The following is a 72,089-nucleotide window of genomic DNA, read 5'->3' as shown; positions in this document are numbered from 1 at the left end:
CAAACATAGTTTGATTACCAAAAATCATTCCTAACTATACAAAAATCTTAAAAATGGTCCAAAAACATTTTTTGATCATACATATGGTTAGGAATCAGAATCATACTCTTTTTTAGCCATAAACACAGATTAGAGGGTTTAAACGGCGTTTTTACGGCTCAAAAGTTCGGTTTATTACCCTAGCCGAAACCCTAAGTTAAGAGGCTGCCATATTGATGAAACATGCTTGTTTTGTGATATAGGACTTGTATCTAGCTTGCATAGAAGCGCGAAAACCCGAAAACTTGATTAGAAAGGCGAAAACGAACCAAAACCCGCTAAGGTAATACCGAAACACTCGATTACGGGCTGTTTAGGTTAAGGTTGTGATGTGCATATTTTTAGGTCTTAAAATTTTTCAGGGGCATCAGGGACCATGTCATTGAGTCCCTGTTCAAATTTGGTAACTTTTCGACCATCCAAAAATATTTGGCGAATTTATTACCGAATTGGGACGTTTAAATGGGAAAAATAGTTAAAATGCTTGAAAAATTATGAAATTTGGTTGGAAACTCAGATTTGGTATATTTTGATCACATATAAAATTTGGGATCATTTGGTAATGTCTAAGAGTGTTTTGTGCATATGCGTTCGTATAAAATTTCAGGCTAAATATAGCTGATAAAATGAATTTTTATAAATTAATAAACCAGTAAATAATTCCAGAAATATTTTTATAAAAATCTACATATTTTATTTGATAAGTGGCTAAATTTTCATAATTTAATGATTAACAGTTAATTAATTATGCTAATTTGAAGATTAAAAAAACCCAATTCTGATAAAAACCGGCAAGTTCGTGATTAACGAATCTGCGGGAATATCAAAACACCCAGAGTGATCAAAAATCATATTTTTGGATTAATTAAGTAAAAACGAACCTTTTTATGAGAAACCTGGACAATCTGGATAGATTGTGCGCGTTTCTTCTCAAATCAAACTGAATAAACGGAAACGGGCCCCGTAGCTAATCCGGGACCCAAATTTTTGATCTTTCTTTATAAGTTAATTATTTTATCAACCAACACATTTACCCAAGCTTACTTCCCCATAACTGTTTTCTGAACGCATAAACGAGTAACTTGGCCCAACTGGGAAAACGGGGAAACTGAGCCAAGTTCGGTTTTAAGTATTAGACATTGAACAACATCACAACCTAAGCCTATTGACACTTTCTGGGCATTCCAGCTATACCCAGATTAGACTTACAGCCCAGTTTAGTATTGAGATTATAATAATATTAAAATATTAATATTGTTATAATATTGATTATAGATAGCGAGTCGAACAAACCGCGAGCTGACTCGGTGCTGATTATTTATTAAACTATGAGTTTCATGACCCCACTTTTAAACTGTTTTTACGAACTTTCGGGGTGAAAAACATGTCGATACATATCTGTATACTATGAAATGTTTGATGATGGGAATTATCTAAGTGCTAACACACGAAAGTCCCCACGAACATAGTGATTAACTTCGAGCTGGTGGCTTGTGAATAGTACGATTGGTTTGACAAACCCAAACGGAATCGGCCTGGTTGCCGTGTCACATAGCGCCGTTTGCACATGACCATACTTATACAAACAGGCTATCTAGTGTTAGACATAGCTACCGGGGCATGTTGTGGGCGAAAAGGGAGCCACAGTGGTTGATTGAGCGTGGGAAATGGATGCACGCAGCACATACAGTCAAGGCTTCACTGTAGCTTAGCATAATTACATCATAAACATACAAACAAACGTACTAGTGAACGTAGATACATACATACTTGCGTATTTACAAACTATGATTGTTGGCACAACTGATTTCTTGAAACTCGTGAAACTCACCAACTATTTGTAGTTGACCCGTTTTAACACGTTTTTCAGGTACTGGATTTGATTAGAAAGTCAATGTGCTACGTGTTTGACTTGCGATCAATGTCGGGTGAATTGATGCAAGTGTGCTAATAGGAAGTAAAGCCGCTTAACGGGATGGATTTAGTTTGTATTACCTAGTTGTAAACAAAGTTAGATCGATGTAAAATATTGTAAACTAGTTTGTATTGTTCTTTATAAACAAGGGGTTGATACCAGAGGTGTCTGTTACATTTCCATTTTACGCTTCCGCAAATCGCTTATCGGGGTGTGACGATTTCTTCAACCATTCCTTCAACAAGTTCGTCATTCACATCAGTTGATTCTTTTACTTCATCAATTGATCAAGGTTCCCCAGTTAAAAGGGGAGGAATTGGATATCATGAAGTTCCACCACCTTACAATCATAACTATACTTATGATCCTAGTAATCAGAAATCTGTTGATGTTGATTTTGGTCAGACAGTTCCGGTTAAGGTTACTATTAAAGAACCAGAAGTTAGTAAAGGCGAAACAAGTAAGCCTGTTTCGAGTGTTAAGATTTCTGCTCCTAGTCCTGTCTCATCAAACTTGGACAAGTCATCCGAGTCGAGAGAGACAAAAGAAAAGGCAGTGTTACCAAAAAGTGGAGAGAAACATAAAACAACTGAAAAGAAATCTCCACTAAACCCGTATGTCCCACCATATGTGAGACAAACGGGCAGTAATGCAGCCTCAACATCTAAAACAACTATTGAAAAGAAAGTTGAACACAGGAGTTGTTTCAGATGTAATCAATTAGGACACTTAATTGCTGATTGCCCTCTGAAGCAGAGATTCAGAGGTGTGAGGCCTTCGAAAACTGAGAACAGAACTAACAGTAATCACTATAATGGTAAAAATGAAAACTCATCAAAGTTCAGAAATTGGACTAATCCTGGTTTTCAAAGAAAACGATCTCAGTTTTTCACTGCTAACAACCAAACCATAAGTAATAATTCATTTAATTCTCGAAGGTTTGGATGGCCTCATAGTCAATCTACAAGAAGGTATCCTTTGAGGACTTACAGAAATTATAATAATACTAACTTTGGACAGCCAAGGTACGGGATGTATCGATCCAAGACCAATAGGTCTTGGGTCCCCAGATTTTAATCATCTGCTTTAATCGTGCAGGAACAGTTGAACAGGGCTGCAAACAATCAATGGGTTGTGGATAGCGGCTGTTCCCGGCACATGACGGGTAACAAGAATTTGTTACACGAATGGAAACCTGTTCAGGGAGGAAGAGTGAGTTTTGCTGGAGAGAGCGGTGGAAGGATTACAGGAATTGGGACGGTGACTAATGGAAAGATGACCTTAGAGAAAGTGAATTTTGTTGAAGAACTGAAGCATAATCTGCTGAGTGTATCGCAGATTTGTGACAAAGATTACACCGTGCACTTTATCAAGAATGAAGCGATCGTGCTATATCCTGGTTTCAAGATACCAGAGGATTGGATAGTTATGAAGGCTCCAAGAGAAAAGAATACGTATATTATGGACATGAGGTCAACTGAGATGGCAACAGAAGAATCGTGTCTTCTGTCAAAAGCAACTGAATCGGAGTCCGAGTTATGGCATAGAAGAATGGGGCATATTCATCTTCAGAAAATGAACTACATTGTCAAGAATGGGCTGGTGCTGGGTGTTCCCTTGAAGAACTTCAACTTTGAAGACCAATGCTTATCGTGCAAAAAGGGAAAGCAACACAAGAAATCCCATCACACCAAGAAGGTTAATTCTATAGTCAGTACCCTAGACCTACTTCACATGGATCTCTTCGGTCCTGTGAATGTAAAAAGTCTAGGAGGAACATCATACTGCTTGGTGATAACTGATGATTTCTCTCGATATTCTTGGGTATATTTCCTGAAGTCAAAGGATGAAACGGTTCAGATGGTAAAGAATTTGATTACCAAGGTTGAGAATATCATGGGGAAAAGGGTTAAATACATCAGGAGTGACAATGGGACAGAGTTCAAAAATTATGAGATGGAGATCTTCTGCTTACAGAAAGGGATAGAACACCAGTACAGCGCTCCGTATACTCCGCAACAAAATGAAGTGGCTGAGAGGAAGAACAGAACGTTAATTGAAGGAGCCAGAACCATGCTGGCTGATTCGAAACTTGCTGCGGTGTTCTGGGCTGAAGCTGTTGCAACAGCCTGTTATATCCTTAATAGAGTTTTAACTGTTAAAAGACTGAATAAAACGTGTTATGAACTTATGCATGGGAGAAAGCCCAACTTGAGTGGTCTCGAACCATTCGGGTCCCCGTGTTCGATATTAAAGACAAATTCTAAATTTGGTGAAGTAGCCGACGAAGGAATTTTAGTCGGATACGTTGTTGGGACTCCCAACAGACGAGTCTTTGTTACATCGACCAGCAAGGTTGAGGTGGTGTGTAACACTGATATCACAAGTTACAAATCACCAAAACCAAGCACGGGACCCACTGGGGTTTTCGACTATGATAGGCTTTTTAAATCTTTTAACATACCTTACTTGGATTGTGCAGAAGTTGATGAAAGAATAGCCACGAAGATGATTTACGATGAGGAAGACACTTTGGTGCAACGACCGCAGTATGATGAATGTCAGCCTTCCTCGTCAAATGCTGTCGATACCCCTGCTGCCTCTACAGAAGAGGAATTTTTCAATCCGTTTCACTCTCAACAACAATTACCCATTGATGAGCTACCTTCGAACCTGGAAGACAATCTGGAAGTCAGTGCGGTTCCGACTACGAGAGTTCACAAAAATCACCCTTTGGAGAACGTGATAGGTGATCTGTCCGACGGTGTACAAACAAGACAAAGCTTGAATGAGCACACCTGTGTTTACACAAGCATTAAAGATACGGGCATAATCAACGAATGCTTGTACACCTGCTTCATCAGCCAGATTGAACCAAAGAACTATCAAATGGCTCTCAAGGACAGCTCGTGGGTCGAAGCCATGCAAGAAGAGTTAGCCCAGTTCAAGAAAATGGAGGTATGGAATTTGGTTGCAAAACCGAAGAATGTGCATGCGATTGGCACCAAATGGGTTTTCAAATGCAAGAGAGATGAGAAAGGGATAATTATCAGGAACAAGGCGAGGCTGGTTGTAAAAGGTTTTAATCAGCAAGAGGGGATCGATTACAATGAGGTGTTTGCTCCTGTGGCGAGATTGGAAGCCATTCGATTGTTTTTGGCATTTGCTGCACACAAGGAGATGAAGGTATTTCAGTTAGACGTGAAGAGTGCGTTCCATAACGGTAAAGTCGATGAGGTTGTGTACGTTGAGCAACCTCCGGGTTTTCCTGACCCAGACTTTCCTGATCATGTATACAAGCTAAGTAAAGCACTGTATGGGCTACATCAGGCCCCTCGGGCCTGGTACTCAACACTATCCGACTACTTGCTTGAGAATGGTTTTGAAAGAGGAAAGATTGATAGCACACTGTTCTTCAAGAGAAAAGGAAGCGACTTTCTACTGGTGCAAGTCTACGTAGACGACATCATCTTTGCTGCATCAAAAGTCGCCATGTGTCAGGAGTTTGAGGCCGTCATGAAAAAGAGATTTGAAATGAGTGCTATGGGTGAACTAACTTTCTTTTTAGGGCTGCAGGTTGATCAGAAGAAAGATGGGATGTTCATTCATCAGACTAAGTATGTCCATGATGTTCTCAAACGCTTCAAGATGGAGGACAGCACTCCATACGATACTCCAGTCTGCGTCAACCATAAATTGGGTGCTGATTCAGACAACGATGCAGACGTGGACCCAACCCAATATCGGGCAATAATAGGTTCTTTAATGTACTTAACTGCTTCTAGACCTGATATTATGTTTGCAGTTTGTCTTTGTGCTCGCTTTCAGGCAAACCCAAAGGAATCTCACTTGAAGGGTGCGAAGAGGATATTCCGCTATCTCAAGGGCAAACCTAAGCTGGGGTTGTGGTACACGAAAGGAGGAGACATGGAGTTGGTCGCCTACACGGATTCTGATTATGGAGGGTGCAATCAGAATCGGAAGTCAACGACAGGTGGATGTCAGTTTCTTGGAGGCAGATTAGTGTCATGGCAATGCAAGAAGCAGACCTCAGTCGCCATTTCAACCTGTGAAGCAGAATACATGGCAGCATCCAACTGCTGCTCCCAGGTTCTTTGGATTCAACAGCAATTGCGCGATTATGGTCTGAATTTCACTCATACTCCTATTTGCATTGATAACACTGCTGCTATCTCAGTAACTAACAATCCCGTAAAGCACAGTAAAACTAAACATATTGACATCCGTCATCATTTTATACGGGATTGTACTAAGAAGAAACTGATTGTGCTCGAAAAGGTTGATACGCTAGATAATTTCGCTGACTTGTTTACTAAAGCGTTTGACAAAAATCGTTTTCAAAACCTTGTAGAGCTAAATGGGATGATCAATCCCGAGTAACCGTGTTTATCGTTCTTGTTTAAAAAAAAAAAAAAAAAAAAAAAAAAAAAAAAAAAAAAAAAACGTCACTATCGCTTAGAATTATGTCGGTTGCCTCAGTTTGAAGGACATATCTTCGGATATGTTTGGTCCTCATGTCTACTTGTAGAATATGAGGATAGCCATTAACCAGATGACTGAAAGTGACCGGGGCGGTTTATGATGTGTTTTTATTCTTTCGCTGAAAATTAGTCGATCATACTTAGTTAGAAGGACACATACTTGTATGTGGTCGGTCCAGCTGATCCATTGGATCTTCAGGATAGCCGTTTACCTGAAAACTTCAATTTGATCGGGGCGATTGAAGTTAAAATTTTTTTCCGGGAGATGAAATTATTTTTCAAGTCTACTACTTCGTAAGAAGTTCCTTTACTATGTTTAACAGAAAATTGATCCAACCTTGGAAAGTGATAGATATACTGATTCTGTGTGCTTAACTAGTGAAGTTGTTAGGCCTAAAAGACTTTAGAACAGTCATTGTATGTCATGGTAGCTTTTTATGGTGCGTAAAATTAGAAGTGATACTAACTAAATCTACTCAATTTTACGTGGAAACTCCTTAAGAGTTGTGTATGTCTCCATATATATCTTTCCGTATGATAGGCAGAAAAGCGATTACCCAGTCATACACGAGCCCGTGAGTGTTCTGACTCCCGTGAAGATAGCGTGTCAAGAAACTGCAGTGATCCAGATTCGGGACTTGCAGTTATTTACTACTCTGAAGTTGTGTAAATACATAAAAAAAATGTGTGAGTTATTGAGACATTCTAGAGTTCATAATATTAATACTTCTCAATCAAGGTGTAAAAAAGAGAACGGGAAGAAGAGTCTAAAGATCGAAGAGTACTTACTATTTAATCAGACACTACGGGTCGAGGTCAACTCGGGGTGACTTGGGGAAAGCCAAATACGCTTTGAGAATAGATAGGAGGCATTATAATCTCTGAGTTGTTGCCCACTTAAGTTTTGAGCTTAATTGAACCTAACCCGTATCACAGAAACGATGAAAACCATTCTAAGTTAATTACCTGCTTACAACCTGTTTCTTTATGTCATAATACAGCTGAACACGGATCTGTGTGACAGTCACTTAAATTAGTATGATTCCTGTTCGGATCTTTTCTAAAGCATGGTAATCCCTGTCGAGACTGAAATTTGATCCCATGTACTTTATTTCTAAGTTTTATTCTACTTTTGTAGTTGTATGATTTTATACCTGGTTACTTGGTCTTGATCGTATCATTTAATTCTTTAAAGGATGTTTTAAAACTTAATTGCAAATTGTTCAAATTATGGGGTTTGTTTTGCAAAATTCTAATATCAGCGAAGTTGTGCATAACTTCGCCTGCAATAGGCGAAGTTATCCATAACTTCGCCTGAATAACTCTGACCCTATATAAAGGATTTTTAAGGTCAAACTGTTCATTATTTCAAAAACCCAGCGAACTTATCTTCGTATCCCTAAGCGAACTTAACTATCGACTCAATCTGTGTCATATTTTTCTCGAGTTCATTCCGTGTTAAAGGTGTGTAGGGTTTTTACATCTTTTAATCGACATCATTGACGTTAATTATCGGTCGTTTCGACCTATTTCATAACCTCCGTATTTCGAAACCTTAACACCCGATTTTCAAACTTACTTTCACGTTGTAGTAATCATATTATTCTTATAGATCGTCTCAAAAACATGTGTTAACTGACTGAAATCTCCAAAATTGTCCAAATCAATTCGTTTGACTCGTCTATCTGTCGCCGATTCGTATTCGGTGAAGTTACAGTTTAGGCGAAGTTATCCGTAACTTCGCCTGAGGTTTAACTTCGCCTGATAATTAATTATGCAACGGTATATGAGGTGATGTTGTGGTTAGGCGAAGTTATCATTAACTTCGCCTGGCGCTTTTATTTAACATTTATTAGACGAAGTTCAAGTTGAAGCGAAGTTGTTTCCCAACTTCGCCCCACCTTTAACTTCGCCTATACAGAATAACTCACAACTTCGCTCATGGTAACAGGCGAACTTGTGATTTGCCTTGACGTTTATCTAACTTAGCCTGTTTGTTGCAGATATGGCTGCTGTAGAGCAGGCGGTGCAGGAGGTGATGATGGAGGAGATAACCAAAGACAGTTCTTCCCGGGTCATAACATGTACATAAAATTAGACCCGGAAGCGAGTGGTGTAGATGATTTCCGCGAAATCATCACATTCTTACTCCGCTCGCGTATATTCCACGCGATTACCACAACACTGCCGATATCCTTGCCCAACATTGAGGATTTTTGGCAGACCGTGGAATATGACTGTCGCGTAGAGCCCCCGGTGATGCGAGCAACGGTCAACAATCAGATTGTTCAGTTCTCATCTGAACAGATCCGGGCGGCTTTGCGTTTTGGAGATGAGACAAGAGACGACCCGACAGACTTTGTAGCTCCATTCCGTGACGGAGTGTTTCTGAGAATGGGATATTCTGGTCCCTTGGGGGATACGCAGAGAAGGAAGGGGTTCTTACTAGATCAGTGGCGCTTTCTCATGCATGTCATGATCGTGTGCATGTCAGGGAGAAAGGCGGGTACTGATGGCATGGGCGCGACCATGCAGTCGGCGATGACTGCTCTGACTTATAATAAGCGTTACAGCTTTAGTCAGATGGTCTTCTACGAGATAGATCGACAAAGAAGAGCGGTGGCGCGTGAGAGATTTATTATGTATCCAAGATTCATTCAGATGATCTTGAATCATGTTGCTCCAACGCTACCTCAGCGCCGCCCAATCAGATACGTGGAAAGTGTGAGTAAACGGATCTTCGCCCAATGCAGATCCTCCAGTGCGAGGAGCAAACCTGAGCTCCGTCCTCGACATACTCCATTATTTGGGTACTTGATCAACCCGGAGTATGTGCCTGCTCGTGGGGATGAGTTTCGGGACCCGGCACCACAACAGGCAGGAGCACCTCAAGCTATACCTGCTGCTCCTGTTGTGTCACCGGAGGAGAATGTAGACCTTGATGCTGAATTTGGTGGTCAAGGATTCTTTGATACGGAGAGGGTTGACCCTGAAGAACATGTACAGGTCTCGGTTGAAAGAGTTTCGAGTGTGAATATTACTAGGCCAGCTACAACGGTAGCTGATTCTGATTCTGATGATGAGTTGGCCGAAGCGAGACGAATTTTGGTAACTCAAGAACGAACTCATGGGAAAAGGAAGAGAACTGATGATGACAGCGAGTCAGACTATGAGGAAGAGGTACATCATTTGATTCGCAGATCAAGAAGGGAACGGATAGGTGCAGGTTCGGGAGCTGGTGAGAGCTCAAGGGTGGTACGTTTCACTCCACCCGCACTGTCCGGTATGACAATGGTCCCTTCAACATTACAAATTACAAGGCCAAGCGCTACGGATGTTCCCGTGGTGGCTACATCATCAACATTTGGCCTCCCACCCACTACATTCCAACTTTCGGCTCCGGACATTGTATCGTTGCCACCTCCAACTCTTACTCCAACGGAGGTCGTGGCACGATTTATTGAGTCGACGGTTGTAGCAACTGCAGGATTACCAGTTACGTTGCCACCTACGGTTACGTTAACGCCTACTTCTGAGGTCCCGGTTACATCTGAAATCCCTCCTCAGTACACTCAAGATATATCACATCTGAGGTTTAATTTCGATGCAACCCTATCAGACTCTGAACGAATAGCAGCACTTGAACGGGTCGTGGCAGAACAATCAAGGGTGAATCTTATCCAGACCCATGCTATTCAGCGCCTTGTTGCAGAGAATCAGATACAGTCGTCCCTGCTGGTAGAACATGGCAAAATTATTGATGCTTTGAAGGAGTTCTTGGCATCTCAGGGGGAGACGAGCTGTAAAGGCGATGAGCTGAGGACTAAGAAGCGAAATGATAGAGACGATGATCCCAATGCATCGAAAGGTGCAGGTGGTGAGTTGCCAAGAACTGTACAAGCTCTTGGGACTTCCACATCTCAGGGGGAGTCGACAAGTGCAGCTGGTGGTGATGATGTGGTGGTAGTGGATGTTGAGGAGATGGATGATGAGTTTATAGGTGATGATGACGTATTACCAGTTGAAGAGATAGAGAAGATTGGTGCAGAGATAGTTATTGATAATGAGATAGAAGAGGGAGAGATAGTAGAGGAGAATGTGGAGCATGAAATTCCGGATGTTGATAAGACAGATATGGGTAAAGATATGGGAAATGATGAGACGGAATGGGAAGAGAAACCAAGATGGAAAGAAGGCTATGCTCAGTGGTTTGTAAAAACGAAGAAACCGGCGGTCCCTACTATGTTTAAGAAGAGTTACAACATTAGAGGCTATGCTGAAGCGAGAAAGGGGATTATATGCTGGTTATATGATGAGCAGTTAAGGCTCTTTGTGATTAAAAGGTATGATGGTGTTCAGTACTTCAAGAGGCTGTTGAGATCGTTGAATACATTGCCAGAATGTGAAGTGAAAGACTTAGCCAGATTGAGGTTAATAAACAGGAGTGATGATAATATGGCTAGAGTCATTGGGAAGATTGTTTGGAAGGAAAGTATAAAAGAGAAGAAGTTCGAGCTGTTGAAACCACAAAAGGGAAAACTTATTGAAGACAAAGATAGAGGATTGAGAGCAGATGGCAAGCCTTGGATGATTATGAAGTATAAACCGATCCGGTGTTTGAAAGAAGTGCTGATGAAACAAATGCCTAAGGATGTGCTGAAAGATCTGAAGTGGTGGTATGTAGATTGTGAGACAGCTGAAGCAGTAATGGAGGACGAAGATGAACAAGAGCTGCTGAGAGTCTATGATCCGATGCATCTAGTGAACTTGGCTCAAGCTGATCTGCAGGTGTTGAATGAGAAGAAGATATTTTATATTCCTGCTTGGAAAGACGAAGCGAAGAAATATCAAAGAATTGTATCAGTTTGTGTACGTGAAGGAGTTCATGCTTAAAGATGAAGATACAAGATTGTTGAAGATTATAAGACACGTGCTTGAAGATAAAGATATGAAGCTACTGCCAAGGGGGAGTCTGTTGGTACATGATGTCAGTAGTTCAGTATATAGTGTATGTAATCGAGTCGTTTGGATTTGTGTTATGTATGTAAGCGAAGTTCTCACAAGTTCGCTTGTTATAGGCGAACTTGTGGAACAAGCGAAGTTAGGGACAACTTCGCCTGAACATGCTAGGCGAAGTTGTCGCCTATATAATCAGTTAGGTTACGGCAGATAGATTAATTCAATCAGTTATCGAGTTGTAACGAGTTGTGTAATCAGTGATTGATATCACGTGTTTCCAGTTGCAATATACAACGTGTCTTTGCTTATTGTAACGTGTGTTCGATCGTGTTAACTCGTATCGTCTTCTACGCTCGTAACGTCTTACGTAGGGATTCCGCACCTACGTAGAACGAGATATTCCGTGTAGATCCGGCTGGGAACCTACATTTTGTGAGGATACCTAAGGAGTTTGGCTGGGTGGTTGTGAGATATGTCGTGAGGAAGTAACATTAGTCTTTTGGATTTGTGGTGTTTTTATTACCACAGGTTCTTCAGGCACCTCATCTTTTCCAAGTTACCTTTTTGGGCTTTTATTTATGGGGAATTTATCTTTTGTTTTCTTTTAGATTTGTTTCCGAGGAGAAGGGGCAGGTGTGTATTGCAAAGTGATGGGTTGTTCGTTGTGGTCACCTAGAGCAATAGGCTCAGTTGGTGTAACAGTAGTTTCCTCATCATCAATGAGTATTGATGACTTGGAATCTTTTATTCTAATGATAATGATGAAGATTTAGGTTTTTATTAGGGAGGTCGATTAAAACTTACCGTTGTAACAACTGTTACAATGAAACAGCAGCTATAAAATAAAACAACCGTGGATTAATGAAACAACTATTGTCTTTCATTGATCAGTATTTTGAGACAAACTGATTAATTTTTTTGAAAGTACTGATGTAATATCAATAGTTTATTAAACAATTGTTTTGGACAGTTGTTTTCATTATTTTTCGCAATAGTGGTTTCAAAAAATAGTCTTTTTGTAATTCATTTAATCAGTAATTTCTTTGATCAATATTTTTGAAAGTACTGATCGGTAGCTTACACTAATCTGTTTTTTTGAAAACAGTAGTTTTTCCTTGGTTTTATAATAAAAAATGATTATAAACCAATCTTTTTGAATTTGAAAAAATACATTTTTTATTACCAAGACTTAGTTTTTTTAATACAACTATTTTGTTTTTCAAAAATGTTCATTCAAATTTATCATCCTCAATCTAGAAATTCGTTTTGAACAGTAGTTGTGTAAAGTGCTTTTGTAAACACATCAGCTAACTGATTTTTAGATATAACATGTTCAGTTGAAATCAAACCATTTTTGTAAGAGCATGGAATGTCTTGTACTTAGATCTTGTGTTGTTAGGTCAAGATAGCATTTGATGTAGTGAAAATTGTACGTTAATGTCAAACACAAAGCATCTTATGTGGCGCATAAGTTATGAGCCGCATAACATATGTGCCACCTAAGTCACAAAGTTTGCCTATAAATAGGTTTCTTGTTCTTTGTGTTCATTTGTCCCTCTACAATTCTCATGGAGCTGGTCCATGTTGTACCCGAGCCTTACTTTGTCATATCTTTTATACCTATCACTGCTATCAATGAATAAACAAGGAGAGTAAATAGATGTTTTTGTGTTTTTCACTTTGTTATGATATCTGCCCATAGCATCGTAGGGTTGATCTGGTCGTGGATGTTATTACACGTCACTCTGAAGACCCTTCCTGGACTTTTAATTATCTTATGCGGCGCATAAGTTATGCTTTGTGTATGACATTAATGTACAATTTTCACTACATCACATGCTATCTTGACCTAACAACACAAGATCTAAATACTAGACATTCCATGCTCTTACAGACTCCCCCTTTGATAGTACTTGTCTTGTGGCATCTAAGCAAATATACATTTCAAGCTTCAACATTCACCGTAAGTTCGTTCAACTCGTAGTACTCTATACACATTATCATGCTTCCGATTTTCGTCTTTCTTTTTCATGAATAATACCACTGCACCCCAAGACAAAACACCCGGCCTTATGAAACTCTTGAAGAGGAGTTCTTGTAGTTGGGACATCAATTCTTTCATCTAGGACGGCACCATATGGTATGGTGATTTCAGGACAATTTGTACTCTTGTTATTAATTCTATCTGAAATTCTACCTCCCCTTCTAGTGGTGCTCATGGGGACCACTTATGGATAGTCACACACCAGGGGGGACATCTTTCACATTTTCCATCTCTACTTTAGCCTTGACAACATATGCCAAGTAAGTATTGTACCCTCGCCTTAACAAACCTTCGGCTCTTATCATCAAAATGACGTTAAGCACATAGCCTTCTTTATCACCATACACCATTACTAAACTACCATCCAAAGATCTTAGTCTTATCAACTTAATTCTTCACACTATCTGAGCTTCAAACTTAGATAACCAATTCATTCCTAAAACTAAATCGCAACCTCCAAAGTCATAATATAAAGAGTAGCAGGGAACTCACGTCCCTCTAGTTCTATCTTACAATTCTTAACCATTCTCATTATTTTAACAGAGGTGTCTCTACTATAAGCGTCTCGTAAATACATTTACATTCCATTTTTGCTACTTTATTGAATGACAAACCTACAAAACTTTTGTTTGAACCAGAATCAAATAACACAGAAGTATATAAACGATTAACGAAAAACATACTTGAAAGAATTTTTCAGCAGTCACAGCGAATTTATCGCTAGTGTTTCCTCAGATCGGGCGAAGTTATAACTAGGCGAACTTGACTAGTCACTTTGCTTATATTGAAACTCAGGCGAAGTTATAGATTGCTTGAACCTTTAACTTAACGAAAAACTCTATAACAATAAAAATGACCTGTATTATTATATCTGAACTAGTTAAAATGGAAGTTAAATTTGGTTCCACAACTAAAGTACCAAAATTACTTAGAGGAACTGACTTCCTTCAATGGAAAGGGAGATTCGAATAGTACATCCAATGGCAAGATGCCAAGATGTGGGTGTATATTGATGACGGATATATACCACCCACCAATACTTTTGAAGAAAGAGAGCAGGTTAAAAAAAATACAATAAGATGGAGGAAGAAGAGAAGGAAATGTACGAAGCTGAAAACAAAGCATTAGAAACAACAATTATGGCTTTGCCTCAAGAAATTCTCCACACTTTCAAGAAGTATAAAACTACAAGAGAAGAGATATGTAGGAAGCATTGGAGAATCACTATGATGGAAGCATCTCAATAAGAAATCACAGACCAAATTACTAAAAACTCAGTTCTTTGTTTTTAAGTACATGAAAAATGAGTCTCTAGATGACATAATCACTCGATACTAGCATCTCATGACTGATGTCACACCCCGACTAGGAAATCCGGAAGCGTAAAACGGGAATGTAACAGACACCTCTGGTATCAACCTCATTATTTATAAAGAAACATTACAAACTAATTTACATTATATTACATTGTTCTATCTTCGTTTACAAACTAGGTAACACAAAACAAAACTAGTTCATTCAACTATTTCACTACTTACTAGTACCCTGTGTCTATTTACCCAGCAACGACCACATTTCTATAACACGTAGCACATCATCATGTTATTCCAATTTTGGTAAACCTGAAAAACATGTTAAAAAAGGTCAACTACAATTGGTTGGTTTGTTTCACGAGCTCCAAGAAATCAGTTATGCGTAATCACAAGTCATAGTTTGTATATACGCATGTAAGTACGTATGTATGTGATGTAATTATGCTTAGCTAGAGTGAAGCCTTGACTGTTTGTCTGTGCCGCGTGCCTCCATTTCCCACGCGCAATCAACCACTGTGGCCCCTCTTCCTCCCACAACATGCCCCAAGTATCTATGTCTAACACTACATAGCATGTTGTATAATTATGGTCATGTGCAAACGGGGTAAAGTCTCAGCAAACTGTGTCGGCTTCGTTTGGGTTTGTCAAACCAATAGTACTATTCACAAGCCACTGGCTCGAAGTTAATCAATGTGTTAGTGGGGACTTTTGTGTGTTAGCACTTTGATACTTCACATCATCACATGGTATCAAATATACAAGTATAAATAACTTGCTTTTCACCCCAAAAGTTTGTAAAAAATTTTTGAAAGAGGTGTCATGAAACTCACAGTTTAGTAGGTATTCAGCACGGTGTCAGCTCGGGGTTTGTTTCATTTGCTATCACTTAGTCCCTATAATTAATATTATAATAATATTAATCATTTATCATTATTATAGTCTCCAAAATAAACAGGGCTGTATTTCTAGTCTGGGCATAGCTGTTATGCCCAAAACATATCAATAGTCTTAGATTGTTAGATTGTGACGTTGTTCAATGTCTAATATTTAAAACCGAACTTGGCTCAGTTTCACCGTTCCACCTGCTGGGCCAAGTTGATCGTTTGCGCGTTTAGGAAACAGGTATGATCAAATGAACTCGCGTTTAGAAAACAGGTATAAAATAATTAAATTTATAAAGAGAGATCATAGTTCATATGTTTAGATTCGCTACATGGCTCATTTCCGTTTATTCAATCTGGTTTGGAGAAGAGCACGCACACTTCATCCGAGTTATCTGGATTTCCCACAAAAAGTTTAGTTTTATTCAATTATCCCAAAAACATGATATTTGATCACTCTTGATGTTCTAACATTCCAGCAGGTTCGTTAATCACAAACCTGTCGGTTTTTATCAGCATTGAATTTATTTAATTTTCAAATTAGCACAACTAATTATCCGTTTATTGTTAAATTATAAAAATTTATACACTTACTAAGTTAAATATGTAGATTTTTATATAAATATTTCTGGAAATTTTTCTTGATTTATTAATTTAAAAAAATTCATTTTATATGTTATTTTTAACCGTTAAATAGTCCGTTTATACTAACGACTTTTGAAAAATCCAATAATTTTTCTGAGTGATCCAAATGACTTCCAAAATAGCCTGTAAAATTTCAAGAACTTAACAATTTTTCCAACATACTTTTTTGAGCCAAAAACGACCATAAAAACTCGAATAAACTTGAATCTAGACACCATAGCTAGGTTTCTTCAATTGACCCGAAATTTTATATGTGATCATATTAGGTAATACCTAAGTTCTCTATAAAATTTGATAAATGTTAAAGAAGTTTAAGTATTTTTCCCAAATAAACATACCCAAACGGAATTAAATTCGCCAAATATTCTCGAATCGTCGAAAAATTACCAAATTTGGACAAGGACTCGTTTATAGTGTCCCTGATGTTCTAGAAAATTTTCACAAGCTAATAACTAGCACATCACAATCTAATCCTAAAGAGCCCCTAAACGAGTGTTTTGGTTATACCTTTGCGGTTTTCGACTGTTTCGACCATTTACTTATTTGTCCGGGTTCTTGGCCTTCTAGCTAGTATAACTACAGGTCCTATATCACAAAACCAAGCATGTATCATCAAAAATTCAGCCTTGAAACATAGGGTTTTGGTTATGGTTTTAAACCGAATTTTTGAACCGTAAATATGCGATTTAAACCTCCGAATCCGTGTTTATGGCCAAGAAAACTTATCAACTCTGATGTCCAACCATGTGTATGATCAAAATATGTTTATGGACAATTTTGAGATTTTTTTGCATGGCTAGATGTTATTTTTGGTAATCAAAGTTTCATTTTTTTGTAAAAACCATGTTAAAATCAAGCTTTAATGATCAAAATGATGAATTTTACCTTAGGGTTTGTGAGTGTGATAAAGTCCAAAAGTTAATATCCAGGTTTTGTGTTGAATAAAGTGTGAAAATAACTATTTATTAGCTTAAGTATGAAGATATGTTAAGGGGTTGGTTTCAAAGGTGGCGGCCGCAATGCTTTGGGCCCCCTTGGGCCGTATATTGGGCTGTTTGCCTTGATTTGCGTGCCCGAATGTGAAATCCCGAGTCCAAGTTTATTTCGGGTTCATATTTTAGCGAAAAAATATATCAAGTACGAAAACATCGCGAAAACGAGTGTTTTTCGGCCAAATTTTTGTAAAATTATAAAAACATATCATTTGGATGTAAAAATCCAAAATATTTTCACGGATCGGTTAAAACTTTTTTGTAGGTCTTTTTCGGCTTAACGGTTGATACAATGCTTTTTTTTAATTAAATTTTGCGCTTAAAGTCATAGCGGGTAGTTAAACGAGTATCTTTTCGTTTAACTGGTTTGCTATTGTAGTAAGGCCATAATATCAATATGTTAGCTTAAAATATACGTATATCAATTATGTATGTCCCCACCCACCCCCCCCCCCCCCCGGGATATTCGGGTCATAACCAGACTCGTTTGGTTATTCGTTTGTTCGATACGTAATAAACGGTTAATTGTTTATTCGATAAATAAATACTAAGGTGTACCTGATTTTGTCTCAAATGTCACATTCTCCTCCCAGTTAGAAAATTTCACCCCCAAAATTTGATTATTTAGCTACGCCCTTATTAGGAAAAAGGTGCGGGTATTTCTTTTTAAATTCGTCTTTTCGTTCCCATGTGAATTCGGGTCCTCGTTGTGAATTCCACCGAACTTTGACTAGTGAAATTTTGTTATGTATTAATTGTTTGATTTTGCCCTATAGTATTTCCACGGGTTCCTCTACAAAGTTTAATTTTTCGTTTATGTTCAGATCTTTCTGTGGTACTATGTCGACCTCATCAGTAAGACACTTTTTCAGGTTTCATACGTGGAAAACATCGTGAATAGAACTTAACTCCAAAGGTAGTTTCAGTCGGTAGGCCATGGGACCAATTTTAGAAATAACTTGTCGTGGAGCTAGTTTACCTTTTTACCAAATCGAATAACGCCTTTCCACAGGGATACTTTTAGAATACGCTGCATCTATTTCAAAGGACAACGTCTTTCTACGAACATCAGCATAGCTTTTCTGCCGGTCCCGGGCTATTTTTAGTTTATTTGTGATTTTACAAATTTTATTTGTCGTTTCTTGAATCAAATCGGATCTGATAATTTGGGCGTCACCAACTTCAATCCAACACAGTGGCGATCTACATTTTCGCCCGTACAATGCCTCATATAGTGCCGCTTGTATGCTACTATGATAGATATTATTATACGAAAATTCAACCAATGGGAGATGCTCGTCCAAATTTCCTCCAAAGTCTAGTACATAAGCGTGAAGTAAATCTTCTAGTGTCTGAATAGTTCGTTCGGATTGACCATCAGTTTGGGGTTGGTAGGCCGTGCTCAGATCGATTTAGGTTCCCAAGGATTCTTGCACAACTTGCCAAAAACGAGAGGTGAAATGACTATCTCGATCGGAAATGATTGAAGTAGGCACGCCATGTCGAGATACGATTTTGTTAATGTAAATGTGGGCAAGTTTTTCTGTTGTGTAATTGTTACGAATTGGAAGAAAGGGTGCGGATTTGGTTAGTCGTTCAACTATCACCCAGATTGCATTGTTTCCTTGAGATGTTTTAGGAAGGTGTGTTACAAAGTCCATAATAATTTGTTCCCACTTCCATTGATGTATTTCAGGTTGTTGACACATTCCCAAAGGTTTTTGATACTCAGCGTTAACTCTAGCACAAGTCAGGCATTTACCGACGTATGTGGCTATATCATTCTTCATACCGGGCCACCAATAAAACTCCTTCAGATCTTTGTACATCTTATCAGTACCTGGATGAATGGAATATTTGGACTTATGCGCTTCATCCATGTTCAAATCCTGTAAGTTATAAAGTGTTGGAATCCAAACTCGGTTTTTGAAGTATAGAATTTCATTGGTTTTCTTTTCAAAGTTTTGCTCGTTGTAGGTTAAGTCTTAGTTTTCCAAGTGTTCTTCTCTTAAGGCTTCGTTTTGGGCAATACGAACTTGTTCGGAAAGGCTAGTTTGGACAATCATTCCAAGTGCTCACACCTTTAGTGGTTTAATTTTATCTTTTCTGCTCAAGGCATCTGCTACTATATTATCCTTTCTTGGATGGTATCGAATTTCACAGTCATAGTTGTTCAATAACTCCACCCATCTTCTTTGCCTCATGTTCAGTTCTTTTTGGTTAAAAATGTGTTGTAGGCTCTTGTTATCAGTGTAAACTGTACATTTGGTGCCATACAAGTAGTACCTCTAGATCTTAACTGCAAAAAAAACCGCTCCCAATTCTAGGTCATGGGTGGTATAATATTTCTCGTGCACTTTTTAACTGTCGGGAAGCGTATGCTATAACCATGTTTCTTTACATAAGTACTCATCCTAAACCTTTTCAAGATGTATCACAATAAACTACAAGATCTTCAGTCCCTTCTAGGAGGCTCAGTGTCGGGGCTTGGCACAATTTATGTTTCAGCAGTTGAAAAGCCATTTCTTGATCTTCTCCGCAATCGTAAATTCGATCTACGTGGATTCCGTATCAGTTAACAACATGCCCTAAAAATTGTGCTTCTTGCAGCCAAAATTCACACTTAGACAATTTGGCATACAATTTCTCCTGCCTCAACAACTATATTATTCGTAGATGTTTCTCATGTTCCTCCTTGGTTTTTGAATATATCAATATATCATCAATAAATACTATAACGAATTCATCGAGGTACGGATTACAAACTCGATTCATGAAATCCATGAAAACTGCGGGTGCATTAGTCCGCCCAAAAGGCATTAATAAGAATTCATAGCCACCATAACAAGTTCGAAACGCCGTTTTTGAAACATCTTCCTCTTGGATTTTTACTTTGTGATAACCGAATCTGAGATCGATTTTTGAGAAATAATTTGCCCGTTGAAGTTGGTCAAACAAATCTTCTATTCGTGGGAGAGGATATCAGTTTTTGATGGTTACTTTGTTTAGTTCCCGTTAATTAATACACATCCTAAAGCTTTCACCCTTCTTCTTTACAAACAACACCGGTGCTCCCCACGGATAATAACTAGGACGTATGAAACCCTTATGTAATAACTCTTGCAACTAGCTAGATAATTCTTGCATTTCGGAGGGTGCAAGTCGATAAGGTGCCTTAGCAATGGGAGCTGCCCCTGGGATTAGGTCAATTCGGAATTCAACTTGTCAAGTCGGTGGTAATTCGGGTAGTTCGTCGAGAAAGACATCGGGGTATTCACGTACTAGGGAATACCTTCTATACATTTTTCATCGGGGTTCTTAAGAGTTACATTTGTCAAAAATGCCATTCACCCTTTGCGTAAACACTTTTAACACTTTGAGATGAGACACAAGGAGTAATATCCTACTAGACTTCTCTCTCTGTACCATAATTGCTTCATCATCTGAAATGGGAATTTTAACTACCTTGTCATTACAAATGACTTCCGCCTTATACTTAGTTAACCAATCCATAACGACAATTACATCGAAGCTTCCTAACTCTACCGGGAGTAGGTTAATAAGAAATGGTCATTCGTTTAGGGTAAAAGGACAGTTTTGAACTATTTGGTTAATAGATATAGATTTACCGTTAGCGAGTTCTATAACATAAGGTTCTATTAGTTCACTAACTGGCATATTCCCCAGCGATAAAAAGTTAGTGGAAACAAAACTTTTATCGGCACCCGTATCAAATAATACTAAAACAGACTGACCAGAAACTACGCCTATTACTACGTTCGGGTCTTGTCGTGCTTCTCCCGACCCAATTAAAATGGCGCTTCCTCTAGGCGCACTGGAAGTCGATGCTTGGTTTTGTCTTGCAATTGCTGAGAATACGTATGAGCATTGAAGTTCATGATCATTATACGGTTATGGATCTAGTTCTTAGATATGTGGTCTGGATTTGTATTGGTTGATTACGTTATGCAAGTATAAGATCTGGAGGAAATTGGGCAGCGTAACGGTTCAATTCTCAAAATATACTTCGTTAATCTAGAATGATAATTTATAGGGGTATATATAGGGAATGATGTTCATTCGTTGAACATCCTTAACAAATGAACACTCATTCGTTACAAAATACTTAATTGACTAACGAATGAACCCATTCGTTCATCCCATTTGTTATGATTCATAACGAATGAGGAATTACATTAGCGAATGGCCACATTCATTATAGGATGTAACGAATGTGCCTTACAATACTAACGAATGAGTCACATTCGTGACTATACACTTACCAAAATGCCCCTATAAATTAAATCTAATGCAATAATACATTAAACAAATAACAAGACGGGATACCGTGCACTAACAAACTCTCTCTCGTCTTGAGCTATTTGTGTCTTCAAAAATACTTTAGTGCTTGAATCGGCTTGTCTTCCAAACGTTGTAGATGTGAATCCCGAACGCATAGCAAATACGAACTAAACATTGGAACTGCATAGTCTTTAACGTCTGCCCATCTGATCTAATTAGTATATAGCGCGTCGTTATCAGACTCAGACAAGTTGACCAGCGACATCAGATCCGTTACACAAATAAATTTCGTATTCAAGCCTGATCCTACTAAAATTACCGCTTCACCAGTTCTGTTGTCGTAATACCACCTGTTAAATGTCGTGAAAAGACTCTGTGGAAACATCTTCACTGGCACTTTCTTCAAAGTTCGTGGTGGCTTGACCTGCGAAACCAATTTCATCCACCTGCTGTGAGGATCGATCTCATCAATATATTTATGAGTCAGCCCACTTGTTGTTACCATGATTGAAAACAGTCGATTCGCCAATATTCTGGCATCCCACCTCGGCATAGATAACACGTCAATAATATGTTGGAAGTATTGTATTCCGTGTTCCCATTTGACCACACATACCATAAGCTTGGAATCATATAGCCAAGAAATAATGTCACCTTTCACCGTCTTTGGACTCACGTACTTCTTTATCTGATATGCTGATGCTCGAACCTTCGCTTGCTTGCAATACTCACACTTGTTATAATGTAAGGTCTTGATCATCTTATTCATCTTCTGGACATTATGCCCAAGCATACCATCCGAAGCACGCGGTTTCTTCTTCTCTACCCCTTTCTTTTTCTCTTTCCTTTTATCTTGTCTCGGATGCTCTTCGACTGCTTAAAAATCTTCAGTTGTGAAAAACATAATTCCCTCATCAGAGTTATTACCGGTGTACATATCAGGATATTCCTCAGCCGTCACATCCTCAACCTCAACCTCTTCAAAATCAAACGACATATTCCCAGTCAGAATATTTGTATCAGTACTTACATTACCACCAAAATCAATCTCCGCATCATCTATAACAGCCCGGATAAAGAAGAAATGCTCGAGTGTGACGTATAGATTGTTCAAAACACATGTGACACTGTTAAGTGGAAATATTATCATTAATTAATTTACAAGTCAAGTACACAAGTTTGAAATAAGAAATACAAGGAAAAATAAACATTTTGTCCATTTGTTTAAATAACCTAAGTCTAGTGTCTTCTCCAAGTGTCAACCTCTAAAGTTTATACCTATAGCATGTGCATAAAATAATGTCAACTATATGAATAGTTGGTGAGTTCCCGTAGTTTGATATAAATACATAAAAACCATATAATTCATGGACAAGTGATAAATGAGCAAGTAAGGTCCTTTCTAGCTGGTATCAACCAATGTACTCAAATAATCGCGCAAGTAAGGTCCTTTCCAGTTGGTAACAACCAACGTACTCGGATAATGAGGCAATTTTCCACTCATAACAAAATGATCCTAAGTGCATAGGGGAGCGTATGATCACACTTATTGAGGCTACCATGTGCAAGTAAATTCGAGCAAGTAATCAAGAAACACACAAGTCTATATAGCGAATTGTAGTTTGTAAGCGAAATCATAAAACTTTGAATTTGTAATAAAATACATATGCTACCCCCCAAAAGTAATAAAAGCGTTAGAAAGGGGGTGTAAAAAACTCACCTCAAAATCAGAGATAACTTGAGATATAAATCGAAAGCACAATAACGAAACCAAAGCTACCGAAAGTGCGTTAAAGAATCCGAAACGATTGAACTTCTCGAACTATAATTAAAATAAATACAAAATTTAATCAACTGGATTTAAAAGGTTAACTAATTAATTTTTACAATTAAGCATTATTTTAATATTATTCTAAGTCTTAACGGTTTATTACAATGCACGGATTTTAAATGGAAATTTTTATCTCGAACAATTATTTATATTAGCGAATTAAAGCTAGCAGATTATAATTCTAATGGTTAAAGTTTAACGAATTCAAGCAAAAGGACTAAAGCTCGTGGATTAGAGTTCACGAATTATAAAACTAACTTAACAGATATAAGCTAACAAATTTTAAAGTTAATGGGTCACAGTTGATGAAATATAAGTTAACGAATTAAAACAAATGAATTATGGCTTAACGAATTAATTTAGGTGTGGAAATATAAACTAATTTTAACGGTTTAATGAAATGTATTATTTAAATATCATTTTAGCTAATAATTATTATTACTATGATATTTACGAAGCACCGGTTTTAACGATACAACTTTTTTTTTGCAAATGATTGCATTAGCGTTTTATAAATATTAACAGGATGGTATACAATATAATATTATATTAACGGTTACACACGAAAGCTTAACAAATATTAAAGGTCGGTTTTAGGTGAATAAAAAGGGTAAAATTAATTTATACTTAATTTATAAAATTTCATTTAGTTTAAAAAAAATAATTTTATTTGATTAATAATTTAATTTGATTAAATATAATGCAAAAAAAAGGTTTTTCTAAAAAAAATGTAAACACAAACGGTCTGACCGGGTTCGAACCTGGGTCCTTCCATTCACACTAAAGTGTAATAACCAGCTAGGCTAGATTGTTGTTTGTTTTTAAAACAAAAACTATATTATATAAGTTAACAGTTCAAGTTCTTATTTAACCTAACAAACCCTAGGATTCAATCTTGTTTATCCGCTCCATGTATGCCAAAATAATGTTAGGGGTTTTGATAATCACTGAAAAACTAAGCAAAGCCATATAATACTTACTTGGTATCGTTGTGTTTTGACAGGAACACGAGCTCGCCAGAAAATATCTTTGACGGAGAAATTAGTGATTAAGGAGAGTTTTTCATATGTAAAGAAGATTGGGACGAGTTTAGATGATTGATTAGGTCATATTTATACTAATAATCGGAGCGTATAATGTTAACTATTCGTTATTGCGTTTTAAGGTTTTACCGGCGGTTTCGGGATCAAAGTAATCAATATTAGTTCGTTGTTACACGTTATATACGAAGATTAAGGTCGTTGTTTAAATTACAAAGACGTTACGAATCGTTTATGGGATTAATCACGAGTTTAAAGGAGGTTTAAAGATTCGTCGGAGCCAAGTCCAGCCGCCGGAAAACTAGTGCTGGAAAAACGATTTGGAAAGGGAGGGACGGGTGGTGGGTTGGTCTATTTAATTATAATATATTAATTTAAAATAATTTACATGGTTAGTCCCTGCACTTTGAGATATCTTTTAAAAAATATATTATCTATTATCTTTATCTATTAAGATAAAGAAGAAGTTTGGCGCCACAGTTTATGTTAGCAGGCAAACGTGCGCTATCCACGTGCAAGTTTCATGGCAGCCACATGTCTATCTCTTTGCTTTATGGAAATCAGATCAATTATAGCTTATTGTAGATCATCCTAAGATCGATCATCGACGAATTCTAGGTTGCTTAATTCTTATAAGTTTGAAATTGATAGTTGGTTGAATTCGCTTTATGGTTTAAAGACAGAAATAAGGTTAGCCACACTGATGTCATTAGAAACCGATTTTCTGTGATTCTAGGGTTCACAATCTCTAGGTTTTTTATTTCTCCCCACATTTGTATTCGGGGATCTATTCTTTAGAACTCTGACATGAGACTGACAAAGTTACAGGGTTTCCGTGGGTGGTATTTTTATTATATGCAGAGTGACAGAGAGAGATCTATGGAGACAACACTTTTTTTTGGATGGATCCGTTGTTGCATTCACAATAAGAAAACCCAAACGAGGCTATGATGATTCAGTTTGATTTGAGTCAAAATATATAGGGTTAACATTTGAGGATGTTTTATGCAGCTTGGCATGGCAACATGGCAGGATGGCAAGTGCGAGACCCATTTCGGTTCGCCTTTTGCAACCTCCGTTGCAGCCATTGCGGAGTAATTCTTTTTTTTAATGGGGTAAAACTGATCTGAGCCGCGTTTTGTGAGAATCATATTTTCAACAAGCATAAGATTTGGTAAAATCGTCGTGAGTCGTGACAATATATATTTTGTTTGAATATATATATTTTGTTTCGTATCTTGGATCATTAACTTATAGTATAATCTATCAATCTACCATAGCTTGGATTACTAAAGTTAGAGTATAATCTAGGCCTTGAAAACTTTAATGGGCTTAACTTAGCAACATCAAGATTTAGACTCGAGAGTCTGTCATTTTTTATTTACTATGCTCATGTTTATTATCTTATTAGGTGATTGCATATGTATTTGAGGTTTATTTGAAATTGTGGCAAGCTGTTATATTTGAGCAGATTCAATACCTAGAAACTGCAATATAGCACATCTCTTAATTCAGAAGTTGAGGATTGACATCGATATTTGCACATGGCTAAGATTAGTTAGCTCACCGTAAGTCATTTATGCATCGGGATACTAAGCCAAACAACTTCCTTATGGGGTTCAAGGAGGCATGCTAATCAGGTTTTAGTCTATAGTTACTTCATTTTTTTTTTGTTTATTTCTGACTTTTTTATTTACAGGTGTATGCTATTGATTTTGGGCTAGCCGAGCAACTATCCATTAGCACATTTCTTAGAGGTAATTGGGTTATTTCACAATAAGATGCAACAATTTTAACACCCTAAATTGGACAATTTGGGATTGTCTATTATATAATTTAGTATCTTTTGTTTAGGTAAGAGCTTGGCAAAAAGCATTGTCAAAGAAAAACTTGCAGTTTGTGTTAACAATGTACCAGGTATGTGAATTTATATCATAATTTTTATTATTGATATTCTACTCATTACGTAGTTGGTGGCTTTTGTATTCGTCAAATGTTAATTTTAGAAGAAAAAAGTCTAATGAATGTTAAGTTTTTGTCAGATGGTTTACGTTAAGTGAGCTGACTGTTGGTTTAATCTGCTTAAAATAACAGTGTTTCAATGAATCTTGGCAGGTCAGAATCGCAACTAAACCAAAACCCAGCCTAACCCGATTGTTGGTTCTGCATTTTTGGGATTATATTTTCTCTGTTTATGCATAATTTAGGACATTATAGAAAACAAAACAAACCCGGCACGTGATACCCGGCGCGGCGCAACGCGCCGGGTAAAAAACTAGTTAATCTATATTTTCGAAGTTAACCTTGGACTTTTGTATTGTTTGTTAGGGCTCGTATTTTCGGTATCCTCAGCAAACATTATGTTCAGGACAACTCCAGGATGCGGTATCCTCCAAGGTAACGGGTATCCTAAATATGTTATATAACTAACAATTTGTTCGCAGCCTTTCCTTGTTTACCAGGTCAAAGGATTTATCGAGATTAGCTGAAGATTCGGACTTGCTGTTAATAGAACGTGGCCGATAAGGAAAACGTGTTTAATTGAATAATTAATGGCTAATTGGATCTGGTCTCTTATTTCCTAAATTATAAGCAATATTGTTAGACTTATTTTGTTATAAATAGAGCTACAAACTCCGATCAACACACACACTCTAGACACACGAGACTTACTAGTACTCGCATTCTCGGTAATCACGATCGAGTTTCAGCTCCACACTTGTAACCACTATTTTATTAATAAATCGGTGGTGATAGTTTTCACCACCCGATTTTTTTTCATGTTATCCTAAGGATAACATGTTTTTTCCTCGCAACAAATCTCTGTATTCAAGCCATTTTTACAAGCACCTAGTCCCATTTTACTAATTTGGTTGTAAAATCACATTTGTTAATTTTTGACCAAAACAATTTGGCGCCCACCGTGGGGCTACGGTGCTTCAATCCTTGAAATCCGTTTATTTCATTCACTTTCATTCTCTTTACAATGGCCTCACAACCAAAAACCAGTTCAGTCTTTGCTCCGATGGTCACCGCTACTTCAAATGTCAACCCAGGACCTCAACCAGTGCCGAAAAAGAACGCTCAACCCCGAGGAGAACTTACACTATTCGCGGGATCCTCTACATGGGTAGACCCGGTTATTTCTAACAATGACATTTTTGCTTTGATGAAACAGGTCAATACACACATGGAGCAGCAAGAAAAGACCAACTCAAGGCTATTTAAGGAGATTGAAGGGATCAATAAGAGGCCAGGGCAGGAGGCTACTCCAATCATGCCCAGGATTCTTGATTTTGGTTCTCCAGGATCATCAATACTTCTGAATCCCGGATCCTTAGGGACACAATGAACAAGGACTCCATCTCAGCAGCAATCAGGATACGGAGGAACTTATCTTCTGGTATCCTCAGAATTACCTAGACCAACGAGGCCAGAATCCATCAACATGCAGCCTCATTCAACCATGCCAGCTGGCGTATTCTCATCAGGATCTCCCATGGTGTCTTCTGTAGTGCATATCGGCGACAATATGCCAGGTGTCACCTTATCCTGAGGATACCCTCAATGGAAATATTTGTCGTCAAGGCTCAGGATACTAGAGGCCTAGCCACGATCTCGGTAACAATTCATTTAATGCAAATTTATACACTAATCGTGGATCTGTGCAGGATAAGGGGATATCTCCCAAGATAGCAAGGGAATTTTAGAAAATGAAAGACATGATTTCCAATATCCCAGGGATAATACGTCCCATAGCTGAAGTCCCCACAGGTAGCCACATGTTATCCAGGTTCACTTGACCTATATGTGACGTAGAAATCCCCAAGAAGTTCCAAACTCCCAGCATGAAGCTGTACGACGACACTATGGATCCTAAGGAACACGTAGCTCAGTATAGAGAAAGGATGGAGATCAACCCCATCCCCATTGACATCAAAGAAGCTTGCCTATGCAAGGGATTCGGTTCAACATTGAAGGGGCCAGCCCTCAAATGGTTATTGAGTATTCCTTCCAACACTATTACTTCATTTTCTCATTTGATTAACTTGTTTAATAATCAATTTTCTTGTAGTAGATCTTTTGAGAAAATGGCAGGTGACTTATATAGAATTGTTCAGTATAACAATGAATCCTTAAAGGATTACATAACCAGATTTAGCAGGGAAGCTTTGGAAATCCCCAACCTTGACATGGCAGCTGCTGTTGAAGCCTTCAAGATGGGATTAAGGAAGGATTCTCCTTTCTATGATGATCTTGTCATGACTCCATGCAGGAATCTTGATGAAGTCAGAAATAGGGCGTTAAGATACATTCGGCTAGAGGATGACAAGAAGGCTCATGGAAACTTGGTTATCCCGAAGTATGAGTCCACCAACAGGAAATTAGACTTTCCACAAAAGTTCTCCAGGCCAAAGCCATATTCCAAACAGGATAATTCCAGGATAAATGCCGTGGAAGAAGATGAAGATGATGAAGAGTATCCTAAAATCTCTGAATATTTTTTAATATTGATATTAGTGGTGTGATATGTGCCATGCAGGATTTAGGTGACAAGGCCAGATGGCCTAAGAAAAATGAAAAGCCCGGATCCATCAAAGACAAGTCCAAATGGTGTGCATTTCATGAAGACTTTGGCCATCGCACTGAAGATTGCATAGCACTTTGGAAAGAAATAAGATACCTTCTCAGCAAAGGATATCTGAAGGAACTGTTTGGAAGAAACAAGAACAAGAGTCAGGATCCTCTCAAGATACCTGAAAGGGCACCTTCTCCTCCACTCGGAGCTAAGGTTGTATCCTTTATCTCAGGAGGATCCGACATCTGTGGAACCTCATATTCAGCAGCTAAGAAGCATTCCAAAGAAATAACGATGGACAGCGGAGAAAGACCTCTCTGCACTTCCACTCTGACAACTCAAAGAATCATATCCTTCAATGAGGAGGATCGATATAATCTTGTGGATCCCAACCATGATGGTTTGGTAATCACTTTATGTATAGCTAACTGTTTTGTGCGCATGATACTCGTTGATGGAGGAAGCTCTATGAACATTATCCAAATGGATGCCTTGAAGAAGATAGATATCCCGGAAACGGAGATTATCCCAAAATCCTCAGTTCTCGTAGGATTTAGTGGCAAGACCAAGAACACTTTGGGAGAAATCAAACTTCCAATATATATTGAGGGAAGTAACTCTCTACAAAAATTTTGTGTTATTGACTCATTATCTTGTTGTAATGTGATATTAGGCAGGCCCTGGATCCTCAACTTATCATCAATGTGTGAAACTCCCAAGTCCTTGGGGAGTCATCAAAATTGATAGTGATCAGCAAGATGCCAAGGAATGTTATGCTTCATCAATGAAGTGGACTACAAAGCCTACTCAAGCATAGCAATTACAGAAATAGCCATAGAAGGTCCTGCAAGCAAGAGAGCAGGATGTAAAGGAAGTGTCTTTGGATTCTCAGGATACTGAGATCAAAGTATTATTAGGATCAACTATTCCTGAGGATATTGAGATGGAGTTGATATCCTTCCTAAAGAAAAGAGCTTCTACCTCCGCTAGAAACATGAAGATATGACATGGATCTCCAAATCTATAATTACTCATAAACTTGGTATAGATAAATCTTTCAGGCCAGTACATCAAAAGCGAAGGAAGTTTGCTCCTGAGAGAAACACTATCATATAAGAAGAAGTGCAGAAGCTGCTCAAAACCAAGATGATAAGAGAGGTCTAATATCCTAGATGGTTGGCCAATCTAGTTGTTGTCCATAATAAAAATGGAAAGTGGAGAGTGTGTGTGGATTTCAAAGACCTGAATAAGGCCTGCCCAAAATACCCATTTCCACTCCCACACAGTGACTTAATGGTGGATGCAACTTCTGGCTACGAACTGCTAACCTGCATGGATGCATCCTCAGGATTTCAACAAATTCAAATGGAGCCTTCAGATCAAGAAGATACAGCCTTCATGACTCCCACAGGTATATACTGTTATACCGCAATGCCTTTTGGACTAAAAAATGCAGGTGCAACATTCCAGAGGCTAGTCAACATGATGTTCAAAGACCAACTAGGGGACACGATGGAAGTCTACATAGACGACATGGTGGTAAAGTCAAGAAAGGCTGAGGATCAACTCAAAAACTTGGCAACAACATTTGACATCCTGGACGAGTATAACATGAAGCTGAACCCAGCCAAGTGTCATTTTGGTGTCAAAGCAGGAAAGTTTCTTGGATACATGGTCACCAAGAGAGGAATAGAAGCGAGCCCTGAGCAGATCAAAGCTATCTTGGATATCAAACCACTAAGAAATGTCAATGATGTCCAAAGGTTAACAGGTAGAATAGCAGCTCTCAACAGATTCATCTCAAGATCTTCAGAGAAGTGTAAAGACTTCTATGATATCGTGAGGAAAAATCAAAAATTAGACTGGGGAGAGAAGCAAGAAAGGGCATTGGTATCCCGGAAGGAATACTTATCCTCAGCACCACTCCTGATTAAGCCAGTTGACGGTGAACCATTATCCTTGTACTTAGCTGTTTCAGGGAATGCAATCAGTGCTGTACTCGTCAAAGATCACGAAGGTCAACAGCATCCAATATATTATGTAGGATGGCAAAGTGGGCTTTGAAACTTAGTGCTTACGATATCTTGTACGAGGACAGCCATCAAATCTCAGGCACTTGCCGACTTTGTGGCTGATTTTAGCCAGGATATACTTGAGGAAGTAGAAAAGGAAGTTTAACAATTGGAGATCAAGGAGAGTTGAACTTTGCATACTTACGGTGCTTCCAGCATAAGAGGAACAAGTCTACGTATCCTGCTAAAATCGCCACAGGGGGACATTATACCTCTATCTATATCCTGTGAATTTCAGACTATTAATAATGAGGCCGAATATGAAGCCTTAATAGCTGGTTTACAATTAGCTAAGGATATGAAGGTCAGGTATCTTCAAGTTTATGTTGATTCTTTGTTACTAGTTAACCATTTTAATGGCTCATATGCAGTGAATGCAGAAAACTTAGTAAAATATTTAGAAATAGTTAAGGAATTAGCTATGTGTTTCGAAACATTTGATATAGTACAGGTACCAAGGGAAGAGAACACTGAAGCAGATGCCTTAGCAAATTTAGCATCAACTCTCAAGATACCAGATGATATCAAGATACCCATCGTTTATATCTTGACTCTAGCAACAAAGGAGAGCCACGAAGTCTTGGAGACTTTAAAGCCTAAGGATAATCCAGTATCCTGGACCCATCCCATAATGCGGTATCTTCAGGATAACGAGATACCAGAAAGAGAAAATCCAAGAGCTTTCTGAATGAAGGTAACCCAGTATATTATCTTAAATGATGTTTTGTATAGAAAATCACTTGCAGGTCCATACTTGAGATGCTTGGAACATCATGAAGTAAAAGAAGTTCTCAAAGACATACATGAAGGTGATTGTGGAAACCACACTGGGGGTAGAGCCTTAGTATCCAAGATACTGAGTACATGATACTTCTGGCCAACAATGAAGAAAGACGCAATGAATTTCTCCAAGAATGTGATGCCTGCCAAAGACACAGCAACATCTTGCATCAACCAGCTAAACCATTATATCCTATCATATCCCCATGGCCATTTATGAAATGGGGAATGGATATTGTGGGAAAACTGCCCAAGGCTCCTGGTGGAAAGGTCTTTGTGCTAGCCATGATAGATTACTTCTCCAAGTGGATCGAAGCAGAGGCATTTGTCCAAGTTAAAGAGAAGGATGTGATCTCATTTATCAAGCGCAACATCCTGACAAGATTTGGTATCCTGGCAGAAATCGTTTGTGATAACGGTTCACAGTTCCTCGGTAGCAAAACAACTAACTTTTGTGAAAGTTGGGGAATCAAGAGGATGACTTCAACTCCAGTACATCCTCAAGCTAACGGTCAAGCAGAATCTAGTAACAAGATTATCATCAACAATTTAAAGAAGAAATTGGGATCTAAGAATGGAAAATGGGCTAAAGAACTACCATTTATTCTTTGGGCTGATAGGACCACTTCAAAAAATGCAACGGGAAAAACACCTTTCTCTTTGGTGTTTGGGGCCGAAGCCGTTATCCTTACAGAAATGGTGATCCCCACGGCAAGAACCAGCATCAAGGATACTGAGTCCAACAACCAAAGCCTTACTAAAGACCTGTATAATATTGATGAACTTAGAGATACGCCAGGATCAGAATGGCAGCATACCAACAAAGAATAGCCAAGTACTACTACAAGAATATCAGAATCCGAAGATTCCAAGTAGGAGATATGGTATTAAGAAAGGCGTTTCAGAATACCACTAACCCAGCAGATGGAAAGCTAGCTCCAAAGTGGGAGGGCCCTTACTTGATTGATTCAGAAGCAGGAAAAGGGGCCTACAGGTTAATCACTATGGAATGTGTTCCTATACCAAGATCTTGGAACGCTATCTACCTTAAAGCATATTTTTGTTAGTATCCTTGACTGGTATGTTCGTATACTCAGGATAAAGGTATGTTCCCTCGTCTATTTTTATATTTCTTGAACTTTATTATCTCCAAAACAAGTTTACTGACTTAAGCATCGGAGGGGTGTTAGCCAAGCTAACACCCACCCCTCATTGAGAGTTTAGTGTTTGGCAGTTGTCCCAAGGATATGTTATCTTCACAACAATCAGAGGCTGATCAACTCACACACGAATAAGATATCCTTGATATCTTTTAAGGTTTCAAGGTCTTCACCTTGCTAACGAACGCCTGGAGAACACGAATAAGATATCCTTGATATTTTCTAAGGTATAAAGGTGTTCACCTTTCTAACGCCGCCTGGAGCGCACGATGATTCGAATATAGTTCGAGGCAGGCGAACCAGACCAGCTGATAATCCGTTTGTTGTTGGCTATATACCGAATCCTTAAGATAAGTGGAGGACGTGTCACACATATGGTTTATAACATTTTCATGTTATCTAAGGTTTATAACATTTTCATGTTATCTTAAGTTTTGGCATTTTCAGGCCCATACGTTTAGGACCTTCCCCAGTTTTATCTCAAGCTTAGACATTTTCATGTCTCTCAAGTAAAGGCCTAGTTGCCAGTGAAAAGACTTTATTGCCAGTACAAAGGCTTTGTCGCCAGTAAATGGGCTTTATCGCCAGGATTATCTAACTTTGTTTTGACAGATCGAAGATCGGACAAATCACTAAATGTAGAAATATTACAAAGTTGTTTTTGACTTAGCAAAATTCCAGAAACATGATACTTCCAAAAACTCAACAGTTGGGGACATCATATGTAAGCTAACTAGATTTATAAATGATCTCCACAAAGGTACTCTTTACACTTAGTTTTATCACTAATTTATATTTCAAGGTATGATCTTTTGATTTGATTATGATAACTCACACAAGGCATAAGGATATATTATCCTTAAGATATTTTGTTTTCACTCCCAATAAGTCTTTTGGTTATATTTTCTAAAAATATATAATCTTTAAAATATCTTATGCTTAGGATACATGATCCTCAAGATGTTTTATTAAAACTCTTAAAGATATGTAATCCTCAGAATGTTCGAGAAGCGTGTTTTCAGGGTACATTATACTCGGAATAATTTATTTCAGAAAATTAGAGATATAAAATATTTCAATTAAAACTTGTTCAGATAAGCTATGAACACGATGTTTAAAGCCAAAAGATTATATTGTTACTAATCATAAGTGTAGGAAATTAAAAAGGCAACGCCCAGGTTTCATCTTGAAAAGCCAAGATCCCTCCACCCGAATATTGCCAGATGTCCAAAAGTCAAGATAACATGGGCTTCATCTTGGAAAGTCAAGATCCCTCCACCCATGTATCCTGTTATCCTAAGCATAATTGTTTAACGACAGAAAAGTAAATTGTTCAAACAAGCCAGTACAAACCATCACAAACCAACAAACACATAAACCATAAAAAATTGGGCTCAAGCCTTTTCTTTACCGCTATCATTGCCCAATTGCACCTCGTCACCAACCACCTTTACCGCATCCTTGATCGCCACCTCCACAGCCTCCTCCGTAGTCTTCTCTGCTCCACTCGGACCGGCATCCTCCACACTTTCACCATTAAGCTCAGCCAAAACTTTCTCCCAAGCAGCCACATCCCAGAAGGAAGTGTTAACACCAGCATCTTTTGCATCCTTAGCCATCTTGAGTCGAGACTGGAAGATGGAAATAGCAGCGGACCTCTTTGCCCCCTCAGTGACCTCTTGGATCTGCACCAGACGATCCACTTCTTGGTGAACGAGCTCCTTCTTGGCCATCGAAAGTTCCTGCTTCAATTCCTTGATCTCCCTTGTTTTCTTGTCAAGAAGGCTGGTTTTGGCATTTGCGATCTTCAACATCTCGGCTATGCGGGTATTGGCATCAAGAAGTACATAATGCAGATCGTTGAAGCAGGAGGATAGCTGTTCCAGTCCCTGTCCAAAATCAACTTTCCTCTGCATATGTTATCTTCAAAATACGAGGATACTATCGGAAGGCATATCTTGTTAAACACTAGGTTGCAGGTCGGAGAAGAGTCAGATTCTTCCTGGGTCTTCCTCTTTTTGGAGCCCTTGGCACGACTGCTCTCGGGTTTCGGTAGGGAGGTAGGAGCGGCTTTTTTTTTCTTGGTGCTACGAGTAGAGGCCATGCTGCCAATGTCGTCCAAAGCGAAGACTGAGGCATATTTACCTACGAATATACAGGTTAGTATCCCTAATCCTTAGAATATTTGTAGTAACATTTCAATATTCCTTACCAGACATAACGGAGCCAGCTGATGGCGATGGTTCTTGGAGGCTTGGCTGAAAATAAAAGGTCCTTTCCTCCTCGTCAATGAGAAAGAAAGAGCTAAGCTTGGTCTCAGTCTCTTTGGTGGGAGGGGCAATCTCGAAGAACTTCAAAGCTGCAAAAAACAAAAAAAACATATCAGTCATGAAGATTATTGGCATACATCTTCAAGATAGTGTATCCTACTTTTGGCAACCCAAAAATATGGAAGATCCTCAGGATGAGGGAGACTATCTCTCCTGACAAAGAAGAACTGTCTCTTCCACTGATCATTATTTTGGGTATTTTTAGAAACAAGTGGGATACGGCCAGATCTAGTTTTGAGAAGGTATCTGGAGGAACCATGACTACAAAGGTCATACACAGAACCAATTTCAGAAAGGGTGAAGTCAAGGGTATGGTCAGCGATTAATCTTTCCAAAACAAACAAGGTCCTCCAAACCATAGGCATGGTTTGGGCAAAACTTAGACCAGTTCTGATAAAGAACTCGGTGGTAAGAGTAGGAAATGTGTAAGAAAAGCCGATTTTAAACGGCAAAAACGGAAAGCAAATCCAAGTTTTTGAAACAAGATCAGAAGAAAGCGCGGCATCAAATGGTCTAAAAACAGTTCCAGGAGGAAAACAACCCCGAGATTGAAGGTTCGCAATATTGGTGTTACCAAAAATGCATATCTCATTCGCAGGAGTTGCGAGGAGATTCTGAGACACAAAATCCTCAATACCGGAAGGACAAGGTTTCAGACTCATGATTTCGCGAAGATAAAGAAGAGAAAGAAAGAAGAAGTTACCTGGATAAAAGGGAAGATGGATAAAAATGTTATTTATCCGGGTTGTTATATGGACAATCTAGGGTTTAGCGAATCACCAGGATGTATGACACGTGCAAAGAGATCCTTCACACATGCAAGAATTCAAAATTCAAAATTCAAAATTCAAAATTCAAAATTCAAAATTTTACAGCTGTAATCCATATCTACAGCCGTTAAATTTGGGGACAATTGTTAGGGCTTGGATTTTCGGTATCCTCAACAAACATTATGTTCAGGACAACTCTAGGATGCTGTATCCTCCAAGGTAACGGGTATCCTAAATATGTTATATAACTAACAATTTGTTCGCAGTCTTTCCTTGTTTACCAGGTCAAAGGAAGTATCGAGATTAGCTGAAGATTCAGACTTGCTGTTAATAGAACTTGGCCGATAAGGAAAACGTGTTTAATTGAAGAATTAACGGCTATATGGATCCGGTCACTTATTTCCTAAATTATAGGCAATATTGTGTGACATTTGAGCCAAAACAAGGTACACCTCAGTATGTATTTATCGATTAAGCAAATAAACGCCTTTTGCGTAACAAACGAACGATTAACCGAACGAGTTGGGTTATGACCCAGAAATCCCGGGGGGCCATCTATAAGTGTTATACGTTTAATATAAGCTAAAATATTAGTAATATGACCTTAGTTTGATAGCAAACAAGTTAAACGAAAACATGCTCGTTTAACTACCCGCTATAGATTTAAACGCGAAAGATAGTTACAAACTAAGCATTGTATTATCCGTTAAGCCGAAAAAGACTTACCAAACACTTATTTGAAATGTTTTAAGCGATCCGTGAAAATATTTTCGACTTTTACAAACGTATAGTATGTTTTTATAATTTTACACAAAACTAGCCGAAAAACATTCGTTTTCGCTCCGTTTGTCGCACCCGATATATTTTTCTCGCCAAAAACCGAACCCGAAATAAATTTGGACTCGGCATTTCACGTTCGGGCACGTAAATCGAGAAAAGTGGGCCAAATGGGCCCAAAAGGGGGCCCAACAAGCCCAGCCCGCCAAAAAAGACTTTTTTACCCTTAGTTTTCCTTTAAATATTAAACAAGTTTAAGATATTTTGTGAAATCATTTTCATGAGAATTTTGGACACAAGCAGCTCTCCATCAAAAACCAGCAAGAAACTAGGTTAAAATGTCATAAATAATCGATTTTTGGCTCGTTTAAACTCGATTAATACCATATAAACATAGCTTGATTGCCAAAAATCATTCCCAACCATGTAAAAAACCTAAAAATGGTCCATAAACATGTTTTGATCATAAACATGTTGAGGAACCTGTTTTAAATAGTTTTTTTTGGCCATAAACACGGATTAAAGGGTTGAAACGGCGTTTTTACGGTTCAAAAGTTCGTTTTTGTGCACTAGCCAAAACCCTAAGTTAAAGGGCTGTTCTAATGATGAAACTTGCTTGGTTTGTGGTATAGGACCTGTATCTAGCCTACATAGGAGCACAAGGGCTTGAAAAGTTGATTAGAAAGGCGGAAACGAACCAAAACCGCTAAGGTAATGCCGAAACACTCGCCTACGGGCTGTTTAGGTTAAGGTTGTGATGTTCATATTATTAGGCCTTGAAATTTTGCAGGGACATCAGGGACCATGTCATTGAGTCCCTGTTCAAATTTGGTAATTTTTCGACCATCCGAGAATATTTGGCGAATTTATTACCGAATTGGGACGTTTATTTGGGAAAAATAGCTAACATACTTCAAAAATTATGAAATTTTTCTGGGAACTCAAATTTGTTGTATTTTGATCACATATGAATTTTGAGATCATTTGGAGAAGTCTAAAGGTGTTTTGTATATATGTGTTCGTGTGAATTTTTATAGCCGAATTTGGGCCGAAAAGAATATTGAACAAGCTTTTTACATTCTGGAATTGATACAGATTGTTTTGGGACATGATTTGAGTATTCAAGAATTTTGGTGGAATTTTTGGAAATTTTTTGGGATAAACGGATAATTTTCAGGCAAAATATAGCTGATAAAATGAAATTTTATAAATTAATAAATCAGTAAATAATTCCAGAAATATTTTTATAAAAATCTACATGTTTTAATTGATAAGTGGCTAATTTTCATAATTTAATGATTAACGGTTAATTAATTATGCTAGTTTGAAGATTAAACAAATTCAGTTTTTATAAAAATCGGCAAGTTCGCGACTAACGAACCTGCGAAAATACCAGAACACCAAGAGTGATCAAAAATCATATTTTTGGATTAATTTAGTAAAAACAAACTTTTCTATGAGAAACCTGGACAATCCGGATAGATTGTGCGCGTTTCTTCTTAAATCAAACTAAATAAATGGAAACGGGCCCCGAGGCTAATCCGGTACCCCAGTATGTGATCCTTCTTTATAACTTAATCATTTTATTAACCAATACATTTACCCAAGCTTATTTTTCCATAACTGTTTTCTGAACGCATAAACGAACAACTTGGCCCAGCTGGGAAAACGGGAATTTGAGCCAAGTTCGGTTTTAAGTATTAGACATTGAACAACATCACAACCTAAGCTTATTGCCACTTTCTGGGCGTTCCAGCTACACCCAGATTAGTTATACAGCCCAGTTTAGTACTGAGATTATAATAATATTAAAATATTAATATTATTATAGTATGGACTATAGGGACTAAGTGATAGCAAGGGAAACGAACCCCAAGCTGACCTCACACTGAGTGCCTACAAAACTGTGAGTTTCATGACCCCACTCTTTAAACTATTTTACGAAGTTTTGGGGTGGAAAGCATGTTTATACACGTTATCTATCTGAAAACGGATCAGGATATAAAATATCTGAACATTTATATATGAAAAGTCCCTACAAACATAATGATTGACTACGTGCTGATGAAAGATGATTATTATCATTGATTGATATATTGAGTGGAGATAATACGAATTGCAAAACATAATGAAATTACACGTGACAGCATGTTTATACAAACACGTTATGTAATGTTAAACATAACTAATTTGGGAGACAACGTGGTCTGTAATGGCCATGGGGATAACGTGGTCTGTGATGATTATGGGGCTATTGTGGGCGGAAGGGGGGCCACAATAGTAACAAACTAAAGTTGAGTATGGCCTATGAGCCAAGTTCTACTGCAACTTACTAAACTAAAGTTGAGTATGGCATATGAGCCAAGTTCTGCTGCAACTTATAAACTAAAGTTGAGTATGACCTATGAGCCAAGTTCTGCTGCAACTTATAAACTAAAGTTGAGTATGGCCTATGAGCCAAGTTCTGTTGCAACTTATTAAACGAACTAACTTGATTATGACATGAATGTTAAGAAAATAATGTGATTATGCGTATTGTGGGCGGATGGGGAGCCACAGTATTTGGTGATACGTGATAAATACTATATGTGTCTATATACATGCTATGTGATTAGCCATAGGAAATACTATGTGTAGAATATACTAATTATTTGCGTGTACACTATATAATGTTTGAGTTTACGTGGAATCATTGTGGGTGAAAGGGGGACCACAGTGATTGATGTTAACGCGGAACCGTTGTGGGCGGAAGGGGGGCCACAGTGGTTGAGTTTATGTGGAACCGTTGTGGGAGGAAGGGGGTCCACAGTGGTTGGTTAAACACGGAAATTGGAAACATGTAGTACTAACAAACAGTCACGATTTTACCGAAATTTCGAATTCATATTATAAACTTACATGTGTGCATATGCACACACAAGGATATGGCTGTACATATTTAACAAACGTAAATACATATTTTTACATACGCGCGTACATACAAACTATGACTGTGTGGTACGCAGAACTGATTTCGTTAAACTTATGAAACTCACCAACTATTCGTAGTTGACCTGTTTTAACATGCTTTTCAGGTCATCAGATATGAGAAGTAATTTCCTGTGCGTTACGTGTCTGACTGATGATTGATGTCGTGGGCATTTGAGTTAGAAGTAAAGTAATTGAAGAACCGGTTTGATTGTATCACCTAGTTTGTAAAAGAGATTAGAACGATGTAATATATTGTAAATTAGTTAGTAATGTTACTTTATGAACAATGTATTTGATACCAGTTGTATCCGTTGCATTTCCGTTTTACGCTTCCGCAAATCGCTTAACGGGGTGTGACATATTGTTAGACTCGTTTTGTTATAAATAGAGCTACAAACTCTGATCAACACACACACTCTAGACACACGAGACTTACTAGTACTCGCATTCTCTCTAATCACGATCGAGTTTCAGCTCCACACTTGTAACCACTTTGTTATTAATAAATCGGTGTGATAGTTTTCACCACCCGGGGTTTTTTTTCTTGTTATCCTAAGGATAACATGTTTTTTCCTTGCAACAAATCTTTGTGTTCAAGCCATTTTCACAAGCACCTAGTCCCATTTTACTAATTTGGTTGTAAAATCACGTTTGTTAATTTTTGACCAAAACATTGTTATAAACTAGATTAAAGGTATATATAATCTGAGTTATTTATATATTATACCCGATAGCTTGCGAGTCGATCAAATTTAATAAAACTCTAAATCCTGAGGTTTCATTAGTTGATCTAAAATAATGGCAACTGAACCAAAACCCAGCCTAACCCGACTGTTGGTTCTGCATTTTTGGGATTATATTTTCTTTGGTCTGTGTATAATTTAGAATGTTACAGAAAACAAAGCAAACCCGACATGTGATACCCGACGCGGCGCAAAGCGGCGGGTAAAAAAGTAGTTAATCTATATTTACCAAGTGAACCTTACACTTTTGTATTGTTATAAACTAGATTAAAAGTATATATAATCTGAGTTATTTATATATTATACCCGATAGCTTGCGAGTCGATCAAATTTAATAAAACTCTAAATCCCGAGGTTTCATTAGTTGATCTAAAATAATGGCAACTGAACCAAAACCCAGCCTAACCCGACTGTTGGTTCTGCATTTTTGGGATTATATTTTCTTTGGTGTGTGCATAATTTAGAATGTTACAGAAAACAAAGCAAACCCGGCACGTGATACCCGACGCGGCGCAAAGCGGCGGGTTAAAAACTAGTTAAACTATATTTACCAAGTGAACCTTACACTTTTGTATTGTTATAAACTAGATTAAAAGTATATATAATCTGAGTTATTTATATATTATACCCGATAGCTTGCGAGGCGATCAAATTTAATAAAACTCTAAATCCTGAGGTTTCGTTAGTTGATCTAAAATAATGGAAACAAAACGGATGTTTGTGTATAATAATGGAAACGGCTCCGATATCTATGACACATTAGTTTTATAATTCGTGAACTCTAATCCACGAGCTTTGGTCCTTTTGCTTGAATTCGTTAAACTTTAACCGTTAGAATTATAATCTGCTAGCTTTAATTCGATAATATAAATAATTGTTCGAGATAAAATTTTCCATTTAAAATCCATGCATTGTAATAAACTGTTAAAATTTCCGTTTAAGACCTAGAATAATATTAAAATAATTCTTAATCCTAAAAATTAATTAGTTAACCTTTTTAAATCCTATTAGTTAGATTTAAATCCTGGTGGAATAGTCATCACATATATCAGAGCCGTCAGAGCTGGATCAATATATATAGAAACAGGTGGAGAAGATACATTAACATGAATCGAAGGTGGATCCTGTATTACAACCCCAGTACTCCGTCTCATTTTCTGCTTCTTAAGTTTTTCAACCATAGGAGCCTTACCCTTACGCTTACGAGCTGCAGACCCACCAGAACCACTTTCACCACTATCATTCCCACCCGCACCACCATCCGCACCTTCCCGCTCTGAATCTGAATCATCGTGAATCCAGCGACCATAAAGTGGAGCAACATAATCAATGTTAACCAGGTGGCCAATCAAGCGTTTGTAACTCGGTCAATTTTGTATACTATGGCCCCTGTACGTCCTTATCCTCATCATGGTGTCATTGTTCATGTGCTCGAGGACCATAAGATCAACTCTATTCTCTTGATCTTTAATCAAGTCCAGCTGTAGGTGATTAATAATCAGCTGCAAGAATCATGGATACATGAGATAATATCTCAAATTAGGAAGCCCGAATTCTAAATCGGCTGTTTCCTCGGGTTTAGAGAGGAACAACAAATCGAAATCGAAATCGATTTCTTTTATCAAAAAGACTTATCTCATTTCCACCCGAAGATTGCGCTATGTTCGAGCGAAGGAAGAATAAAAACCCCTATCAAATACCATGCAAACGAATATACGTTTTTATATAAAATAATATTCTAGTATCTTCTTTTTATTTTATATTTTATTTTTTTTCTTATTTAAAGTATCTTTTTTCCGATGTGCTTGTAATTTTATCTTATTAAAATGTTATATTATATTGTGTGATTTTATTATTTAAGTTATTATGTTTGTTGAATAATAAAATATTAAATTAATAAGAAGTGATTGACCTTAGATAAGAGTTTTTCCGAATCGAAAGACGAGTGTATCCCTATGTGGTGAGTTTACCTAGTAACCCAATTGGAGGATTCGTTGCAATTAAAAAAAACAAAAAGTGATTGAGTAATGACTGTATTTAGTTAAAACCACTACACTTGATTTAAAGGGACTTTAATGAATTCATTTTTACATACATGGCGCCTAGATGTCATTTTAACTAAATAAATAGTGAAATCCACTACACATAGTCTTATGTGATCAAACCACTTCCATATATAGTTAAAATAGCAACAATTAGTAATAAATGCGATGGAGAGGATCTTGGAACCGTTACATATTTGTATATCTTCACCATTAACCGGTTATTTTAACAGCTTCAACGTCCTAATATTTATTTTTAACTGAGTCTTCAACTAGGAATTAATTATTGACCATTACCTGCAAGACCAAGTCAAAGGTGAAAGGATTATTGCAATTAATAATCTTAATTATCGAGGATACTGTTTTCTGTCCAAGATCCTGATACACTGTAAGGATCCTTATGATGATTATGCTTGTCAGGATCCTTAGATTTTTACCCATAACAGTTACCCCCAAATGTTAACAACTGCATCCCACTATTTGTAGTTGTGAATATTTCGGAATCTTTTATCTTCACTGACGATTTGAATTGATTTCATAGTGGGTGAGAATAGAGGCTTGATTATCTATTTTTTTTATTTTTTTGGTATAACATTTCATCCTCATCGTTCTTGTACTCCGATCTTGGTTTCCTTTGAAGGTTAGTTTCCTTACTTCTCTTGTTAGTGCGCTAATGTGTCGTCTTGGTCTTTGTAATATGTTTTGGTCAAACATAATAAGTCTAGGGTTGATTTTGTAACTTATGGAAATGTCGTTCGCCTGGCTAGTAGGCGAATGAACATATTTTTGTCCACACGAATAAATTGTGAGCGTATGATGAGTTTTATAGCCCACACGCCTAATCTGTAAGCGTATGAGCAATTCATTAAATAGAGACGCCATTTGCTTAGAATGTAAGAGAATGAAGGTCATTCACTGGGGGTGTCAGCGAATGGACCCCTTGTCTATATAAACTCTGTAATTTATGCTTTGATTAATGAATCGATCATTATTATTAGACTTGTGTCGTTACTCTGTCCAATTCTCTCTAGAACACACACACTTCACATTGTTAAACCTAATTCATCAATTTAACAATATCAAATAACTAGATCCTTAAGAACATGATCCAATTAGCTTCTGTTTTATAGATAATCTGTATTCTCAAGTGGTATCAGATTCATTGGTGTTCTGATTTGTTGGATTGATGATCAATTATGTCAAATTGAGTGTTTATGGACTGAATTAGGTTATGTAGTGTATCGGGCTGAAATTTATCAATTTGTTCCTGTTTACTGGTTAATAGTAATGGAATATAAGTGAGGAATGATCGTTTTAGTGATAATTGAACGATTACTAAATCAATTGTGTGAGATTGATTGGAATTGATTGGGTTTGATTTGAATAGTTTAAGGTGGAAAGGTACAGTGCTTACAATTATGGAATTTTGACATTTTGAGGTCAAAATTGTTTGCAAATTAGAATGATTTGTGTGGATTGAGTGTGCGTTTGTGATTGCGTGGATCAGTGTGGGTTTGGTTTGAAAATTGAGTATTGTAGTATTGATTGATTCTGGGTTGAGGTTGAAGTTTTGAAGATTATGTTTGAGTTTCATACGCTGAATTATGAATTCATTAGCTTAATTGTTTGCGTTTATTTTCTTACATTCAAAAGTTAGTTACAACCACTTTAACTGACCATTCACTTCATTGTTCATCATTTGCTTCCAAATTTCATTCATTCGTTTCCGTGATTACTCATTCGCTGAAGTTTTCAACCATTCGTTTACAAAATCATTTCTTCTATTCGCTTACATTGTTCACTCATTCACTCAAATCCCATTCGGTGGTCTTACAAAGTTTCACAGATTTTCGATGTCAGTCCTTATACTTTTTTCTTGAGAAATTAAACCCAAATTTTCTAGATGGCTAATTATTATGCAATTGCTTCTCAAAACGCGGTAACGCAAACCATGCTGAATTATGACACCGAGATTGGTTCAAATGCTAAAAATCCTAAACTGGCCAATGTTGATGACTTCCAAAGATGGAGCATGAGTTTTGAATCTCATCTGGGTGTTATTGATCCAAACTGTCTTCTTATGTTGGAAAATCTGTGTTATTGACATGTTCTTGAAGTTACGTGTGTTGGTTGGGTAATAAAAACTATTGATCAGATGAGTGTAGAAGAGAAGAGAAGAGAAGGCATGACTTAGAGATCAAGACATATTCTCTCTTACCATGGGACTGCCCAATAATATCTTTCATCAATTATGTGATATCAAGATTTCAGTTCTCTTGTATACTGCTTTAAGAGAAAGAAGTTTGAGAAACATGAAAGATAGAAAACAATCTATGTTGAAGTCCAAACACAGAATTTCAATATCTTGCCAAATGAGACAATTAGTTAACTTCTAACAAGATATTGTCATCTTCTTGCTGATTTGAACCGCCATGAGCTTCACATGAATGAGCTTGATAGAATTGAGACTTTAAAGGATACCCTTCTAGAATCATACTCTTCTTATGTTACGATTCTCACAGGAAATGGGTTCTTTTAAAGATACACAACTCACTTGCATGAAGTTTCATTGAAAGACTTCAAAATAGAGAAAATGAGATCAAGTGTCAAACCATCTCAAGGGTTCCTCAAGATCCTACTCTCTATTGTGGAGCTTCTACTCTTATCACATCCTTTTATTCTCATAGTGGTCATCCTATTCCACCACCTGGATCATTTCAAGATCCTAAAGCAAATTATTCATGTTCAAGTTCTTCAAGTTCAGAAAGCCATTATGAAGCCTAAAGTTCAAAGCCATCACATTCACCACTAATGTTAACATGAAAGAAATTGAACAACATTTGCTTTCACGGAGCATTCATGCCATCTTATGAGCAAACTGGTAGGAAGTAAGGTAGCCACTTGTGATATGACTGATGAAGATTATGATTAGATCAATCCTGATGATTTAGAGTTAATGAATCTAAAGTGGAATATGCCAATGATAGTGAGGAAGATAAATAATTATATGCGGAGAACAGGAAATAATATTCCTACTATGAACAAGAGGGTTAGTTTTTATAAGCTAAAGGTAAGTGTTAGAACTGTGGAGAATATGGCCACTTTGCTAAAGAATGTGGCAACCAGGAAGAGAGTATTCTTCCAACAAAACGCAAGACAGAGATTCTAGCTCTCACCAGGAATTCAATCATTGAGAGACAAGAGATAGCAATCCAAAGAAGACTTTAGAGAATTCAAAGAAAAATGAGACTAAAGCCATGATATCTCGAGCTTCTGAAGGGGTGGATTGGTCAAGAAAGTTATTGGGTCAATCTTCTGATCAACAAAAAGAAAATATGGTTATTATCCACATGGTTGATTAAGTGAAGGATCAAGACAAGAAGAATGTTGATGATGAAGTTTCAGACACAGAATCAGATGCTACCACTGAACAATCTGAAGAAGATCTTATTTCTAGTTGAGATGCTGATCAAAAGACTCTTTTTGCTTGCATGGCTAAACTAGAAGAGGTTAGTTATTTTTCTTCTAGTTCATCTAACTCAACAAGCTCAAATTCATCTGATAATGATGAGTCTTATGAGTCAGTTGTGTCTGAATGTGTTTCATATGCTTAGAATATCTCTAAGATAGAGAGCTTTCGTAACCATAACCAAACTTTGGTTATTGAAATTTGTTAGGATCGTAGATCTACAATCTAAGCTAATTGAAAACAATTCAACTCACTGAAACAATAAACTATTGATCTAATCCTTTGAACGGATTAGTTATCACTTTGATTGAAATCATATTTGAATTACAACTTCAATCAGTATCTGAAATGAACAAGTTTAAACAACATAATTCTTTTGAGCTAATTAATAGGTTTCATATGGAAGAACAATTATGCATTAACTATAATCGAATGATTACAATCTATTACTCAACCTCAACCTTAGCTCATCATTCACATTGATTTTTCTAGCACAGAAGTATACGAATCAGGTGAGTATTGTGACGTGAAAAGTGTTAACGAAGAAGAGACTCTCTTCTTCATTTTATGCATGTGTAAAAGTACTGATGAGCTAAAGGTGATAGTGACATCTAACAAGAAAGGTTACAAACTACTGATGAGATTATTACAAACAACTGTCTATATGGAATCCTATGCTAACTACTTATCTTTGTTAACAAATGATGTTTGAGCCATTAGTTGTTTGTCTTCAGCAGTTTGGATCTTTAATAGTTTGTTGATCAGCGGCTATGTCTTCAGCAGTTTGCAACATTAGATGTTTGGAGCAGTAGATGTCAAAATGTCATAATGGAGAACAACTGATGTTTGAGCCATCAGTTGTTTGGTATTTGGTCATCAGTTATTTTCAAGGTTGAACAATCTCCCCCTGAACTGATGATGCCAATACCATTTATTCTTTTTGCTCCATTGTCTTATTTAGACAGTCTTCTTTGGGCTGAGTCTTTGATAAACTTTAGAAACTCAATACCCAGACTATCATCATCTTCCATTTCCATAGGAAGATCCCGCAAACATTTAAACAGCTCTTCTTCTAGGATAGTACATCTTGCAGATCCACCCTTTGTGTATTTCCATAATCAAATTCCAAGGTTACAAAGGAGCTATTTTTGATTTTACTCCACTTGATAACCGTAGAACTTGATTGGCTTTGTGCAGCAGCAGAAGCAATGGCCAATGTTGAAAAAGAAGGTAACAGATTAATATCATATAAAAATCCCATATTGGCATCTCTATGTATGTCCTTGATGGCTTGCAGTTCTTCTTCTTCAGTCAATTGTCTTCTTCTAGTTTGCAGAGCAATCTGTCATGCATTTATTCATTCTTGTATAGAGCTTGGAATCAGAGTAGTTGTTTGAACAAAGTGGTTCAACCTATCATCGTAAGCTAAAAAACCCTTTAACGTTAAGAAGAAAATGAACTTAGGTGGAATTCAAATTGATGAAAGGTCAAGTGAGGTCATACGAAAAATACCTAAACCTAAAACTATATTACCGAATTTTTTCCCAACATTGTTTCACCCGAGCTGCAACCCAGTATATGACGGTCCCAGGCCTCCGCCCTTAGTATTTCCTAAAATATTTATTGACTAAAAACCACGAATCCCAATAGCGTATCCTCGGAGTCACCATCCCCAAGGTAACACGTAAGCTCTCAGCCATGTCTAGTATCACATTTGGCATCTTTTACTTTTTTTTGTAACAGAATTTTTTTTTTTTTTGTGTAACAATGAATGCTTGTTTGGCATTTACATAACTTTCTCATTCACTTTTGCTTTCAAAATAATTGCACATAATTGATGTTTGTGCAACCAAAACTTTGTGCTCTTATGCTTCTTTTACCTAAATATATAACTATTTTTCTATGCATGTATAAAAGATGGACATGGCGGGGCACCACCACTCGTTATTTACTTTCATAAAACAGAGTGGTGTGCTAATTTTAAGTACATTAAATTCTCACCACCTCAAGGTAATCAGATTACGGTAGTACTTCCTATGCCTTATCAAATTTTCAGCTTCACTACCCCCTCTCAAGATGAGAACCCACAAGGTTAATGATTTATTAGATATTTTAATAATATTCAATGGTGTGAGAGCATATAAGGATCTAGAACTTGTGATTACATCGATGCTCATGTTGATTCGTTATACGATTAGGCTAGATATACATTAGTAGGTGTAGTTTGTGTATTGAGATGACAATTGGACAGAGTAACGAGAGGATAGATGGAAATAATCTGAACTGTTATAATGAAATAAATTACAGGGGTTTATATAGAAGATGACTCTTATTCATTAAGATAAGCTTAACGAATAGGTCATTTGTTACAATTACTTTAGTGAATAAACATGCTTATTCATTAGTACATTAAATGATAGCGAATGGCCCTCATTCATTATCTCATTCGTTAAACATGGTTAACGAATGAGCTTACATTTAGACGAATGTGTTATATTCGTTACGGAGTAACGAATGTAACTTACAATAGAGCGAATGGCCTTTTTACCATAATTACATTATAACCCCTATACTTTAATCTATTACATTAATAACCCTGATAAAGATCGAGATGTATAAAACATGTATCAACAAGCTCCCCCTCGTCTCGAGCTCTTTATCATTTATCTCTGGAACATCTTGGTCTTCCAGTCAATACAACTATGAATCTTGTATGCGTAACAGACTCTAACAACCTTCTAAAACTGCATAGCAAGCTCATAGTCGCTTACGTTAGCAAACCTGATCTGACTTGTAAACAAAGCATCATTGTCAGACTCAGATAAGTTAACCAGCCACATTGGATCAATAACACGTATCGTCTTCGTGTTTGAACCATGACCGAATACAATAACCGCTTCACCTGTATGATTGTCGTAATACCAATAATTAAACGAGGCGAATAGACTCTGAGGAAATGTCTTCATTGGAGCCCTCTTCATTTTCTTTGGCGGTTTTACTTGTGATATCATCTTTCTCCAGCTTGTGCGTGTATCAATCTAATCAATGTACTTATGAGTAGGCACCTGTGGCTTGAGGAACTTGAAACCGAAACGGGTTTCATGTAATAATTGCTTATAGAACCACCAGCCCACTGATCTTTCCCACGATTAACGAACGGTCTGTTTGCTAGTGTTCTCACATCCCATCTGGGCATAGATAAGATATCGTGTGGGCACTTGAAGTAATAAATACCGTGCTCCCATTTCACGATGTATACTTTAAGTTCTGAATCAAACTGCCATGCCACCAAATCACCTCTCACATCTTTAGCTGGCTTGTACTTCTTCATTTGGTATGCTAATGCTCGAGCCTTTTCAACTTTAACTTCTTCTCGCTCATGATAACGAAAGGTCTCGATCATATTGTTCATCTTTGCAACATTATGTTCAAACATACCATCCAAAGCACGTTTACGCTTCTTCTCAGTAACAGAGACATGACTTGTTTCAGCAGCTTTAAATTTATCTTTTTCTTCCCGCAAACGACGTTCTGCTGCATCAAAGTGCTCAGTAGTGAAAAATGGAATTTCTGAGTCATTGTTATTGTCAGTGTAGAACTCCGGATATTCCTCAGCAGTAACATCTTCTACCTCCACTTCATCAAAATCAGGTACATTCCCACAAGGAATACCTGTATTCATACTTTCCTCAATCTCAATATCCACATCCACACTCTTTCCCAACACATCTACCTCTTCCTCATTTAGATCCAGAAGCAAGGCAATTTGTTCTTTTGTTAAAGAGTGATCAAAAAATTCACCTTCTTCGATCTCATCTGCGTTTACCATGCTATACACAACTCCATCCATTCCCACAAACAGAAGCATATTAGCCGGAATAACATCTATTGGTTTAGCTCTCGTGTAATCCTTGTACGGTACTATCTGCAACTGATTATCTCCAGATCCACCAGCACTCGCATCAGTCTTATTTCCTACCATAGGTGTGTAACTTCCGCCCGGTTGCTGATCTACCCCACCACCAGTACCATCTTGATCATCTTCATTGTTCTTTAACTTCTTTAACTCATCTTCTTTACATGTCAACTGAAGAATGATCTCATTCTGTTTATCCAATCTCTCCCCCTGAGCAGCAATAAGGGCTCGAAGTTCCCTGTTTTCACGTTGAGTGAACTGAATATGACGCAAAAAATTTCGTTGTGCTAACTCATAGGCCGCTCTATCAGGTTGCGTTTGAGTCTGTTGAAGATGCAACAGATTCATCATATGAAACCATTGAGTCTGAAGATTCAAGCCGAAAAAATTTGGATGAACTAGTTGCAACGGACCCTGAGGACAAGTAAATGTCATAAACGAATGCTCAGGTCTTGGCAACGATGTCGGAGTAACAGGAGTAGCAGGAGTAGTTGGCTGTGGTATAGGCATCCGTGCCAACAATGTTTGTTCTACGTCTCCAAAGTAAGGATCAGACCTCACAATAGTAGCCAAAGTCATAGTTGGAGGCATAGGAAAAGTAGGCATTTGCACAAGTGTCGGAGAACGAGGAAAATCTGTAATTGGAGTAGGAGTAGGAGATCGTGGAATTCTCTATTGAGCTGGAGAAGTAGTAGTAGGAATAGCTGAAGCAGAAACAACAGTAGACGGCACAAACGGTTGACTAGGTATCTCTATACCCGAACCCCTTCTAACCCGTTGTTTCTTGGGTTTCTCCCCCCTTTCCACCATTGGTTCTTTCCGTTTACGCTTACGTTTCTGTTCATAACTTAACTCGACTTGTGGTCCTGGACCACCATTACCACCATCATCTCCATCATCATTTCCACCATCACCACCTTCACGTTCTGAATCAGAATCGTCGTGAATCCAATGATCATTAGATGGTGCAACATAATCAATATTAACCAAATGACCAATCAAACGTTTGAACTTTGGTCGATCTGCCAGACTCTGACCTCTATAAGATCTCAACAGTCTCATAGTTTCTTCGTTCATGTGTTCAAGCTTCATAACATCAGCTTGATCTTTCTCCAAGTCCGGCACTAAATCATTAATTATCATTTTAGGAATCTTGGATACATTAGAAATTTATGTATGCTTGTAATGTTCTCTTTCAAATGATAATAAACCAATTCAGAGATGTTGAGTGGTTTATTCAGAACAAGTGCAACGAAAGCAGACTGCAGCATCACCCGGCATTCATCAAATACACCTTTACGTCCGCCGAGGCAATGAATTAATACATGAAGCAAATACTTGTATTGTTCACACAAGTTTGCTTTGTTATACATTGACTTTCCCAGATCACCGTTATGCTTTACCCTTCCAACTAATCCACGTATCAATGCTCTATCAAACTCACACCTGTCATCGATTGTGTCATTAAACCCTAATGAATCTCTGATTACGCCCACATCAATCACCACCCATCTTCCTTGAATTACTGCTTCAATTTGATTTTCTACTTCATTGAGTCTAGCAGTATTCCAGAATTCACGAATTATCTTCTGATAGACAACCGCACGAGTCGAGATCGCCTTGTAAATTCTCGAGCGTATCAGAAAGCTAATCATACCCCCAAAGATAGGAGTATCCTCAAACTTAGGCTCAAGATAGGCACAAATGTTGTGGCTTTTGTTCCATGACAGCATTACAGGAGCTTGAAAAGGTTCAGCTTGAACCTCAAGCTGTAGCACTGGATTATCTTCTGGTTGTTGCTCGGGAACAGGGTTTTGAATATTCTCGTCAGCCATATCAGTTTAACAAACAAACATTAGTAAAATATTCAATATAAAACTAATTTAACAAATATCTATCTTATTCGTTAAGATGATTTAAGCGAACAAGACATTCGTCAACATTCTCTACCTTACATTCGTTACTAATAACGAATCAAATAATATATTAACGCATTTGTTATCATAACGAATCTGGTTTTATTACCTTAACGAATCAACACTGATTCGTTACACTTATTCGTTATGAGTGTGATTATCTATTCGCTATCAATTTTTATAGTTATTCGTTAACAATGAACGAATCTGATATACTTATTCACTAAGCTAACGAATCAGTTCTGTCATTCGTCATGTGTCTAACGAATCTGAATTAATTTCTCATTTGACTAACATAAGTCAAATTACTATTTATTTTGACTAATCACAGTCAAAAACAATGAAGATTATTGACGAAACCTTTGATTACTTATCACGTTTCACAATTAACCTCAATAACTGTGTTCGGAAATTGATTTAATGTATTAGACACATATCATCAATCACAATTTTGATTCGTTTATGAGGTTTATTAGATGTTAACTATTCAATTGATATGCAAATATAAACAAATCAGTGAACTCCTAAACACCAATGAAATTTCACAAGTGTCATATGACTGTGATCGCCATTACCTGTTGAATAAGAATATATCAGTCAGTTATGCAAATAAGCAGGTTTATGGTTTTGGAGAATTTTTGCAAGAGTGTGGTTTAGGTAGACGATGGAATAGGAAAGATACGAATGATGGTTCATTCGTCTGTCTAGGGATTATAAATCCAATAATTTCATGCAACCCGAGGTCATTCGTTCAAATTTTGAACTAACGAATGGCCTCATTCGTTAAATTATGATCCCGATTCGTCAAAGTTTTTAAACGAACAGGATTAACATTCGTTAAAACTTTAACGACTCTTACATTAATTCCTCTTATTCGTTAACATTTTAACGAATAAAGAAGTCATTCGTTAACTCTTAACAAATGATAGATTAAAACATTCCATTCGTTAAATGTTTAGACGAATGTCATCCAATCGTTATGCACAACAGAAGCGAATGTCTTGATAACGAATGATAAACTCATTCGTTATGATTAAATAACGAATGGCTTTACATTCGTTAAACCGTTTTAATGAATCACCATTTTCCTTAGCGAATGAGACAAAATTCTCATTAAGAAATTAAATAATATTTAAAACCAATTAGGGTTTTAAACAACGATTTAAATATTCAATTAAATCCAATTTAGGTTTTAATTGCATACATTAAGATACCCAAACACCATTGATCGGTAATACTTAACTTAAGCAGATTTTTACGTTAAAATACGACTGATACCAGTTGTAAGTTACGTTAAGCACGATTAACTTAAAAATTTTGGGGATCAATCTTTTTCTTTTGAATTATTTGCTAGCTTGGTAAATCGAAACTAAAGCAGAAATGAAAAGAAATAAAATCTTTTTGGATTTTCAAAAATTTTCAATTAACAAATGACAAACAAGAATATAAAACTATACTAATAAAGCAGTATATATTTTTGTGAGTTGAGCAGGGAATCATATTGACAAAAATGTCACTAAGTAACACTTCAATTTCGATGATTATTATACACATAACCCAACGATGATTGCAGATATAATGTCCTCTTAAACTTTTCACAGACTTGTCGGAAACTTTACGATATGCTTTAATTTGGTTCAATTAGGCACAAAACCATATGTGGACCCCATCAATCACATATCACATTTCTATCTCTTATACAGTGAATATCACATGTACGTTTTTCTTTGATTTTCCAAATTTTGATTAACTGTGACTCATGCAAAAATAATAAAAAGAAAATAAAGCAGAATGTCAAATTTTTCCCTTAAGATCGGTATTACTACACGCAGATAAGGTTCCATTTCAACAAAATAAAAAAATAAAAATAAGTTGATGTTGCATAAAATCTTAACTCTCAATTCGGATAATCCCGTATTATCGCGCGGAGAAAGTCCAAGATTTTATACGAAACACCAAGAAAAATAAAGCAGAATACTCAAATATTAACCCTCAGTTCGGATAATCTTATCGCGCATGAGAGGATCCAATATTTGAATAAAAATAAAGAAAAAATAAAGTTGAATTTCTTAGCAAAATAAAATAAAAACAAAGCAGAATTTTCTTCAAAAATGAAAGCATGCACACACAGTAATCATTTTGACTTTTGACTTTTATTTAAATCAGATATAGTATCAATCTTTCAAGATGTAATTCCACTAGGTTCGGCATTCACTATCTTTATATCTTATCAGTTCTTATAGAGTCTGTCAAGCCTATCTTCGCATATCATATTGCTGGCCTTGCGGTAATTTTTAATCTAGTTTATCCATGTACTAGATCAATCCAGTCAATGTACTGTCATTTTCCCTTTTTGCTTTAAAACTCATTTTGAGGAGCATTTTTCATTGTTTTTGAAAATTTTCAATATTTGAGTGTTTTTGGAGTTTTTAATTTCTCTATACAAAATGAAAACATAATATTTTTGGTTTTTATATTTTTCTTCTCCTAAAAACAACCAAAATCGAAACAAAACAACAAATAAAATGATTTAACCAAGCTTTTGAATATCTTTTAAAGTTTTTAAACCATTTATACCCAACAGATATTGAAAACGTGTTTTGTCAAACGCTTTGGTATAAAGGTCAGCCTTTTGAAAATCCGTGTGAATTTATCAATTGATATTAATGTCTTTTCAAAACAATCACGGATGAAGTGATAACGGATTTCAATATGTTTGGTTTTCGAATGGTGAACCGGATTTTTGGTGATTGAAATTGCAGCAGAATTATCAATATAAATGGGAGTAGTAAGAAACTTCAAACCGTAATCCCGCAAGTGTTGCTGGATCCAGAGAACCTGTGAGCAGCAACTCGAGGCCGCCACATACTCCGCTTCGGCTGTAGAAGTTGAGACCGTCGTCTGCTTCTTACACTGCCAGGAAACAAGCCGGTTTCCTAAAAATTGACATCCTGCTGTTGTAGACTTGAAGTTGATTTTGCATTCTCCGTAGTCCGAATCAGTGGAAGCGGTGAGATCGAACTTATCGTCTTTGGGGTACCATGACCCGATGTCTTGATTTCCCCTCAGATAATGTAAGATGCGCTTTACTGCCGCCAGGTGAGTCACTCGGGGACTCGATTGGTACTTAGAACACAAATAAAAAGCAAACATAATATCAGGTCGCGATGCTGTTAGATACATGAGAGAACCAATCATAGCACGATACAGGGTAGGATCAACAGTATCCTCCAATTCATCCGGTGATAAATTGTGACCCACTGGAAGAGGTGTCGAAGGAATTTTGCCGTTAGATATCTTGAATCGGCTCAAGACATCGTTCACATATTTGGTCTGATGGATAAAGATCCCGGAATCAGACTGGTGAACTTGCAATCCTAAGAAAAAGTTCATCTCTCCCATCGAGCTCATTTCGAATTTGGTTTGCATCGTCTTTTCAAAATCTTTACACAAGCTGTCGTTCGTCAAACCAAAAATTATCTCGTCCACATAGATTTGGACGAGGAGCAAATCATCACCCACGTTCTTATAAAATAATGTACAATCCACAGTCCCTCTCGTGAATCCACTCTTTAGCAGATGGTCAGCCAGCGTGCTGTACCAGGCTCTCGGGGCCTGGTGTAAACCATAAAGAGCTTTGTTTAATTGGTAAACACGCTCTGGAAAGTCTGGATCCTCGAAACCGAGAAGCTGCTTCACATACACTTCCTCATGAATAGCTCCGTTTAAGAACGCCGACTTCACATCCATTTGATAAACATTAAAATTTTTATAGGCTGCATAGGCAAGAAAGATACGTATAGCCTCCAGTCGTGCAACCGGAGCATATACTTCGGTATAATCTATGCCTTCTTGTTGATTATAACCAAGTATGACCAATCGTGCCTTGTTTCTCACAATTACCCCTAGTCGTCCTTTTTGCACTTAAAGATCCATTTAGTTGGAATCGCCTTTTTCACGCAATCGGGTTTATCAATTAAGTCCCATACACCCAGTCGTATGAATTGTTGCAGCTCCTCCTGCATAGCTTCAACCCAAGATGGTTCCTTGAGTGCCATTGTGACAGTTGTCGGTTCTATCTGTGATAGGAAACAGGTGTATTGTGCAATACTGAGGATACCAGAATAGTGCAAATCCGCATAAGCACAAACTATTGAATCCGCGGTAGGAGATACATTACAGTCAACTTGATCATCACATACATTAGCTAATTGGTGTCTTGTTCGAACCCCATCATTCACATCACCAATTATCTATTCCTGTGGATGATTCGAATGAATCCTTAAGGAAGGGTTGGCAGGAATGGATACGTTATCACCCAAATTGGTGATATTTTCTTCTGCTATGTCTAAAGAGACAGTCGGTGATTCATCAACAATTTGAATTGGCTCGTTTGTTACTGGAGCTTCATCCAAGGGTACTGACGATGAATCCACAAACTCAGTATCATTAGAAGATTCAGAAACTTCATTCGACGTTTCTGATACATTAGGAGAGTCATTCACATCACCCGAAGAAGACCTTGACATCAGAAGACATTGTTCTTCCAGATAAGATCTAATAAGATCTTCATGTACTTCTTCAACCAGTGACGTAAACGAATTAAATAAACCGTCGAAATCAAACATTCAGTTGGGACCTGTACCAGTTGGCGGAGTAGTATAACTTTGGCAACCAACGTGATACCATTATTCCACACACCCCGAAGAGATATTGAAGATTCATTTCTTAGGAGAATTGTATCCCAAAAAGTAACCTTCAAACGCCTTTTCATCAAACTTTCTAGCATCTCTCTTTAACTGTAAGGCCCCGAACCCCGGGAACCCCACAGTTGGTATTCATTCAAAACACTTGTAAAAATAAATAAACTTAAAAATGATTCATTTCATTAAAATAAGCAATTCAGAGTATAATTCAGCGGAAAACATAAATAATAAAATAAGTTCCCAAAACCCGGGAATTTTGCCCAAAATCAACATAGTTATCTTTAAATAAAAACTTTTAAAAATAAATGTTTAATAGTAAAACTTCAATTCCCGTATGCCCTTCACCGTCCAAGTAGCTTCGTGCACGTCCAAGCGACAAGGCATCCTCTTCCTAACCTGAAACTCACACTAACATGCACACAAAGTCAGCTTGAGCTGAGTGAGTTTAAGTTTTAAGTAAATAATATCAGTAGTAATAGTTATGATAGTCAAACAAAAAGTTTTAAAAAGTAAAGGGGTGCATCCATCAAATCATCATTACCGAAAACAAAACATCCTCATACATGCATATACAAAATGTATATGTAAACATCCTTTCAATTACATCTCTATATATATCACAGTATATATATATATAACATCCACGTATAACATCAAGGTCGAGCAAACGTACAACCCAAACACGTAACATCAGTGCATGCAAACACAAAGTAGGCATACACAACATCAGTAGTCGAAACGACTACAACATCGCCAGATATAGGCCAAGCAATAATGTATATACATATATATATATTTAACATCCCAAGGCCTACTATATGCTAGCAAGCCTATATAAATTCGTTTAAAACATTTCATCATGTAAGAAAACACTTAGGTGTGCATGCTAGCCCAAAAGTAAAAAGAGTAAAAAAGGCATCATGAACTCACCTGAAATCGATCGAACACCTGCAACGAGCTAGGAAATCCCTAAGGGCACAATCACAAGCGAGGGCCTGTAAATTATACATAACGCGTTACTAAACTAGACCGTAAGAACACTCATGCCTAATGGGTCGTTCAAGCCCAACACTTGGGCCCAAGGCCCAACAACTTGGCCCAAGGCCCATCAACTTGGCCCAAGGCCCAACAACTTGGCCCAGGGCCCAACAACTTGGCCCAGGGCCCAACACTTGGCCCAAGGCCCAACAACTTGGCCCAAGGCCCAAGGGTAATCAAATCGGGTCGAATGCGCGTGTAATAAACATTAAAACCATTTGTTAAACGAATCAGCCCCAAATGGACCAATTTCCATTTTAAATCTTTTCATTCATCAAGATTATGTCACCCGAGTTGATAGGGTTGACGGTTCCTTTTTACAACTCTTACTTTAACATTTAAACGAAAATCCGCGCACCGCCGACTCGATTAACGAAGCACTAAACACAACAGCCCCGAGCATCAAAAAAGTAATTTTACCACAACCCTTAAACCTCCCTAGGGCTGTACAAACTGATTTGGTAGGTCACCCGATCAATTAATGCATCAAACTCAACAATTTGCAATTCTACACCTGCTAAACCCTAGTTTTCGAACTAAAATCGATTGACCGACCTAAACACCTCCATTGGCCATGAAATTATAATATGATGTACATGTCATACCTAGTGGGATTTTGATGCAAAAACCTCACTCAAAACAGCCCCGGAAAAGCTCAATTGGGCAGCCACCCGGTTAACCTACAACAAGACGTTTTTCGATCAATACGCTCAATATAAGAATCAATTAACGTGTAAAAGACTTGGGGAATCGTAGTACACACCTTGAATTGAAGTTCTAAGGCTTAGGATTGGCTGCAAAAAAAGAAAATCGCGGGTCTTGGCCTTGTTCTTCCTGCCGATCGCAACAGCTAGCTGGAATGGGGCTAGGGTTTTTTGTTTAGTGTTATAATATGAAACATTTTCATTCTGGCCCCCAGGAAATAATAATAATGCAACTTGGAAGAAATGTTAAGCGATTAGACGTCCCGGGATGGCGTAAAGGCTTCCGAGAAACGTCGGATAAATCCCGAGAATTATACATACTCTACAATCTTTAATTCTTGAAATCGGAATTAACGGGCGTTACAAGTCCACCCCCCTTACAATGGGATTCGTCCCCGAATCCCGATGCGACAGGAACAACTGCGGATAATGCTTTATCATCTCGTCTTTGGACTCCCAAGTGGCCTCGAAACCCCTACAGTGTTTCCACTGCACCTTCACCTGTCTAACCACCTTATTCCTCAAACGCCTCTCCTGACTGGCAAGAATAGCAAGCAGTTGTTCAACGTAGTTCAGCTTACTGTCGAGCTCAATATCATCAAGAGGCACATGGGCCTCATCGTCCGCTAGGCATTTCCTCAGATGGGACACGTGAAAAGTAGGATGAATCCCCGCGAGCTCCTCGGGCAATTCCAGCCTATATGCTACCTCACCGACTCGGGCCAATATACGTAACGGGCCAATGAACCTCGGACTGAGCTTCCCCCTCTTACGAAAATGAATAATGCCCTTCCAGGGAGAAACTTTTAACATAACCCGATCCCCAGCCTCAAACACAACAGGCCTTCGCCTTTTATTTACATAAGACTTCTGACGATCCTGCGCGGCCTTCATAAATGCTTTAATCTTGTCGAGCTTCTCAGTCGTAGCCTCGACCACCTCTAAACTACCCAACTGCTTTTGACCAATGGAAGCCCAACAGACAGGAGTCCTACACCTCCTACCATACAACATTTCGAACGGTGGCATCCCAATCATGGCGTGATAACTGTTATTATACGAGAACTCTACCAACGGCAAGTGACAATCCCAACTACCACCAAAGTCGATAACGCAAGCCCGCAACATATCCTCGAGAGTCTGAATGGTCCTCTCGGACTGACCATCCGTCTGCGGGTGATAAGCAGTACTGATGAGGAGTTTGGTGCCCATCTCCTCGTGAAACCTTTTCCAAAACCTGGAGGTGAAACGCGTATCCCTATCCGAAACAATAGATACCGGCACCCCGTGCCTAGAGACGATCTCACGAATAAACACATCGGCCAGCTGCTCAGAATTAAAAGTCTCTCGAATCGGCAAGAAATGAGCGCTCTTGGTCAATCTATCCACGATTACCCAAATGGTGTTATAATTACCCCTAGGAGTACGAGGCAATTTAGTCACGAAATCCATAGTAAGATGCTCCCATTTCCACTCAGGTATTTCCAACGGCTGAATTTTCCCAAATGGCTTCTAATGTTCGACTTTAACTTGTAGACACGTCAAACACTTACTCACGTACTGAGCCACCTCAAATTTCATCGCAGGCCACCAATAATTTTTCTTCAAGTCTTGGTACATCTTGGTCGCGCCCGGGTGAATAGAATAGCGCGACTTGTGTGCCTCATCCAAAATTTTATCTCTGAATCCCCCATACCTCGGTACCCATAAACGACCATCCTTATACTTCACCCCATCACCAACGTCTTCCAACAATTTCTCTTGACCCCAAACACGTTCTGACATAATCCATTCCACCTGCAACGCTTAATTCTGGACGTTGGCTATTTGTTTCAAAATCTCGGGTTTGAGAATAAGCTGGTAGGATTTCACACGAATCGGTTTCGGCCCCTCCTTCCGGCTCAACGCGTCGGCCACCACGTTAGCCTTACCGGGGTGGTACATAATATCCAAATCATAATCCTTAATCAACTCCAACCATCAACGTTGGCGCATATTCAGTTCCTTTTGTTCAAAGAAGTATTTTAAACGCTTATGGTCAGTATAAATAACGCAAGGAACACCGTACAAATAACGTCTCCACAACTTAAGCGCAAACACCACCGCCGCCAGCTCCAAATCGTGGGTAGGATAATTCGCCTCATGAGGCTTCAACTGCCGTGAGGCATAAGCGATGACTCGACCTCGCTGCATCAAAACACACCCAAGCCCCTGATAAGAGGCATCAGAATACACCACCAAATCATTGGTGCCATCAGGTAAAGCTAAGATCGGGGCATGTGTCAATCTGTTCTTCAACTCGAGAAAAGCCTCCTCCTGTTCCGTACCCCAAACGAACTTAACACTCTTCTTGGTCAGTGAAGAAGCAATTTTCGAAAAATCGGGAATGAAGCGGCGGTAATACCCCGCCAAACCCAGAAAACTACGGATTTCAGTTGGAGACTTAGGAGACTCCCATTCATTCACGGCTTCCACCTTTGCAGGGTCAACCAGAATACCACTCGGGTTAATAACATGGCCCACGAATTGACCTAACTTAACCAGAAGGAACACTTAGAAAATTTCGCATACAATTTGCTCTTCTGCAGAGCCTCCAACACTTCCCTGAGATGATCGGCGTAATCGGATTCACTTTTAGAGTACAAGAATGTCGTCGATGAACACAATAACCGAACGATCGAGCATCGGTCTACACACCCAGTTCATAAGATCCATGAACGCAGCCGGTGCGTTGGTCAAACCGAAAGACATCACCAGAAATTCGTAATGTCCATTACGAGTGCGGAAGGCAGTCTTGGGAATATCTTCCTCCCGAATCTTCAGCTGATGATACCCGGACCTAAGGTCGATCTTCGAGAACCAATTAGCCCCTTGGAGTTGATCAAATAAGTCGTCGATCCTCAGGAGCGGGTACCGATTTTTAACAGTGAGCTTGTTTAATTCGCGATAGTCAATGCACATCCGCTTGCTACCGTCCTTCTTTTTAACGAACAGGACAGGGGCACCCCAAGGTGAGATGCTCGGTCGAATAAAGCCCTTATCAAGAAAGTCTTCCAACTAAGCCATAAGCTCCTTCATTTCATTTGGCGCTAGGCGGTAGGGAGCTCGGGCAACGGGTTTGGCGCCCGGTACAAGGTCTATCTGGAACTCGACCTCGCGATCCGGCGGCACATCTGACAAATCATTTGGAAATACATCCGGGAAATCCCGAACAATAGGAACATCACTGACGGTAGCCACCTTGGTATTCACATTCATAGCATACGCCAGGAACGCCCCGCACCCCCGCTGCATCAACTTCCCCGCCTTAAGCATGGATATAATATGTGGCATCGCAACATTCCGATCACCGAAGACCGTAATTCGAGTCCCATCCGGGGCCCTTAGACGAACGAGTTTCTGACCACAAATGATCTGAGCATCAACATTCGCGAGCCAATCCATCCCGAGCACCACATCGAAACAACCAAGCGACATCAAATACAATCGCACCAGAAATCTATAACCAGACAACTCGATGGAACAACCCTGAATAGCCCTAGACACGGACACGGATTTTCCTACTGCGGCCTCAACCTCAAACCCATCGACTACGCGCTCGGGTGATTTATTCAACAAGGAACAGAAAATGGTAGACACAAAACTCCTACTGGCGCCCAAATCAAATAAAACTGAAGCCTCTAACTCATCAAGGAGGAAAGTACCTGAGACGACATCCGCATCCTCTTTCGCTTCCTTCTTGGAGATGTTGAAGGCCCTCGCCCTGGCCTTCGGCTTCTCATCCATCTTCCCCCTCGAGGAAGTCCCCTGCCGAACCCCCCCGCCTTACTGGAAGGACAGTTTGATGCCAAGTGGCCCGAACCTTTACAACGAAAACAGGTCAATGTCGGACACTCGAAATGGGGGTGTCCTACCTTATCACAACGAAAACAAGTGCCAGACCCAATCCTACATTCCCCCTTGTGCGGTTTCCCGCACTTCTTGCAATTACCGAACTCCGAACCCCTTTTAAACTCAGAAGTCTTAGTATTTACCCTTTTCTCAGACGGATTAAAATTTCTTCCCCCGGGCCGCTTACTGTACGAATTTGAGTTCCATGCCTTCCTATTCTCGGGCGGCGGTAACTTCTCCCTCTGATCATACAGCGTACTTGCTAGAGTGACCACCGAGTGAAAAGAGTTCATGTCGGTAGTCAACACACCCCTACGAATATCCACCGGAAGCCCCTTCACGTACTTCTTAATCCTCTTGGTTTCGGGAGTAACCAAATCGGGACATAAACAAGCCATCTTGTTAAACTTGGTGGTATACTCCCGATGCGACATAGTACCAGCCTCCAATGTCAAGAATTCTTGTTCTATCTTATCCAATTCATGCGGTGGACAAAACTGATTGAGAACCAATTTCTTCAACTCATCCCACGTCATCCTCCTAATAGAACGATCACCCATAGCTTGCGCCAAGTTATCCCACCAACATAATGCCTCGGAATGAAACGAGGCGTTAGCATAAGTGACCATGTCATCCCCCTTGCACTTACTAATCCTCAGAACGGCCTTCATTTCTCTCACCCACTGATGCGCTGCCAAAGCGTCTTTAGTACCATCGAAGGAAGGGGGGTCACACTTCTTAAAGTCACCATACGAGCAACCCCGGGTCGATACACTAACTGTCCTCACCTCATCTTCATCCCCACTCGGCACATACACTTCCTCTTCCTCTTCGACCTGTACCTCCGTACTCTTCCTTCCCCTATCCGAACCCTTACCAACCAGTGATTCCTCCATGGCCCTGACGGCCTCAGCAACGATCTCAGGAATGGCGCTATGGAGCACCTGGTAAACCTCATCCGCGATAGCCGTGCGTATAGCAGGATCTAAGGCGGGGTTATCCCCCTCCTCATGAATCGGGGTGTCCTGCTGGGAAGTAGGAATCTCACTCTCGGCTTCGGCACGTGGCTTACGACCACGACCACGACCATGAACACTAGAACCACCTCTCTTAGCTGCTCGAGTATTAACCATGACTTATCCCTACAAAGACAGAATTTTAATATGGTCAGGTACAAGTGGCATTTAGAACATGTAAGGTAAGGGTAAACTGCTAATGACGTTGATCAAGTGTAATTAGTCGTTTACTTTACCCGCCCGTCCTAATCACCCCCTGCCCCTATCCACATTAGCCTTCTATCTAACACTTAAACAGTTAATCACATACTGGAAACTTTTAAACTTAAAGGAATGACTAATAATCTAAAGTTACCTCTTGGCGTGCAGCTACTCGCGGTGGGCATACCGGTCTCTTTTCTTACAGTTTGAGTCCAAGCATTCGGGGATGCTCGGATCCCTCGAACCAAGGCTCTGATACCAACTTGTAAAGCCCCGAACCCCAGGAACCCCACAGTTGGTATTCATTCAAAACACTTGTAAAAATAATTAAACTTAAAAATGATTCATTTCATTAAAATAAGCAATTCAGAGTATAATTCAGCGGAAAACATAAATAATAAAATAAGTTCCCAAAACCCGGGAATTTTGCCCAAAATCAACATAGTTATCTTTAAATAAAAACTTTTAAAAATAAATGTTTAATAGTAAAACTTCAATTCCCGTATGCCCTTCACCGTCCAAGTAGCTTCGTGCACGTCCAAGCGATAAGGCATCCTCTTCCTAACCTGAAACTCACACTAACATGCACACAAAGTCAGCTTGAGCTGAGTGAGTTCAAGTTTTAAGTAAATAATATCAGTAGTAATAGTTATGATAGTCAAACCAAAAGTTTTAAAAAGTAAAGGGGTGCATCCATCAAATCATCATTACCGAAAACATAACATCCTCATACATGCATATACAAAATGTATATGTAAACATCCTTTTAATTACATCTCTATATATATCACAGTATATATATATAACATCCACGTATAACATCAAGGTCGAGCAAACGTACAAACCAAACACGTAACATCAGTGCATGCAAACACAAAGTAGGCATACACAACATCAGTAGTCGAAACGACTACAACATCGCCAGATATAGGCCAAGCAATAATGTATATACATATATATATTTAACATCCTAAAGCCTACTATATGCTAGCAAGCCTATATAAATTCGTTTAAAACGTTTCATCATGTAAGAAAACACTTAGGTGTGCATGCTAGCCCAAAAGTAAAAAGAGTAAAAAGGGCATCATGAACTCACCTGCAACGAGCTAGGAAATACCTAAGGGCACAATCACAAGCGAGGGCCTGTAAATTATACATAACGCGTTACTAAACTAGACCGTAAGAACACTCATGCCTAATGGGTCGTTCAAGCCCAACACTTTGGCCCAAGGCCCAACAACTTGGCCCAAGGCCCATCAACTTGGCCCAAGGCCCAACAACTTGGCCCAGGGCCCAACAACTTAGCCCAGGGCCCAACACTTGGCCCAAGGCCCAACAACTTGGCCCAAGGCCCAAGGGTAATCAAATCGGGTCGAATGCGCGTGTAATAAACCTTAAAACCATTTGTTAAACGAATCAGCCCCAAATGGACCAATTTCCATTTTAAATCTTTTCATTCATCAAGATTATGTCACCCGAGTTGATAGGGTTGACGGTTCCTTTTTACAACTCTTACTTTAACATTTAAACGAAAATTCACGCACCGCCGACTCGATTAACGAAGAACTAACCACAACAGCCCCGAGCATCAAAAAACTAATTTTTCCACAACCCTTAAACCCCCCTAGGGCTGTACAAACTGATTCGGTCAGTCACCCGATCAATTAACGCATTAAACTCAACAATTTGCAATTCTACACTTGATAAACCCTAGTTTTCGAACTAAAATCGATTGACCGACCTTAACACCTCCATTGGCCATGAAATTATAATATGATGTACATGTCATACCTAGTGGGATTTTGATGCGAAAACCTAACTCAAAAAAGCCCCGGAAAAGCTCAATTGGGCAGCCACCCGGTTAACCTACAACAAGACGTTTTTCGATCAATACGCGCAATATAAGAATCAATTAACGTGTAAAAGACTTGGGGAATCATAGTACACACCTTGAATTGAAGTTCTAAGGCTTAGGATTGGCTGAGAAAATAGAAAATCACGGGTCTTGGCCTTGTTCTTCCTGTCGATCGCAACAGCCAGCTGGAATGGGGCTAGGGTTTTTTGTTTAGTGTTATAATATGAAACATTTTCATTCTGGCCCCCAGGAAATAATAATAATGCAACTTGGAAGAAATTTTAAGCGATTAGACGTCCCGGGATGGCGTAAAGGCTTCCGAGAAACGTCGGATAAATCCCGAGAATTATACATACTCTACAATATTTAATTCTTGAAATCGGAATTAACGGGCGTTACATTAACACAGTATACGGACACCCGAATGGTTCCAAATACTTAACTTTTTGAACTTCTTTAGTATTAGTACGCGATTCAGAGTATAACACGCTGTGTTCACTACTTCGTTCCAGAATTGAACAGGAAGCTTTGAATCAGCGAGCATCGTTCTTGCAGCTTCAATCAACGTACGATTCTTTCTTTCAGATACACCATTCTGTTGAGGAACATAAGGTGCACTGAATTCACGATGAATTCCTTTCTGTATGCAAAAGAAATCCAATACATTATTCTTAAATTCAGTTCCATTGTCACTACGAGTTCGTCTCACTTTTAGTTTGTAAAGTGATTCGATCTTAGTAATTAGATTCTGAATTAAGAAAGGTGTTTGATCTTGCGATCCCATAAATAACACCCATGAGTAACGTGAGAAATTATCAGTCACCACCAAGCAGTACCAATCTCCAGCAATACTAGCACGATTCACTGGACCGAAGAGATCCATATGAAGTCGTTCCAGTGGTGTAACAATAGTGTTGAGTGACTTGCTTGGATGTGATTTCTTCTTTTGTTTCCCCTTTTTGCACGTAATGCAATAATCATTGATCTTGAAATTTTTAAGGAACACACCATCCACCAACTCATTTGTAATAAGAAAATTCATCTTGCGTATGTGAATGTGTCCCATGCGTCGATGCCAAAGGATAGATTCCTTTTCAGTAGCTTTAGACATGAAGCATGTAGTTGAGGGTGAAACATTGACATCGTAACTCATATCCAGAACATAAATATCATTCGATCGTGGTGATCGCATGACAACATATCTTCAAGAATAGTGTATCCCGGTTGAAGGATAACACATTCCTTGTGTCTGAAGACAGTGGTAAACTTTTTATCACATATCTGAGACACACTCAGTAAATTGTGATCCACCTTTTCACAATAATTTACCTTTTCAAATGTTACTTTTCTTTTTGAAACTTCTCCTTCTTTCGTAATCATTCCTCCATTGTTACCAGCAAACGCAACATAACCTCCTTGAATATCCTTAACATTATTCAGAAGATCGAGGTTGCCAGTAATATGCCTAGAACATCCACTGTCAAAATCCATTTATGAGTAGACATGGACCTGGATGAACTCTACACAAACAAGTAAATGATTAGTTCAAAAAGGCAGCCCAAGCCTCAGTCTTGGGATCTCTCTTTGATATTTTTGGAGAATAAGTTAACACTATTATTCGGGAATTGAGAATATGTGACCGGTTTCTTGTTTTTCTTCTTTAGGTACCCGTCACGAATAATTCCCGAATCAGTGTTTAAACAAATCGGTTGAGCACGGTAACACATTTGTTTGTTACATTAAAAGATTCAATCCTAACAACTTTTCTTGGACTGACATCAGAATACATTATTATACTCTCATCAACTTGGTTTTCTTTTGGTTTTACTTTCAAGTCAGACTTACACTTTGATGACCCTTTGATCTCATCAACCTTTGTTTTACAATTTTTAGAAACATGTCCAGGTTCACCACATTTAAAACATAAGTGAGAATCTAAAGACTTATGTAGTGAACCACTAGGTTGATTTTCCTTCACAAGTTGAATCTCAGTTTTTGAAGCTTCAAAAGTCTCTTTCTTAGTACCAACAGATTTAAATCCCTTTTTATTTTGGAAAAATTCAAAATTGGTAGAATTTGATGAATTCTCCATTCCAGAAGATTTGACAAATTTTATGGGTTTAAATGTGGTTTTCTTTGCTTTTTCTTGAACGTATTTGGATTTTGATTTGTTAAATTGTTTTTCAAGTTTAGTGACTTCTGAAGTGTCATCCTGAAAAACACTTTCAATTAATTCTGGATTAAGAAGATTCAAAGGAACTTCCTTATCCGAAAACACCTTTGAAAGACCCTTTAATTTAAAAATCTTTCTGCTTAAAGATTTTGGTTAAGGATTTATGAATCTCATCAACTCCTCATCAGACACCGAAGGTTTGTCTGATTGAGATATATTAGGTTTTACCTTAGAAGTTTTCTAAGTATCACCCAAAGATTTTGAACCATAGACTGCCTGTTCAAATTCTTCAGGTTCACATAAAATGTGATTGTCAGCAGGAATATGCTTATTTTTGACAATATCATTTTGTTCGACTAACTCCTCAACAGAACCATCTTCTTCACTAATGGTAAAAACAGAGTTACTATTAACGTGAATCGGTTCTTGAGTTGATTTGGTTTGATCAACACTTTCAGGTTCAACTGTAATCACTTCAGGACATTGTTTAATGTCTGGAATGCTATAGTAATCTTACAATGAACCTCAGCTTTTAGATCATGATTGCTTTCAGATAGTTTTTGAATTTTTAAATTTGATTGTTCTAGTAATTTTGATTTCTGTTTGTAACATTCATTGATCATAAAAAGCTCTTTTGTGAGAGAACTGTTCTGAGTTAAAGCGATTTCTAGTTTAGATTTGATTTCAGCATATTCAGAACATTCTAACACAACATTTAAAGGTTCAGTTACGTTAACATGAGGTTCAAGACATACCTCGTCAAACTTAGCCATGCAAGCATACGATTCAATGTGATCAGAATTTGCATTGTCAGATTTGGCTTGCACAGTTGAGTTATCAGATGAACTCTGATGAGAATCAGTTTCAAAGTCTGATGCGTCACTCTCTTCAGATACTTGATCACTACTCGCATCTTCAAATTGATCAACGGGTTCAAATACCGCAAGGGTGGCCTGATTTCCCAACAACCTCTACGACCAATCAACTCCTTCATTAGCGACAAGAGCTTGATTGTTGTTTAACTTGTTCTTATCTCCTTCAGAGGAACTCCTGTTGCCTTGATCATTACCCGATGAATTCTTTCCTTGTGATCTCTCAGCATTGCGTGGACCGGAATATTCTTTTCTTGGCTTGTCACATTCTTTGGCAAAATGACCAAAGTCCCCGCAGTTGTAGCATTTAACTTTCAACTTATCAAAACCAACTCGTTTATTCAAAGTTGGAAGATCTTTCCCTGTTATTTGCATGAACTTCTTGACCTTTCTCACAATCATAGCCATATTCCATTTTAGATCCATCAATTCAAGATCATCAGGATCAATTTGATCATAATCCTCATCGGTTAGATCACTAGTGGCAATTTTGCTACCCACCAATTGTTCGTATGATGTCATGAAAGCACATAGAAAAGCAAACTGATGTTCAGCTTCTTGAAGGTTTACTTTAGGTAATGTACTTGAAGTATTGGTGGTAGACTCTGATTTTGACCCTGATGCCATAAAGCATACATTAGCTGAATTGTTTACATTAGAATTTTCATCTTCAGTTTGAGTGAAGAAAGCAGTAATTGGGACTGAAATTTGACTTGAAGAGTTTGCTGGCATTGCTCCACCATAAATTGAAGGATTCTGATTTTGATTTTCCTTCAATAACGTTTGACACTTTAATTCAAATTCTCTTTCTTCAATTTTGTTGATAAACTGAACAGCTGTAAGTTCATTATTACGAAAGAAACCGTTTCCTTTCAACACAAAGAGAAAGTTGAATATGATGAAGGCAATACGTTCTTCAACGTATCTATCTTGTCAGTCTCTGTCCGCTCCAGATTAACAATGGCCATTTCAACCACTAGATGACTAAAACAATTTATCATTTCTTCAACCGTTTCATTCTTCATCAAAATAAAGTTTCTGAATTGAAACTTCACAAGCGTTTTCTTGCTCTCTAATGTATTCCCCAGGCTTCTTCTTTTCAAAGTATCGAATAATGATGCACAAATCTTTATGGTGCTGTATTGATGAAAGATTTGTTCAGGTAATGCCATAGTGAGAGTTGAATAAGCCTTAGTCTCACTTTCAAAGTCTTTTAATTCTTGAATTCCTTAGGAGTCCAGCCGAGATTGTCACTTCCAACCAACGGTGCAGCATACACAACATCAAGATAACGAACACTACTCGGATGAACGGATCCCAAGTGAGCACGAAATCTCGGTTCCCACCGAGCAAAGTCGGATAATTTCAACAGTTTTGGACACTTGTTGTGGCTCCCGATTTCATTGTCCATGGTAAGCATTTGCTGCATTAGGGCATTTTGAGAAGCTAACGCATAGAACGTGGCGTTTTGAGAAGCCATGATAACACTTGTTGAAACTTAAAGGACTAAACTTGTAAAAACTGAAAACTTAGATTTACTGTTTACATGAATGTGTACACAGTAACGAATGTGATTTGTAATGATTAACGAATGACAGATATTCGTATGAACTGATTAACGAATGGATTGAAATTCGTTACGAAATGATATGAAAGAGAATTGACGAATGGGTTTAACGAATGAGTACCACGAATAGAGAATATTTAACGAATGGGTGAACGAATGATCTTTTAGCAAATAAGGTTTAAGCGAAAGAAGTTTGAGTAACGAATGTGGTTTTAACGAAAGTGAGGGATTAACAAATGAGTTGTTGAGTATTAGCGAATGAGCGGTTAAGTCTTAACAAATGAGTAGTTAAGATTTAACGAATCAGTCTTCATCAGTAGCGAATAAGAACTCATATATTCAAACTTTTCAAACCTCATATTTCAGTCGAAACTAGTCTGAAATTCACGAATAATCTATCAATCAACTCGCATAATGATTTCGAACTCGTCCGTAATCTCAAACCATTACCAACCCTATCAATTACACTCAGTAATCACAAAACCAATTCAAACTCAGTCCAGACGAACCATTCCTCAATTAATCCTCAATTCATCCTCAACTCAAACATAAACTTCTACTACTCAGTCAATTAATACCTTAATTACGAATCGATACTCTTAGAACAGTTCAATTTTCAGTCAATTATGATCCTCTGTTTCAATTCAACTCAAATAAACTTCAATTACTATCAATTCATCATGAATTGAATTCAATACACGATGAAATAAACGATTTAACACCGAAGATCAGATCTCAAGCTCTGATACCACTTGTGAGAGCATATAAGGATCTAGATCTTGTGATTACATAGATGTTCATGTTGATTCGTTATACGATTAGGCTAGATATACGTTAGTAGGTGTAGTTTGTGTATTGAGATGACAATCGGACAGAGTAATGAGAGGATAGATGGAAAATAATCAGAATTGTTATAATGAAATAGATTACAGGGGTTTATATAGACGATGACTCTTATTCGTTAAGATAAGCTTAACGAATAGGTCATTCGTTACAATTACTTTAATGAATAAACATGCTTATTCGTTAGTACATTAAATGATAGCGAATGGCCCTCATTCGTTAAACATGGTTAACGAATGAGCTTACATTTAGACGAATGTGTTACATTCGTTACGGAATGAATGTAACTTACAATAGAGCGAATGGCCTTTTTACCATAATTACATTATAACCCTTATACTTTAATCTATTACATTAATAACCCTGATAAGATCGAGACGTACAAAACATGTATCAACAAATTGAAACTTTTCAAAGATAGTTTGGCCTATCGACACATACCAAGGTTAGTGTGTTATCTTTATTTAATCTCATATATTATAATAGTTTTGAAAAACCAATCTCAAATTTTTCTATCATTTTCCATTATTTGCAAAAAGTTTCGTTAAATTTTTGGGACACTATTTTTGAAAATTTTAAAGCTTTCTTTTATTTTATTTTGTTAAAATTATTTCATTTAGAACGTCAATTCCCCATCCCCACACTTAAATTTCACATTGTCCTTAATGTAAGATAGGAAAAAGACAAAAAAAAACGAAGAAAGGAATATGGAACAGACTCCCCTAGTAATTAGCAATGGTCGTGTGTCATGAGTCATGTTCCATGCCATCCAATTCGAACGCGATCAGCAAACTATTTTCAAATAACGCAATCTCCTACGAACGAAAGTGGCAATCCTGAAGCAAGTGGCATCACCACACTTGTTTAAAACATAACTCATCAACTGCCATATAAGCAACCCAGGAACAACCTACAAGCAAGAGAAGAAACACCCGGCAAAAATAAAGAAATAAAACCAAAAAAAGTAAAAATAAAAGGGAAAGATAATACCGGGTTGCCTCTCGGGAGGCACTAAGTTTACAGAAGAGTCTTCAGCGGGACTCACTCCTTAAAACTCAATCAGGAGGCTTCTCCTTTATCCGCTTCCCATCAATGCTCCTCAACACTCTTCCCTTACACATGGTCGGGAAGAAACCAATTGTAAAGCTCTCGTGGACCAAAAATATGAATTCAACTCGGCCCACCAACTCTTGGATATTCCAGGACCAAACTGTATGATATGCATGTAACCCAAGA

This window comes from Bidens hawaiensis, unplaced genomic scaffold (genome assembly GCF_021521415.1).
Source record: "Bidens hawaiensis isolate Kalapana, Puna unplaced genomic scaffold, B.hawaiensis_p1.1 tig00029322_1, whole genome shotgun sequence".
NCBI classification, from domain to species: domain Eukaryota; kingdom Viridiplantae; phylum Streptophyta; class Magnoliopsida; order Asterales; family Asteraceae; genus Bidens; species Bidens hawaiensis.
This window is presented reverse-complemented; position numbering follows the sequence as displayed.